The 56,223-nt window shown below is 46.0% G+C and overlaps 5 protein-coding genes, 1 long non-coding RNA gene and 1 pseudogene across 8 annotated transcripts; 5 read left to right on the top strand and 2 right to left on the bottom strand.

Moving 5' to 3' along the window:
* The first annotated feature begins 34,903 nt into the window (after positions 1-34,903).
* On the top strand, positions 34,904-36,678 carry LOC119282085 (aldo-keto reductase family 4 member C10-like). The gene is made up of 6 exons (XM_037562432.1): positions 34,904-35,140; positions 35,215-35,265; positions 35,350-35,426; positions 35,548-35,635; positions 35,733-36,005; positions 36,086-36,678. Exons 1-6 carry the CDS (start codon positions 35,030-35,032, stop codon positions 36,413-36,415), a joined length of 930 nt encoding a protein of 309 aa, XP_037418329.1. The 5' UTR covers positions 34,904-35,029; the 3' UTR covers positions 36,416-36,678.
* Positions 36,679-36,698: 20 nt separating this feature from the next.
* On the bottom strand, positions 36,699-37,916 carry LOC119353959 (annotated as a pseudogene).
* A 450-nt stretch (positions 37,917-38,366) lies between these two features.
* LOC119282046 (NADPH-dependent aldo-keto reductase, chloroplastic-like) lies at positions 38,367-41,665 on the top strand. The gene is made up of 7 exons (XM_037562410.1): positions 38,367-38,549; positions 38,707-38,757; positions 40,209-40,285; positions 40,367-40,454; positions 40,559-40,831; positions 40,953-41,180; positions 41,357-41,665. Exons 1-7 carry the CDS (start codon positions 38,439-38,441, stop codon positions 41,438-41,440), a joined length of 912 nt encoding a protein of 303 aa, XP_037418307.1. The 5' UTR covers positions 38,367-38,438; the 3' UTR covers positions 41,441-41,665.
* Positions 41,666-42,017: 352 nt separating this feature from the next.
* LOC119282034 (NADPH-dependent aldo-keto reductase, chloroplastic-like) lies at positions 42,018-45,510 on the top strand. Its single transcript, XM_037562402.1, has 7 exons — positions 42,018-42,274; positions 42,565-42,615; positions 43,095-43,171; positions 43,252-43,339; positions 44,419-44,691; positions 44,827-45,078; positions 45,264-45,510. The coding sequence occupies exons 1-7, from the start codon at positions 42,164-42,166 to the stop codon at positions 45,345-45,347; spliced, it is 936 nt and encodes a 311-aa protein (XP_037418299.1). The 5' UTR covers positions 42,018-42,163; the 3' UTR covers positions 45,348-45,510.
* A 144-nt stretch (positions 45,511-45,654) lies between these two features.
* On the bottom strand, positions 45,655-55,261 carry LOC119282070. 3 transcript variants are annotated; one of them, XR_005138625.1, is made up of 4 exons: positions 55,040-55,261; positions 52,919-53,611; positions 52,639-52,805; positions 45,655-46,304 (listed from the first exon to the last, which is right to left on the bottom strand). It is a non-coding gene; the product is annotated as an uncharacterized LOC119282070 (long non-coding RNA). The 3 variants fall into 3 exon arrangements; XR_005138624.1 differs by lacking the exon at positions 45,655-46,304 and having other exon boundaries at positions 51,143-52,805; positions 52,919-53,254; positions 53,329-53,611; XR_005138623.1 differs by lacking the exon at positions 45,655-46,304 and having other exon boundaries at positions 51,143-52,805.
* LOC119282058 (NADPH-dependent aldo-keto reductase, chloroplastic-like) lies at positions 46,270-49,045 on the top strand. The gene is made up of 6 exons (XM_037562414.1): positions 46,270-46,458; positions 47,209-47,285; positions 47,359-47,446; positions 47,827-48,099; positions 48,235-48,492; positions 48,715-49,045. The coding sequence occupies exons 1-6, from the start codon at positions 46,393-46,395 to the stop codon at positions 48,805-48,807; spliced, it is 855 nt and encodes a 284-aa protein (XP_037418311.1). The 5' UTR covers positions 46,270-46,392; the 3' UTR covers positions 48,808-49,045.
* On the top strand, positions 49,584-52,495 carry LOC119282022 (NADPH-dependent aldo-keto reductase, chloroplastic-like). Its single transcript, XM_037562393.1, has 7 exons — positions 49,584-49,716; positions 50,037-50,087; positions 50,570-50,646; positions 50,728-50,815; positions 51,347-51,619; positions 51,738-51,995; positions 52,167-52,495. Exons 1-7 carry the CDS (start codon positions 49,606-49,608, stop codon positions 52,248-52,250), a joined length of 942 nt encoding a protein of 313 aa, XP_037418290.1. The 5' UTR covers positions 49,584-49,605; the 3' UTR covers positions 52,251-52,495.
* Positions 55,262-56,223: the final 962 nt, after the last annotated feature.

Genomic DNA, 56,223 nt, shown 5'->3' with positions numbered 1-56,223 from the left:
GCCGACCCAGGACGACGCCCATCGCTCCCCCGCTTGGGAGGACCGCAGGGAGCGGCCCCGGTCTCCCATAGAGGATTCCTGGCGCTCGGACCGACGCCGGTCCCCCTCCCTTGCCCGCCGCCGCAGCCGCTCACCGTCGCCTCACCGCCCCCAACGGCAAACATCCGACGCCGCCCCCTCGCCGGGATCAACCGCCACAGAACCAACCTAGCTTGGCACCGGGCAATGGCGGCACCAGGGCGCGGGGGCGCCAAGGTGCCAAGAAGAAGAAGAAGAAGAAGAAGAAGAAGAAGAAGAAGAAGAAGAGAGGTCCCGCTCGCCCCCAACGCCTCGGCACCGACCCTTGCGGCTTTGGAAGCGCCCGCCTCCGGTGCTCCCCGCAATCCACCTCCGTGCTTCAACTGTGGGATCACAGGCCACTACCAAGTCGAGTGCTCCAACCCCCCGATGTGCTACCTTTGCAAGGATTCGGGTCATCCCACAGCCATATGCCTGGATCGACCGGTGTCGAAGGAGCTCATGATGTATGGCCATGACATCGAGGGCCTTGGCTTCTTCCACATCGAGGTGGAGAACGTACCTCCCCCCTCCACGTCGCTCCTTGTGATCGTCACCATTGTAGGGACGGGTGTCGCATCCTCGAAGATGACCGAGGCCGAGCTCAGCCACCTGTGTTGGCGTGTCTGGGACTGGCAAGTGACTCCGACCGCAGACAACTCCTTCTCCGTGATCTTCCCAGATTCCATCAGCTTGGGCCTCTGCACCCGCAGCGACGACATCACTCTAGCCCTCAACAAGCTCATCATCAACATCTCTGAGCCTCGGGTGGACCCCAAGGCGGTTGCCGTACTGGAATGGCTTGGATCCTCATTGCGGGCCTCCCCGACATTGCCCGCTCTGAGAGGGTGATTTGCAGTATGTCCAAGATACTTGGCAAGGTGGTGGTGGTAGATGAGCTCTCCCTCCGCAAAGAGGAGGAGGTCCGGTTCAAGGTTAAATGCCTTGACTCCTCCAAGCTCCGTGTCACCGCCGGGTCTTCTTCAACGACCAGGGATTTGACCTCAAGATCTACCCTGAGCCCCCCAACCACGTTGGCCGCCCCCGATTCTCTAATGACGGACACTTTGGTGGGGTTGCCGGACAAGCGAGACGACTCCCACTACCGCCATCTGCATCCCTCCCACCACAAGGATCCGCACGACGATGACGAGCGCTCGGGGAACAACCGTTCCCCCTCGCGGGACCCCTCCGACCCACCTCCGAGCCGCGATGGTGCGGGCGCCGGACGGTCGCGCACGCTTGTTCCCTCTGACAAGACGGCGCCCGACGAGCTGCCGCCTGCCTCTGCCACCTCCTCGGCCGAGTTGAGCGACATCTCCAGCGTCGGTCTCCTCGTTCTCCCGGCATCTTTGCCACGCTCCCCCTGCTCCACTCCAGCGCCCGTCACTTCGCTGTCGGTCCCGGTCGAGCAGTCCCCAGTGTTGGCATCTCCACAGACTGCCGATCCCCCCTTGGCCTCCCTCTCCCGGGGCCGCTTGGGGCTGCTCGCCACCGCCCGCCTCCACCCCTCAGTCTCCGCCCCCGTGGCGGAGCCGGTTGGCTGCTCGGTGTCCCTGGACCCGCTCGTCCCCGCCCTGTCGGAGTCCGGCGCCCCTATGGAGACACATGCGTCCACCTCCCCGACTCGGATGCTCCTGGTGACCACTGATGAGGTGGTCACCCCCGTCGCCTCCCACATGCCTCGGACGGTGTCGTACACCCGTCGGACCCGGGCCTCATCGACTCCGGTGACTACATCCCGCCGTAGTGCCCGTCTCGATGCTGACCATCCGTCCGACTTCCCGGTGTCGTCCATCACCGAGCGTGCCGAGCTCCGCGCTGTGGACCGGAAATTCAAGCCAGGTGCGACCGACATTCCCTCCAGTTCCTCCAGTTGTTCATTTTCTGCACTTGAGGCTGTTCTGCTCGGCCACCTTGCCAAGGTGGCCGCAGACTCGTCTATTATTTTCAGGGGGAAGTTGGTCCCCCCTTAGAGCAGATTGCGGTGATTCAGGCCTGCAAAATTCTGGGCGGGAAGCTTGCGGAGACCCGGGCCCGACTCCTACGTACGCCAGCTCCCCGGCCTCCCGCAGTGGTGCCTGCTGGAGAAATCTGCGGCTGCACTCGTTCCCGCACTGCTGCCCTCAAGGCCTGCAGCGCCTCCACCGTCCTGGGGTCAAGCAACCCCTAAATGGCACCTTGATGTGAAGCCTATTTTGGAATATCTGCGGCTTCGGCCATAATGGCCAGCATTGCCAGTTAGTCCAGTACATGCGAGACGAACACATTGACATTGTAGCCATACAAGAAACCATGCAAATGGACTTCACCCTTCAAGAGCTTGAGCGACTGAGTTCCCACCTGTTCGCCTGGCACTGGCTCCCTTCTAGTGGGAGCGCTGGCCATTCGGGTGGCATCCTTTTAGGGGTAAAGGATGACACCTTTGAGGTGGGCAGCATGGACATGGGGAGTTCTTCGTTAGTATGGCAGTGTTTGAGCGCTCGCTCAACTTCAAGTGGGAGATTGTGATTGTCTATGGACCTGCCGGCTGCCGATCACCGTCGCTTGGCATCTTTCCTTGACGAGCTTCGACGGAAGTTCACAGCTGCCCAGCTACCTGTGGTGGTCGGCGGCGACTTCAATCTCTTGAGCTCCCCCGATGATAAGAAGAACGACCGGTTGAACCTCCCTCGCATGCAGATGTTCAACGACTATATCGCGGATCTGGGGCTCCGTGAGTTGGAGCGGACTGGGGCTAGGTTCACCTGAACCAATAGGCAAACTGACCCAACGCGATCTGTTCTGGACCGCGTCCTAGTATCCCCGAATTGGGAGCTCCGATGCCCCGTCGCCTCACTTAGGGCGATTACCAACATTGGGTCAGATCACATTCCCTTGTTGCTCTCCACATCTGACGAGCGTCAGGCCACGCCCCCAGGTTTCGGTTTGAGCTATTCTGGCTCAACCAACCGGGCTTAGTGGACGCGGTGGTCGCTAGATGGGTGGAGGCCCGGGAACGCCCGCACCGCGCCATATCCGCGATTGACACCTGGCAGTTTTGTGCTAAATTGACCCGACAGCTCATGAAAGGCTGGGGTGCCAATCTTGGAAGGGATCTTAGACAACGGAAATCGGCACTACTTCCGTCCATCCAAGCTCTTGACGCTCGGGCTGACTCCTCCGGGCTCTCCTCTAGTGAATGGATGTTGCGATATGATCTCGAAGACCAGCTGTCAGTCATATACACTGACGAGGAGGCCTATTGGCACCAACGGGGCACCCACCACTGGGTGCTCCGTGGGGACGCCAACACCGCTTACTTCCAGGCGATCGCCAACGGTAGGCGTCGACACAACTCCACACACTGCCTTTGGGATGGGGACACCATCCTCTACTGAGATCCGCGCTCATGTCGACGGCTTCTATAAAGCCCTCTTCTCTCCCTCCCCTAGGGGTAGCGCTGATACGTCTCCAACGTCTCCAACGTATCTATAATTTATGAAGTATTCAGGCTATTATATTATCTGTTTTAGATGTTTATGGGCTTTACTAAACACTTTTATATTATTTTTGGGACTAACCTATTAACCGGAGGCCCAGCCCAAATTGATGTTTTCTTGCCTATTTTAGTGTTTCGAAGAAAAGGAATATCAAACGGAGTCCAAACGGAATGAAACCTTCGGGAGAGTTATTTTTGGAACGGAAGCAATCCAGGAGACTTGGAGTAGACGTCAGGGAAGCTTCGAGGAAGCCACGAGGCAGGGAGGCGCGCCCCCACCCTCGTGGGCCCCTCGTGGCTCCGAGGACCGACTTCTTTCGCCTATATATGTCCATATACCCTAAAAACATCAAGGAGCGGAATAGATCGGGAGTTCCACCGCCAGAAGCCTCCGCAGCCACCAAAAACCAATCTAGACCCGTTCCGGCACCCTGCCGGAGGGGGGAATCCCTCTCCGGTGGCCATCATCATCATCTCGACGCTCTCCATGACGAGGAGGGAGTAGTTCACCCTCGGGGTTGAGGGTATGTACTAGTAGCTATGTGTTTGATCTCTCTCTCTCTCTCTCTCTCGTGTTATTGAGGTGGTACGATGTTGATGTATCGCGAGATTTGCTATTATAGTTGGATCTTATGATGTTTCTCCCCCTCTACTCTCTTGTGATGAATTGAGTTTTCCCTTTGAAGTTATCTTATCGGATTGAGTCTTTAAGGATTTGAGAACACTTGATGTATGTCTTGCACGTGCTTATCTGTGATGACAATGGGATATCATGTGATCCATTTGATGTATGTTTTGGTGATCAACTTGCGAGTTCCGTGACCTCGTGAACTTGTGCATAGGGGTTGGCACACGTTTTCATCTTGACTCTCCGGTAGAAACTTTGGGGCACTCTTTGAAGTTCTTTGTGTTGGTTGAATAGATGAATCTGAGATTGTGTGATGCGTATCATATAATCATACCCACGGATACTTGAGGTGACATTGGAGTATCCAGGTGACATTAGGGTTTTGGTTGATTTGCGTCTTAAGGTGTTATTTTACTACAAACTCTAGGGCTGTTTGTGACACTTACAGGAATAGCCCAACGGATTGATCGGAAAGAATAACTTTGAGGTGGTTTCGTACCCTAAAATAATCTCTTCGTTTGTCCTCCGTTGTTATTGACTTTGGAGTGACTCTTTTTTGCATGTAGAGGGATAGTTATATGATCCACTTATGTTATTATCGTTGAGAGAACTTGCACTAGTGAAAGTATGAACCCTAGGCCTTGTTTCAACGCATTGCAATACCGTTTGTTCTCACTTTTATTATTAGTTACCTTGCTGTTTTATATTTTCAGATTACAAAAACCTATATCTACCATCCATATTGCACTTGTATCACCATCTCTTCGCTGAACTAGTGCACCTATACAATTTACCATTGTATTTGGTGTGTTGGGGACACAAGAGACTCTTTGTTATTTTTTTGAAGGGTTGCTTGAGAGAGACCATCTTCATGCTACGCCTCCCACGGATTGATAAACCTTAGGTAATCCACTTGAGGGAAATTTGCTACTGTCCTACAAACCTCTACACTTGGAGGCCCAACAACGTCTACAAGAAGAAGGTTGTGTAGTAGACATCAAGCTCCTTTCTGGCGCCGTTGCCGGGGAGGTTAGCGCTTGAAGGTATATCTTTAGATCTTGCAATCGAATCTTTTAGTTTCTTGTTTTATCACTAGTTTAGTTTATAAAAGAAAATTATAAAAGGAAAATGGAATTGAGGATACCTGATATGCTTCATCCTTTTAATGTCTTTCATGAAAATAAGGATCCCGATAATTGTGCCAAAGTGTTGGAGGAAGAATGCATTACAATGTTTGGCACTAAATCTTTGTATGATGAGCATGATTGCAATGTTGTTAGTATGAATTCCTTGGATATCTATGATGCTAATGATATGCAAAGCCACAAGCTTGGGGATGCTATGTTTGATGAAGATGATATTTTTTGTCTCCCAAGTATTGATGTGCAAATTTATTATGATGATAGCATGCCCCCTATTTATGATGACTATATTGATGAAAGTGGGTTTGGAAGAGTGTCAACTTTAGGAAGTAATGATCCCACTATTTTGGAGGATGTTGAATCTTATTGTGATAATTATAAAAGTGGATTTGGAGAGCTCATGACTTTATTTAGTGATGAATCCACTATTTCGGAAGAGGTTCCAATTGATTATGAGAACAAAGTTGCTATCTATGATGATTATGGTGATAACATGTATGCTATAAAGAATAATGATAACCATGAAACTTGTCATCATGATTTTAGTTTTCAATTGGATTATGCCTCACATGATAGCTATTTTGTTGAGTTTGCTCCCACTATTATGAATGAGAAGAATTTTGCTTATGTGGTGAGTAGTAAATTTTCTATGCTTGTAGATCATGAAAATAATGCTTTATGTGATGGTTATATTGTTGAATTCATTCATTATGCTACTAAAAATTATTATGAGGGAGGAATATATGCTTGTAGGAATTGCAATAATATCAAGTTTCCTCTCTATGTGCTTAAAATCTTTAAGTTATCCTTGTTTTACCTTCCTATGCAAGTTGATTCTTGTTCCCACAAGTTGTTTGCTCACAAAATCCCTATGCATAGGAAGTGGGTTAGACTTAAATGTGCTAGTAATATTCTTCATGATGCTCTCTTTATGTTACAATTCTTATCTTTTATGTGAGCATCACTGAAACCATCATGCCTAGCTAGGGGCGTTAAACGATAGCGCTTGTTGGGAGGCAACCCAATTTTATTTTTGTTATTTACTTTTTGCTCCTGATTAGTAATAAATAATTCATCTAGCCTCTGTTTAGATGTGGCTTTATGCTTTTAATTAGTGTTTGTGCCAAGTATAACCTTTGGGAAGACTTGGGGAAAGTCTTTGCGATCTTGCTGTAAAAAACAGAAACTTTAGCGCTCACGAGATTTGCTGCCATTTTTTATGGAGAGCGATATTTAGTTAATTCTTTTTGAATATGATTAAAAGATAAATTCCTCACGTACAGAAATTTATTTTAGAATTTTTAGGGTTCCAGAAGTACTCGAAACCTACAGATTACTACAGACTGTTCTGTTTTTGACAGATTATGTTTTTCGTGTGTTGTTTGCTTATTTTGATGAGTCTATGGCTAGTAATAGAGTTTATGAACCATAGAAAAGTTGGAATACATTAGTTTTAACACCAATATAAATAAATAATGATTTCATTACAGTACCTTGAAGTGATGGTTTGTTTTCTTTTACTAACGGAGCTCACGAGTTTTCTGTTAAGTTTTGTGTTGTGAAGTTTTCAAGTTTTGGGTAAAGATTCGATGGACTATGGAATAAGGAGTGTAAATAGCCTAAGCTTGGGGATGACCAAGGCACCCCAAGGTAATATTAAAGGACAACCAAGAGCCTAAGCTTGGGGATGCCCCAGAAGGCATCCCCTCTTTCGTCTTCGTTCATCGGTAACTTTACTTGGAGCTATATTTTTATTCCCCACATGATATTTTTTTGCTTGGAGCGTCAATTTATTTTGTTAGTATTTGCTTTCTGTTATTTAGAACAATGTTTTGCATCTTTTATTTCAATAAAAGTGGCATTGATGGCCTTTACTATGCCTATTTTACAAGTCTACATGTTGCTGTTTGAAAACAGAAAGTTTACCATTGTTGCAAAAATTCCCTAGAAAAGTCAGAATGTGATAAAATGTTGAAACCTTTTGAATAATCAGATATGATAAATTTACTAGAGTGAGAATTTTCTTTCATAATTTTTGGAGCTAGGGAAGTTTGGATCTTGCTGCATTCTTCACAGACTGTCCTGTTTAGGCAGATTGCTGTTATGTTTGCATATGTTTGCTTGTTTAATGATTCTATTTGTGGATAGGACTATTAAATACGCGGAGGCATTTAGTATGCAATGTTGATTAATAATTTTAGTGATTTTCTACAGAATAGTATGATAAGGTTTTTGCATTGGTTTATACTAACTTATCTCACGAGTCCTTGTTGAGTTTTGTGTGGATGAAGCTTTTGAGATTTAGGGAGGCCGTGATATGAGAGGAATTAAGGAGACACAAAAGCTCAAGGTTGGGGATGCCCAAGCCATCCCAAGATAATATTTCAAGAAGTCTCAAGCGTCTAAGCTTGGGGATGCCCCGGTTGGCATCCCACCTTTCTTCTTCAACAACTATCGGTTAGTATCAGTTGATCCTAAGTTTTTGCTTCTTCACATGATGTTTGCTATTATTAGATGTCATTTTATTTTGTTTTGCTTGCTGTTTGAATAAAGTATCAAGATCTGAAATTATTAAATGGGAGAGTCTTCACATAGCTAAATAATTATTTAACTACTCATTGATCTTCACTTATATCTTTCGGAGTAGTTTGTTATTCATTCACGTGCTTCACATATATCCTATGAGTAAATGGTTGAATGAATTGAATATAATAAATATGAAGTTATATATGTTTCATATGCTTATCCCATGGGGAGTAATGACTTCACATATAATAAGTAGAGGTGGTAAATTTATTCAAGGTTAGCAAACATTGTATTGGTCACTTGAACAATTCATGAAAGAATATTGGGGGAAGAGAGATTTCACATATAAATATACTATCTTGGACATCTTTTGTAATCATGAGCACTAATTAAAATATGACATGTTAAAAGGTTGATGTTGGACAAGGAAGACAACGTAATGGGTTATGTTTTCTTATATCTGAAATAAAGTATATTGTCATGGATCATTCAACATGCTGAGCTTGCCTTTCCCCCTCATGCTAGCCAAATTCTTTGCACCAAGTAGACGTGTGCTTCCAAATATCCCTTAAACCAGTAATGCCATGAGAGTCCACCATACCTACCTATGGATTGAGTAAGATCCTTCAAGTAAGTTGTCATCGGTGCATGCAATAAAAATTGCTGTCTAAATATGTATGATCTATTAGTGTGGAGAAAATAAGATTTATACGATCTTCTGATGTGGAAGTAATAAAAGCGACGGACTGCATAATAAAGGTCCCTATCACAAGTGGCAATATAAAGTGACGTTCTTTCGCATTAATATTTTGTGCATCCAACTATAAAAGCGCATGACAACCTCTGCTTCCCTCCGCGAAGGGCCTATCTTTTATTCTTGTCTTATACCTTATGCAAGAGTCATGGTGATCTTCACCTTTTCTTTTTACATTTTATCCTTTGGCAAGCGCATATATATATATATATATATATATATATATATATATATATATATATCCAGTTGGATGTAAGGCATCATGAACTATTATTGTGACATTACCCTTGAGGTAAAAGGTTGGGAGGCGAATCTATAAGCCCCTATATTTCTCCGTGTCTGATTAAAACTTTGAACCTATAAATATCATGTGAGTGTTAGCAATTGTGAAAGACTAAATGATAGTTGAGCATGTGAAGTTTGCTGAATCAAAGCTCTGACATAGAATCTTCCCGAAAATAAGATGAATTGTAATTGTTTGATGACTAATAACACGGTTTGTTAGTTTTCAAGAAAGTTTATGATCTATACTTTAACATGTGAATAACTTATTACTTGATCATGAGAAGTTTTATGAGTTGAGCTACTGTTATGATACATAATGATTCTAGAAAAGGTGATTGAAATCATCATTGATCAAACTTGTGCACCTGCTAGCATTCACACTTCATAAGTATTCATTTTATCATTTACCTACTCGAGGACGGGCAGGAATTAAGCTTGGGGATGCTGATACGTTTCCAATATATCTATAATTTATGAAGTATTCATGCTATTATATTATTTGTTTTAGATGTTTATGGGATTTACTAAACACTTCTATATTGTTTTTGGGACTAACCTATTAACCGGAGGCCCAGCCCAAATTGTTGTTTTCTTGCCTATTTCAGTGTTTCGAAGAAAAGGAATATCAAACGGAGTCCAAACAGAATGAAGCCTTCGGGAGAGTTATTTTTGGAACGGAAGCAATCCAAGAGACTTGGAGTAGACGTCAGGGAAGCTTTGAGGAATCCACGAGGCAGGGAGGCACGCCCTACCCCCCTGGGCGCCCCCCCCTCGTGAGCCCATCGTAGCTCCCTTGACCGACTTCTTTCGCCTATATATGTCCATATACCCTAAAAACATCGAGGAGCAAAATAGATCAGGAGTTCCGCCGCCAGAAGCCTCCGTAGCCACCGAAAACCAATCTAGACACGTTCCGGCACCCTGCCGGAGGGGGGAATCCCTCTCCGATGGCCATCTTCATCATCCTGGCGCTCTCCATGATGAGGAGGGAGTAGTTCACCCTCGGGGCTGAGGGTATGTACCAGTACCTATGTGTTTGATCTCTCTCTCTCTCTCTCTCTCTCTCTCGTGTTCTTGAGGTGGTACGATCTTGATGTATCGCGAGCTTTGCTATTATAGTTGGATCTTATGATGTTTCTCCCCCTCTACTCTCTTGTGATGATTTGAGTTTTCCCTTTGAAGTTGTCTTATCGGATTGAGTCTTTAAGGATTTGAGAACACTTGATGTATGTCTTGCACGTGCTTATGTGTGGTGACAATGAGATATCATGTGATCCACTTGATGTATGTTTTGGTGATCAACTTGCGAGTTCCATGACCTCGTGAACTTATGCATAGGGGTTGGCACACGTTTTCGTCGCGACTCTCCGGTAGAAACTTTGGGGCACTCTTTGAAGTTCTTTGTGTTGGTTGAATAGATGAATCTGAGATTGGGTGATGCATATCATATAATCATACCCACGGATACTTGAGGTGACATTGGAGTATCTAGGTGACATTAGGGTTTTGGTTGATTTGCGTCTTAAGGTGTTATTTTACTACGAACTCTAGGGCTGTTTGTGACACTTATAGGAATAGCCCAACGGATTGATCAGAAAGAATAACTTTGAGGTGGTTTCATACCCTACAATAAGCTCTTCGTTTGTTCTCCGCTATTAGTGACTTTGGAGTGACTCTTTGTTGCATGTTGAGGGATAGTTATATGATCGAGTTATGTTATTATTGTTGAGAGAACTTGCACTAGTGAAAGTATGAACCCTAGGCCTTGTTTCAACGTATTGCAATACCGTTTGTGCTCACTTTTATCATTAGTTACCTTGCTGTTTTTATATTTTCAGATTACAAAAACCTATATCTACCATCCATATTGCACTTGTATCACCATCTCTTCGCCGAACTAGTGCACCTATACAATTTACCATTGTTTTGGGTGTGTTGGGGACACAAGAGACTCTTTGTTATTTGGTTGCAGGGTTGCTTGAGAGAGACCATCTTCATGCTACGCCTCCCACGGATTGATAAACCTTAGGTCATCCACTTGAGGGAAATTTGCTACTGTCCTACAAACCTCCGCACTTTGAGGCCCAACAACGTCTACAAGAAGAAGGTTGTGTAGTAGACATCAGGCGCCTCTCTAGCCATTGATACCTGGGTGGGCCGTTAGGTTTTCTCGCACACTGACAATGAGGCCCTTATGGCCCCCTTCGGGGAGGAAGAGGTCAATGCCGCTATTAAGGGCATGAACCCCTCCTCCGCTCCGGGCCCTGATGGCCTGCCGGTGAAATTCTTCGAACCTTCCGGCAGGCTATCAAACCAGAGGTTATGGCGCTCTTCGAGGAGTTGTACATGGGATCCATGGCCTTGGCCGCCTTAACTATGGGATCGTCACTCTTATCCCTAAGGTCTCGGGTGCCTCGGATATCCGCCAGTTCCGACCTATCATGGTGATCAACGTGATATTCCGAATCCTTGCGAAAGGGTACACCAATAGGGTGACCCTCCTAGCTAACTCCATAACCCACCCTAACCAGTCTGCCTTCATCCAAGGCCGGTTCATCCTGGATGGGGTGTTGGTGTTCCACGAGGTCCTGCATGAAGTCCACGCAAAGCGCCAGCGTGCGGTATTTCTCAAGCTGGACTTCCATAAAGCGTATGACACAGGTCGATGGTACTTCCTTCATGAAGTCCTCGTCGGGAAGGGCTTCGACGATTGTTGGGTCACCCGTATCATGCAGCTCATCTCGTGCGGCTGGACAGCAATAAACATCAACGGTGAGATTGGACCCTACTTCCCCACCATGTGTGGGGTGGGCCAGGGCGACCCCTTCTCCCTGTTCCTCTTCAACATGGTGGTTGATGCCCCGGTGGCTATTCTCGATAAGGCCAAGGCTGCTGGTCATATCCGTGGGGTGGTACCCCATCTGGTGGGAGGGGGGTCTTCCTCCTTCAGTACGCGGATGACACCATCATCATGATCGAGGGTTCGGATGAGGACATCGCCAACCTTAAGTTCCTCCTCCTCTGCTTCCAGCAGATGTCGGGCCTCACGATCAACTTCGACAAGAGCAAGGTGATGATCCTTGGCTACTCCCGGAGGAGTCTCAAGGGATGGCTGACCGCCTGAACTGTAGATTGGGCTCCTTCCCCGCCACTTATTTGGGGATTCCCATTAGCAATTCCAGGCTCACGGTGGCGGACATGCGACCGACCGTAACCCGCCTGCAGCACCGGGTGGAACCCTGGAGGGGCAGGTGGCTCTCCAAGGCTGATCGGGTGTTTCTCATCAACTCCTCCCTCTCCAGCCTCCTATGGTTCCTAATGAGCTTCTATAGCTTACATGAGACCCTGCACCAGGAGATTGCCAAGTATTGATCCAAATTCTTCTAGGCGGGCGAGGGGGACAAGCAGAAGTACCACATGGTTAGTTGGCCAGACATCTGTAAACCCAAAGACCAGGGAGGTCTTGGGATCATGGCCTCCATGCGCATGAATATTGCTCTCCTGACCCGTTGGCTGTGGCAGATTGCCAATGGCGAGGGCGGCCTGTGGTTGGACATTATCCATTCCAAATACTTTTGAGGCCATCCCCTTGCCTTCTGCTAGCGCATGGGTGGATCCCAGTTCTGGCAGGCCGTGGTCTAACTCATGCCGGTCCTCCGCATCGGCACGTCCATCTATGTGGGGTCTAGTGCCTTGACCTTGTTCTGGTTCGATCGTTGGGTTGGCGATCTTCCCCTGGCCGCTCGCTTCCCTGAGTTGTTCACTATCATGGCCGACCCTTGGGTCTTCGTGGAGGTGGCCCTTATTGACTTAGGGCACCTTGCGTTCCGTCGCCCTTTTGGCCCCCTTGAGGTCGCAGCGTGGGACGCTCTCCTCCAGGTCATCGCCCTTCAGCCCCTCGACGTGGACAATGCTGAGGATTCCCTCTCGTGGCAACTTGAGCCTTCGGGTCGCTTCTCGACCAAGTCCCTATACCAAGAAATTGCCCCATCTTCGTCCCCGGAGCCATTTAGTTTGATATGGGACATCTGCCTCCCTTTGAAGATCAGGATCTTTCTCTGGCAGTGGATCCGTAGTCGCTTGCCCTCTGGTGTTGAGGTGCGAAAGCGCAACGTGCCTGGCGACGGACTGTTCCCCATTTTTGGCATTGCCGAAGATGCTAACCACATCTTTTTCTCTTGCATGACCGCCCAGTTCCTTTGGTCCTGCTTCCGCGACGTGGTTGGGGGAACTTGGTGCAACACCAACTTCCCCGACCCGCTGGCGGAGATTCAGGCTTCTGCCCCCCATCATCACCACATTAGGTGGCTGTATGTGGGGGTGCTCGCCTGGACCCTTTGGACCGTACGCAATAGGCTTGTCATTCAGCGATCTCCTCTTCGTCGTGTAACTGATGCCATATTAAAATGTGTGGTTTCTTGCAGCTCTGGCGACCGCTTAGCCGCACCCAGGACCGGAACGCCATCAACACTCTCATCTCCGACCTTCAAGCGATGGCCTTCCACATGGCGCCTTCACTTCCGCCGCCTCCTCCAGAGCCAGATTAGATGTTCGAATGTCTCCGGTGTGCCGGTGTGCCACCCCCTTCTTTGTGTTTCTTTCTTTGGGCTTGTTGAGTTGTGCCCTCAGCATTAACCCTGGTACCTTGTGTTGTGCTTGTGTGTGTGTGTGTGTGTTGGACCTCCATGCCTTGGATGTGCTATGGCAGTACTCGTTTGTGTGTTTGTGGCTTGGGCGGTTTGCTTTACATATAAAGTGGGGTGAAAGCCTTTTTCGGTATACTGTAGATGGGGGCGCCGCACATGGCTAGGCAATTGTCTATTGTGTGCTAGGCGCCCCCCTCCTCATATATATAGGTGGGAGGGTGGGAGGAGCATCCATAGGAGGCGCCCAAGTAGGAGGAATCCTACTTGGAGTCCCTCCCGAGCCACGCGCCCCCTGCCATCTATAACCGAGGTGGAAGGAAAGAGGGGGAGGGAAGGGAGTAGGAATCCTAATCCACACTTTCCTTGCCCTCCCCTCTTCCCTTCTCCTCCTCATAGGGCTGGCCTCTGTAGGTGCGCACCAGGGCTGGTGCGTTCCCTCACTTGGCCCAACATAAGGCCCATATCTTTGTCGGGGTGCCCGAAACTCCTTTTCGGTGACCCGATAAGTACCCGGTACCCTCCAGAACACTTCCGGTGTCCGAATACCATTGTCCTATATATCAATATTTACCTCTCGACCATTTTGAGACTCCTCGTCATGTCCGTGATCTCATCCGGTACTCCGAACAACATTCGGTCACCAAATCACATAACTCATATAATACTAAATCGTCATCGAACGCTAAGTGTGCGGACCCTATGGGTTCGAGAACTATGTAGACATGACCGAGACACCTCTTCGGTCAATAACCAATAGCGGAACCCGAATGCTCATATTGGCTCCTACATATTCTATGAAGATCTTTATCGGTCGAACCGTCATGGCAACATACGTAATTCCCTTTGTCAATCGGTATGTTACTTGCCCGAGATTCGATCGTCGGTATCTTCATACCTAGTTCAATCTCGTTACTGTCAAGTCTCTTTTCTCGTTCCGTAATACATCACCTTGTGACTAACTCCTTAATCGTTTTCTTGCAAGCTTATGATGTGTATTATCGAGAGGGCCCAGAGATACCTCTCCGATACTCGGAGTGACAAATCCTAATCTCGATTCATGCCAACCCAACAAAACACCTTCGGAGATACCTGTAGAGCATCTTTATAATCACCCAGTTACATTGTGACATTTGATAGCACACAAGGCATTCCTCCGGTATCCGGGAGATGCATGATCTCATAGTCAAAGGAATATGTATTTGATATACATGAAAGCAGTAGCAATAAACTGTACGATCAAATGCTAAGCTAACGGATAGGTCTTGTCCATCACATCATTCTCCTAATGATGTGATCCCATTATCAAATGACAACACATGTCTATGGTTAGGAAACTTAACCATCTTTGATTAACGAGCTAGTCTAGTAGAGGCTTACTAGGGACATGGTGTTTTGTTTATGTATCCACACATGTATCAAGTTTCCGGTTAATACAATTCTAGCATGAATAATAAACATTTATCATGATATAAGGAAATATGAAACAACAACTTTATTATTGCCTCTAGGGCATATTTCCTTCATATCAAGCATCTACAGTCGGGCGCTTCAACCTACCTCCCCTCCCCAAGCGCCTAGGCCAATGGCCTAATCAACGAGCGGTCAAAACACGCGACCCATACGAGTGCCTCTAATGCCCGGACTGGCCGGCACCCCTCGTATCCAACCCAAATCTAGGGCGGATATGGGGAGGCCCGGGCGCGTCTAGACGCGTCCGTCATGTCAGACTCGATAGCTCGACCCCACCACAAATTGCACCAAACCCATCGCCCTCCTCCCGCATCCCTCCACCAATTACCTCATCCGAGCCCTCTCTATCGGCCATGCTTGATCCCCCATCCTCGCCCTCAGCTCCCATCCGCCACCCTAGATGTCGCCCAGTCCGCCCCCACCGCCGCGAGAAGGTTGCGTTGGCGTCGTCGATTGGTGTCCCTTCCTCGGCTACATCATGCAAGCCGAAGAACATCGCCCGAATGGACCGACGACAGATGTAGTGGGAGAGGGAAGCAACACCACAGGGAGCAGATGCAGACCTTGAGGAGCAGCTATCCCCCGCACCCTTTCCATCCAGCCGACGTCAAGGATCGATTAGGACAAAGGAGGATCCAACGAACGGTTGGGGTATTCTGAAGAGCTTTCCGCTAGCACAGATGCCACCGGTAGACGTTTGTCACTTGTCGTAGCTCGTTCGAGCGCAGACAAGCACATGCACCAGCGACACCTGGGCTGCCCATGACCTATTTGACGAAATCACACGACAAGACTTGATATGTTCTTTCTTCTCCTCTCCGAACAAATTTGCATATGCCATGATCAATGTTTTGCATAGACCATTAGTTCATTTCAGACATGATCAATGCTTTGAAACCATGATAGTTATAGGAGTTTATCATGTCAGACATGATCAATGATAATCATGAACTGACTTGAATGGACTACAAGTTGGGGGATCCAACTTTCCCTTGATTTGAAGTTGGGGCAACCTCAAATCACAACCCGAGTAAGATAAAGAAGCCAAAGACATCAAAGGCAAGAGGTTTGACATTCTCAACTTTTGAGGATATTTTATTGGTTAAATCTTGGTTGGCAACAACAATGGATCCCATGCGACACATAGCGAAATGGGAATAAGTATTAGGAGATGATTTGGAAGCACTATGATGAACAAAAGCAATATGTGGAGCCATATCCTATCGTCACCAACCGCAATGTGGCATCTCTCCAACATCAACGGGGAATCATTCAAGGGAAAGTGAACAAGTACGTCGACCACTATTCACAAGTGCTTGACTGCCCTCAAAGTGGGATGGGAGTAGCAACTCAAGTAAGCTTAATTACTTAATCTTGTCATCATTTTGCATATGCTTGTTTTTTGTTGCATTCTCATTGTCATACAATTTTTGTTTGCTAGTGCGACCACTATGTATCAAGAAATGGAGAAGAAGTCATTTGGTTTTAGCCTTGTTGGGTGATATTGAATGGCAAACCAAAGTGGGCACAACTTGTGGCCGATCTAAGGCAGGCAAGAAGAAGAATGATTGCTCAAGCTCCTACTAGTCAATTGGGTTAGAAGAAGAAGAGGAAGATATTGTAGGGGGGAATGGAAGAGCAACCGTGCCAAATGATAACCGGCAAGTGATGGGAAACAAGTGGGAGAAGGAGAGGGCCTCCCGCGATGCCGCGACTACAAAACTGTTGGGGAACGTAGTAATTTCAAAAAAATTCCTACGCACACGCAAGATCATGGTGATGCATGGCAACGACGAGGGGAGAGTGTTGTCTACGTACCCTCGTAGACCGATTGCGGAAGCGTTATATCAACGCGGTTGATGTAGTCGTACGTCTTCACGATCTGACCAATCCAAGTACCGAAAGCACGGCACCTCCAAGTTCTGCACACATTCGGCTCTGTGACGTCCTTGCCTTCTCGATCCAGCAAGAGGGGCGAAGTAGTAGATGAGTTCCGGCAGCACGACGGCATGGTGACGGTGTTGGTGAAGAACAATCTCCGCGGGGCTTCACCTAAGCACTACGAAAACTATGACGGAGGATAAACTAGAGGAGACGGGGTAGCCGGCACACGGCTTGGTGTTTCTTGATGTGTCTTTGGTGCTAGCCCTACCCCTCTATTTATATGTTGAGCCCTGGGGTCGAAACTTGGAGTAAAAGCCTCCTCAAAGTCGGTTTCACCCGAAAGGCAAGAGTCCTTCTCGAACTCCAGGGCTAGACGCCAGGGTTCCCGGCGTCTACCCCCTAGACGCCAGGGTTCCTGGCGTCTAGCCTCTGGTCTCCGCAAAACTTCCTTTTGCACTTTCCAAAAGCCTCGTGGGCTTTCCCCTTTGGCCCAGATAAAGTGTTCTCGTGCCCAAACATTTCAGGAAACATCCGGAACCCCTTCCGGTGAATTCCGGAACCCTTCCGGAGATCAAACACTACTATCCACATATCAATCTTTACTTTCGGACCATTCCGGAGTTCCTCGTCATATCTGTGATCTCATCCAAAACTCCGAACAACATTCGGTCGCCAACATACATAACTCATAGTACTATATCGTCAACGAACGTTAAGCGTGCGGACCCTACGGGTTCGAGAACTATGTAGACATGACCGAGACACCTCTCTTGTCAATAACCAATAGTGGGACCTGGATGCCCATATTGGCTCCTACATATTCTACGAAGATCTTTATCGGTCAGACCGCATAACAACATACGTTGTTCCCTTTGTCATCGGTATGTTACTTGCCCGAGATTCGATCGTCGGCATCTCAATACCTAGTTCAATCTCGTTACCAGCAAGTCTCTTTACTCGTTCCGTAATACATCATCCCACAACTAACTCATTAGTTGCAATGCTTGCAAGGCTTATAGTGATGTGCATTACCGAGTGGGCCCAGAGATACCTCTCCGATAATCGAAGTGACAAATCATAATCTCGAAATACGCCAACCCAACAAGTACCTTTGGAGACACCTTTAGAGCACCTTTATAATCACCCAGTTACGTTGTGACGTTTGGTGGCACACAAAGTGTTCCTCCGGTAAACGGGAGTTGCATAATCTCATAGTCATAGGAACATGTATAAGTCATGAAGAAAGAAATAGCAACAAACTAAACGATCAAGTGCTAAGCTAACGGAATGTGTCAAGTCAATCACATCATTCTCCTAATGATGTGATCCCGTTAATCAAATGAAAACTCATGTCTATGGTTAGGAAACTTAACCATCTTTGATCAACGAGCTAGTCAAGTAGAGGCATACTAGTGACACTCTGTTTGTCTATGTATTCACACATGTATTATGTTTCCGGTTAATACAATTCTAGCATGAATGATAAACATTTATCATGAAATAAGGAAATAAATAATAACTTTATTATTGCCTCTAGGTCATATTTCCTTCAGTTTCCCACTTGCACTAGAGTTAATAATCTAGATCACATCGCCATGTGATTTAACATCAACAGTTCACATCACCATGTGATTAACACCCATAGTTCACATCGTCATGTGACCAACACCCAAAGGGTTTACTAGAGTCAATAATCTAGTTCACATCGCTATGTGATTAACATCCAAAGAGTACTAAGGTGTGATCATGTTTTGCTTGTGAGAGAAGTTTAGTCAACGGGTCTGCAACATTCAGATTCGTATGTATTTTGCAAATTTCTATGTCAACAATGCTCTGCACAGAGCTACTCTAGCTAATTGCTCCCACTTTCAATATGTATCCAGATTGAGACTTAGAGTCATTTGGATCAGTGTCAAAACTTGCATCATCGTAACCCTTTACGACGAACCTGTTGTCACCTCCATAATCGAGAAACATATCCTTATTCCACTAAGGATAATTTTGACCGCTGTCCAGTGATCTACTCCTAGATCACTATTGCACTCCCTTGCCAAACTCAGGGCAGGGTATACAATAGGTCTGGTACACAGCATGGCATACTTTATAGAACCTATGGATGAGACATAGGGAATGACTTTCATTCTCTTTCTATCTTCTGCCGTGGTCGGGCTTTGAGTGTTACTCAATTTCACACCTTGTAACACAGGCAAGAACTCTTTCTTTTACTGTTCCATTTTGAACTATTTCAAAATCTTGTCAAGGTATGTACTCATTGAAAAACTTATCAAGCGTCTTGATCTATCTCTATAGATCTTGATGCTCAATATGTAAGCAGCTTCACCGAGGTCTTTCTTTGAAAAACTCCTTTCAAACATTCCTTTATGCTTTGCAGAATAATTCTACATTATCTACGATCAACAATATGTCATTCACATTTAGTTATCAGAAATGCTGTAGTGCTCCCACTCACTTTCTTGTAAATACAGGCTTCACCGCAAGTCTGTATAAAACTATATGCTTTGATCAACTTATCAAAGCGTATATTCCAACTCCGAGATGCTTGCACCAGTCCATAGATGGATCGCTGGAGCTTGCATATTTTGTTAGCACCTTTAGGATTGACAAAACTTTCTTGTTGCATCATATACAACTCTTCTTTAATAAATCCATTAAGGAATGTAGTTTTGTTTATCCATTTGCCAGATTTCATAAAATGTGGCAATTGCTAACATGATTCAGACAGACTTAAGCATAGATACGAGAGAGAAACTCTCATCATAGTCAACACCTTGAACTTGTCGAAAACCTTTTGCGACAATTCTAGCTTTGTAGATAGTAACACCACTATCAGCGTCCGTTTTCCTCTTGAAGATCCATTTAATCTCAATGGCTCGCCGATCAATGGGCAAGTCAATCAAAGTCCATACTTTGTTCTCATACATGGATCTCATCTCAAATTTCATGGCCTCAAGCCATTTCGTGGAATCCGGGCTCATCATCGCTTCCTCATAGTTCGTAGGTTCGTCATGGTCAAGTAACATGACTTCCAGAACAGGATTACCGTACCACTATGGTGCGGATCTCACTCTGGTTTACCTACGAGGTTTCGGTAGTAACTTGATTTGATGTTACATGATCTTCATCATTAGCTTCCTCACTAATTGGTGTAGTAGTCACAGGAACAGATTTCTGTGATGAACTACTTTCCAATAAGGGAGCATGTACAATTACCTCATCAAGTTCTACTTTCCTCCCTGAGGGAGTCCTGGATTAGGGGGTGTTCGGGTAGCCGGACTATACCTTCAGCCGGACTGCAGAACTATGAAGATACAAGATTGAAGACTTCGTCCCGTGTTCGGATGGGACTTTCCTTGGCGTGGAAGGCAAGCTTGGCGATGCGGATATTCAAGATCTCCTACCATTGTAACCGACTTTGTGTAACCCTAACCCTCTCCGGTGTCTATATAAACCGGAGGGTTTTAGTCCGTAGGATAACTTCATCATACAACAATCATACCATAGGCTAGCTATTAGGGTTTAGCCTCCTTGATCTCGTGGTAGATCTACTCTTGTACAACCCATATCATCAATATTAATCAAGCAGGATGTAGGGTTTTACCTCCATCAAGAGTGCCCGAACCTGGGTAAAACATTGTGTCCCTTGTCTCCTGTTACCATCTGGCCTAGACGCACAGTTCGGGACCCCCTACCCGAGATCCGCCGGTTTTGACACCGACATTGGTGCTTTCATTGAGAGTTCCTCTGTGTCGTCACTTTCAGGCCCGATGGCTTCTTCGATCATCAACCACGATGCAGTCCAGGGTGAGACTTTTCTCCCCAGACAGATCTTCGTCTTCGGCGGCTTCGCACTGCGGGCCAACTTGCTTGGTCACCTTGAGTAGATCGAAAGTTACGCCCCTGGCCATCAGGTCAGGATTGGAAGCCTAAACTACACGGTTGACATCCACGGGGACTTGATCTTCGACAGATTTGAGCCATAGCCAAGCGTGCCGCACTGTCTCGATGGGCATGACATAGCTCTGCCGCCGAACAGCGCCTTGGAGGCCGCACAAGCATCGGTTCCGACCATTGATTCGGAGCCCACTGCGCCAATCGAGGATCAGCGGTTGGACGCTGCCTCAGGGGCTGCGATCTCAGAGGCGATCGAGCCGAACTCCAGCCCCACACTCCGCATGGCCTGTGACTCCGAGGAGCCGGATTCCTCTCCGAACTCCGAGCCCCACGCGCCCCCGCCGATCGAATCCGATTGGGCGCCGATAATGGAGTTCACCGCTGCGGACATCTTTCAGCACTCGCCCTTCGACGACATCCTGAATTCTCTAAAGTCTCTCTCTTTATCAGGAGAGCCCTGGCCGGACTACGGTCAGCAAGGTTGGGATACGGACGATGAAGAAATTCAAAACCCACCCACCACCCACTTCGTAGCCACTGTTGATGACTTAACCGACATGCTCGACTTCGACTCTGAAGACATCGACGGTATGGACGATGATGTAGGAGACAACCAAGAACCAACACCTATAGGGCATTGGACAACCACCTCATCTCACGATGTGTACATGGTGGATACCCCTAAAGGAAGCAACAACGAGGAAAACGGGGAGGGGGATCGATCTCTCGAAAAACAATCAAAGCGTCGGCGTAAACGCCGACCTAAGCCCCGCCTCGATAAAGACCCAGCCATAGAGCAGGATGAGCCGGTAGACGACGAGCATGCCTTAGAGCAACCGTCCCAACAAGACAACCCGGATAGAGAAACCGAACATTCCTCCCCCGGCGAAAATGGCATTTCGGACGACCCTACGCCGGACAAGCCCACAAAGCAGAAGAACCTCCACAAACGGCTCGTTGCAACCGCACGCAGCCTGAAAAAGCAGAAGCAGAAGCTAAAGACTGCGAAAGATGCACTCAGGATCAGATGGAGTAAAGTAATCAATACCGCAGACAAATACGGCGGCAGTCGCCGCACTAAAAGCTATCCTAGGAAAAAACTACTGCCCGAATTCGACGAGGAGGCCTTAGAGCCCTCGCATTCAAAAAGTAAGAAATCCACTTGGTCGGATAGATGACCCAAGGGCCAGCTTAAAGCGGCAAGCAGTGCCGTACTTAAGCCGGTATGCGACCCACTTAAGGATTCGCATCATGGCCCAGCCAGGTCCATTTACGGGCCAAGAAAGCAAGCTCTCGTAAGCAATGCAATAAAGCCATTATCAAAATACGGCACACCCAAATACAGGGGTGCCGCACACCCCCTATGTTTCACCGATGAGGTCCTGGATTATGAATTTCCAACGGGATTCAAACCCGTAAACATAGAGGCATATGATGGAACAACAGATCCTGGAGTTTGGATCGAGGATTATATCCTCCACATACATATGGCTCGAGGAGATGACCTCCACGCCATAAAATACTTACCCCTCAAGCTTAAAGGGCCAGCCCGGCATTGGCTTAAAAGCCTTCCTGAAAACACAATCGGAAGTTGGGAAGAGCTCGAGGACGCTTTCCGAGCAAATTTTCAAGGGACCTATGTCCGCCCTCCGGATGCAGACGATCTTAGTAACATAACTCAACAGCCCGGAGAGTCAGCTCGGCAATTCTAGAATAGATTTCTTACTAAAAAGAATCAGATAGTCGACTGTCCAGACGCTGAAGCCTTAGCAACTTTCAGGCATAATGTCCGAGACGAATGGCTCGCCAGACACCTCGGCCAAGAAAAGCCAAGAACAATGGCCGCACTAACAAGCATCATGACCCGCTTTTGCGCAGGAGAGGATAGCTGGTTGGCAAGATGCAGCACCAGCGACCCAAGTACATCCGAAACTAGGGATGGAAACGGGAAACCGCGACGCAATAAGGACCATCGCCGGACTAAGGAAAAAAGTCCGAAGAGCATGGCAGTTAACGCATGATTCAAAAGCTCACGACAGAATCAAAAAAAGCCACCACTCCAAGATAACAGGGACGACCTATCCAACCTAAACAAAATCCTGGATAGGATATGTCAAATACACAGTACTCCCGGAAAGCCTGCTAACCATACCCACAGAGATTGTTGGGTTTTCAAACAATTCGGCAGACTCAACGCCGAACACAAGGGGCTCGATACACCAAGCAAAGACGAGGACGAACCCCAAAAGCAGAGTACCGGGAAACAAAAGAATTTCCCACAAGAAGTAAAAACAGTAAACTTACTCCACATAACAAAACATGCGGCGCCCATAAAGGTACGCGCCCCACGGTCTATCCCAAAGGAATCCCGCCACTGGTTGTCAAAACCAATCATCTTCGATCATCTGGATTATTCTAGAAGTATCAGGAACCCAGGCTGGGCTGCCCTGGTACTCGATCCAATAATTGGCGGACTCCGGTTTTCAAATGTCCTTATGGACGGTGGCAGCGGACTCAACCTGATATATCAGGACTCAATCCGCCACATGGGGATCAACCCAAAAAGAATTCGCCACAGCAAAACCTCCTTTCAAGGAGTAACACCAGGTCCGGACACCCATTGCATGGGTTTTCTCCGGCTCGAGGTTATTTTCGGCTCTGCCGATAACTTCCGTCGCGAAAAGATGACTTTCCACATCGTCCCATTCTCAAGTCGCTATCAAGCACTGCTGGGACGCGAAGCTTTCGCCCGCTTTAACGCAATACCGCATTATGCATCTCTTACGCTTAAGATGCCCGGTCCACGCGGCATCATCTCCTTAATGGGGAAGCAGTAAGGGTGCCTCCCCCAAAGGGAGGATTGTGCGGCCGCTTTAACAGCCCCACAATACAATGGCTTCACCAGCCAGAACATCGGAACAGGTCATTAAGACCACGGACACGGATAGACGAGTCCGGCAAAAAAGTATCGTTGATAAAGGCTTAGTGGCCATATACCCCTACACTAGGGGCTTCACACATATCAAATAAGAGACAATAAAGCTCAATTTTCCATATTTTACTTTACACTTTGTTTATTCCATATAACTTTTTGGCACGCCCCTTTTTCAACTTAGTTGCTCTCTTTTTTACAGATGAATGTCGTGCTGCGCCCGTCCAGGATACGGCACAACGGAGACACAGGCGCAGACGTGCAGTAGGGACCCGTTCCAAGGATTCTTTTCAGATTAAGACCCTGCGTAAACCTTTTTTACTGTCTCTTGTTGATACACATCCCCTGGTTCTATGACTAAGGAGGAGGCTGGCATCTTGGCATGTGGCCACGTCAGAATTCTTGCGCGTACCTAGACACTAGGGGCTTATACCTTAGAGCATCACTTAGCCCGCTCTCATAAAGACCGAATACCTTAGGGAGTGTTCGGCGTCGCGAGTTTGGCCTTATATGCATCAGCTCCGAGTCATGATTTTGGTCAAATGTTGGGTTGCCCGGCTCCTGTGTTCGGCCGCCTTACATTCCGCTCTATCGGCTAAGGCGGCACCAGGAGAACTACTGCGATTGTGCCCTGGTTCGGCCAGGCGAGCACCTCAGTAGAGAAAGCCGAAAACCGACTGTCATGATATGGCGTGAGACTGGTCAACCACTCGATGACTCTCCGGAATCTATAGGATTCCCCCGCATTAACGAAGGGCCGTTTCCCGGCCAGGCACATACGCGCCCCGAATTCGGGCGAGCGCAGTCGCCACCAGGGGCTACCTAAATAGTCCCATTGTCAAGCTCCTATGGCCAAGTGAAAGTGTTAAAGCATTATAGTCCGGTTGCCTAGCTCGCTGCGCTATCACCTCCTTTGTAGGACCAAGACGTTGGATTAAGTGTGAAAATGCGCCTTCTGCGAGCACCCCCGCACTATGTGCGTGGGGCTGAAGCCAACGACTGCCATCTTTCAGATTTTGTATGTATATCTTAAAACGGCCGCACAGGAGGTGTTCCACATACTTGCAGGCACAAGTATAAAAGGCTACTGCAATTCATCAAAATATTGCTTCATAATTACATATGCTATCAGAACATAGCATCCTTCGAGCACTGCATCTCTATTACACGAGCGCCTTCAAGGACTTCCTGAAAATAGTGCTCGGAGGGTACTCGGCTTTGGTCCGAATCTCGGGATGCAACAACGGTGGTCTCCATCCCTGCCCAGTATGTCTTGACACGGGCAAGAGCCATCCGTGCGCCCTCTATGCATGCTGACCTCTTCATCGCATCGATACATGGCACCGCGCCAAGGAATTGCTGCACCAAGACGAAATAACTCTTTGGCTCCGATCTCCTCGGCCACAGATGACCCATGACGTACTTCATGGCGAGTCCGGACAATCTATTCAGTTCAGCCCATTGAGCCAGATGATCGTCCACTGCCAGTGGACGCTCTGGATTGTAGAACTGCGACCTGGAAAGCCTTTCCACTTCGTGATCTTCTTGATCTCGAAAGTGTTCGGTCGCATCAGCAGCACTCGCTGCCAAATCCAGATAGGCGTCCTTCGCACTCCACATCCGGTCCAACGGAGCAAACTTTGGATCGCCAAACTTCCTCCGCAGCATAAAGGGCTTTCCAGCCGCAATCTGTTCGGCCTGGCGCAGCTCCTCCTTCGCAGCTCTCATCGCAGAGCGAGCGTCCTTGGCATCAACAATGGCCTTCTCTAAGTCCGTTTGTCTCGCTCGGTCTTCTTTCTCAAGAGACTTGCAACGGTCAGCAGCGCTTTTTAACTTCACGGCCATCTCGGCCATCTCCTTCTTGCTTCGGCAGTGAGCAGCCTGTTCGGCTCTCAGCTCTTCAAGTGCCTTCTCGGCAGCCGCATCACTTGTCCTGGCTTGTTCCTTAGCTCGGGCAAGTTCCGCCCGGAGACTCTCCACGGCGGCCGCACCATCTGCGTCAAGCACACACATTGTAAGATACTGGCATAAAAGCTCCTCTTACCAGATGTCGCCCGAGGAATTGCATACCTTGAGCATCATCAAGTCGCTCGTTGACGAGCGCGATGTCGGCATCTGCCACGTCAAGTTGCCGCTTTATCTCGGCAAAATCATAAGTTCGGCTCGATTCCGGATACTTCGCCACCTATATACAAAGGAGAAAATTAGACCTGGGATTATGATCCTCTGCGCGCCGTCAATTTTGACAACGCACAGAGTCTCAGGGGCTACTATCTACACAGGGCGCATCTTGTTTATGCGCAACTAACAAAGAAGTACATTATCAAACGTACCTCAAAACCCGTCAGCAAACTTCTGATGGCCTCGTGCAATCCGCTTTCCACGGACGAAATCCTTCCAATCACCGTACCCATCAATGCACGGTGCTCCTCTGAGATAGAAGCTTGCCCCAGCAGAATCATCAGCTCCTCCGACCACGCACCAGACGGTGCCGGACTCGTCCTATGACCTCCATCGAAGGCAGGACGCGGAGAACCTTGGGGGGCCATATGGCTACCTTCCACCCCTGCCAGATTCAGAGAAACCCTCCGCGACGACACCTCAGGGTCGCCCGCCTCGCTAGGCGGTACGGCAGGGGAGGCGTTCCGCTCTCCATCATCTCCGGAAGAAGATCCCCCAAAGACGAGCTCTGCTGAGAAGGGCTGAGGTCCGAGCTGCAAGGTAAAATTTCGGTTAATCTTCTCAGATAAAAAGTAAGGATTTCTCTCATCCCTCTAAAGGAAAATCTTTCTCTACTTACGGCTCGCTGGAGGGCTGATCCCTTTGAGGGCGTAGTTCGGCCGAGGATCTCCCTGGCGCCGGACCCTCTGACGAGGACTCCTTCCCCCGCTTTGAGGCCATGGTCTCCGGGTCGTCAGAGGCGGCCCTCTTCTTCCCCCTAGGAGAGGAATTGTCGGTTCCTCCCTTCGGAGCAGCCTCCTTCGAGGAGGCCATAGTTTCCTTGTCCTCCCCCTCACTTCCCTCCAAAGGCACGATCTTCAACATCCTGACTAGCACGGGATCCGGCCTGGTCTCAGGAAGGGGAGCCGGACACCTGATCAGCTTCGCCTTCGCTACCCACTCCTGTTTAAAAGGACAACTCTTTTAGGGGCGAGTTTATGACAATTTTACGGATAGCGAGTCCGGGCACAAGGTTATTTACTTGAGTATCCGGGCAATTGCAGCTTAAACCTGCGTCCTCGGTCAAATCCGGACACATCGCTCGTGATCCGAAGAACATTTTATACATCTCCACGGGCGTTGCACCCATAAAATGCTGGAGAGCTCGTGGTCCCTCCAGATTAAACTCCCACAGACGAAGGGAGCGACGTTTGCCGGGCAATGTTCGGTGAATCAGCATGACCTGCGTCACCTTGACCAGGTTGAGGTCTCTTTCTAAGAGATCCCTAATGCGGCCCTGCAACAGGGGCACGTCTTTGGATAACCCCCAATCTAATCCTTTGTTGACCCATGACGCTAGCCGTGGTGGGGGACCCGAGCGAAAGGCAGGAGGCGCCACCCACTTGGCGCTCCTGGGAGCGGTGATATAGAACCACTCTCGTTGCCACAAGCCGAGCTCCTCTTGAAAGGAGCCCTTGGGCCATGGAGCATCGGCATTCTTACTTATGACAGCACCTCCGCACTCTGCGTGCCGTCCCTCGATCATCTTCGGCTCCACTCCAAAAGTCTTGAGCCATAATCCGAAGTGAGGAGTAACACGGAGGAACGCTTCACACACAACGATGAATGAGGAAATGTGGAGGATGGACTCCGGAGCTAGGTCATGGAATTCCAGCCCATAATAGAACATCAGCCCCCTCACGAAGGGATCCATCGGGAAGCCTAAACCCCGAAGGAAGTGAGACATGAACACTACGCTCTCACCAGGCTGGGGACTGGGAATAGCCTGCCTTTGAGCAGGCAACCTATGCGAAATTTCGGCGGTCAAAAACTTAGCCTCTCTCAACCTTAGCACGTCCTCCTCCATGATGGAGGAGGGCATCCATCGGCCTCGAAGGTCGGAACCGGACATTGTCGAAGGTCCGAAGCACCTGGAATCTGGAGCCTAGGGTGTTGGAACTCGAGGCGACAGGCGAACTTGTTTTGAGATTGGAGAAAAGGAGTAAGGCCTTGGTCTCTTTATAAGAGGTTGAATACCAGGAGCCCTCCCCGTAACCGTTTGGGACTCGCCTTTAATCGAGAAAACATGCTAACGGGCACGATTGGGTTACCCACGTCTGTATTAACGAGGATCCCATAAACAAAGGGGACACGATCTCTGCTTTGACAAGACGTGCCAAGGAAACCGCCTCGCAAAACACGCTAAGGTGGAGAAGTGAAAACGATTTGAATAAAGGCTTGGCCATAGTGTGATGTCACGCTGCGGAATACGTCAGTAGATTAGATTGGTGTTAATATTATTCTCTCTATGGCAATACGTGGAAGCTTATTTTGCAGAGTCGGACACTACTCTTGGTGTTTACAAACTTTTATGAAGAATTTGGAGGAGGAACCCGCCTTGCAATGCCGAAGACAATTTGCGTGCCGGACTCGTCGTCATTGAAGCCTGGTTCAGGGGCTACTGAGGGAGTCCTGGATTAGGGGGTGTTCGGGTAGCCGGACTATACCTTCAGCCGGACTCCAGAACTATGAAGATACAAGATTGAAGACTTCGTCCTGTGTCCGGATGGGACTTTCCTTGGCGTGGAAGGCAAGCTTGGCGATGCGGATATTCAAGATCTCCTACCATTGTAACCGACTTTGTGTAACCCTAACCCTCTCCGGTGTCTATATAAACCGGAGGGTTTTAGTCCGTAGGACAACTTCATCATACAACAATCATACCATAGGCTAGCTATTAGGGTTTAGCCTCCTTGATCTCATGGTAGATCTACTCTTGTACAACCCATATCATCAATATTAATCAAGCAGGACGTAGGGTTTTACCTCCATCAAGAGGGCCCGGACCTGGGTAAAACATTGTGTCCCTTGTCTCCTGTTACCATCCGGCCTAGACGCACAGTTCGGGACCCCCTACCCGAGATCTGCCGGTTTTGACACCGACACTCCCACTCACTTCTTTCGAGAGAAACTCCTTCTCTAGAAAGACTTCGAATTTAGCAAAAAAAAAAAGTCTTGCCTTCGGATCTGTGATAGAAGGTGTACCCAACAGTCTCCTTTGGGTATCCTATGAAGATACATTTCTCCGATTTGGGTTTGAGCTTATCAGGATGAAACCTTTTCATATAAGCATCGCAGCCCCAAACTTTAAGAAACGACAGCTTAGGTTTCTTGCCAAACCATAGTCCATACGGTGTCGTCTCAATGGATTTAGATGGTGCCCTATTTAACGTGAATGCAGTTGTCTCTAATGCATAACCCAAAAACGATAGTGGTAGATCGGTAAGAGACATCATAGATCGCACCATATCTAATAAAGTATGGTTATGACGTTCGGACACACCGTTACACTGTGGTGTTCCAGGTGGCGTGAGTAGTGAAACTATTTCACATTGTTTTAACTGAAGGCCAAACTCGTAACTCAAATATTTTACTTTTGCAATCATATCGTAGAAACTTTATTTTTGTTATGATGATTCTCCACTTCACTCTGACATTCTTTGAACTTTTCAAATGTGCCAGACTTGTGTTTCATCAAGTACATATACTCATATCTGCTCAAATCATCTGTGAAGATCAGAAAATAATGATACCTGCCGTGAGCCTCAATATTCATCGGACCACATACATCAGTATGTATGATTTCCAACAAATCTTTTGCTCGCTCCATTGTTCCGGAGAACGGAGTCTTAGTCATCTTGCCCATGAGGCATGGTTCGCAAGCATCAATTGATTCATAATCAAGTGATTTTAAAAGTCCATCAGCATGGAGTTTCTTCATGCGCTTTACACCAATATGACCTAAACGGCAGTGCCACAAACAAGTTGCACTATCATTATTAACTTTGCATCTTTTGGCTTCAATTTTATGAATATGTGTATCATTACGATCGAGATCCAACAAACCATTTTCGTTGGTGTGTATGACCATAGAAGGTTTTATTCATGTAAACAGAACAACAATTGTTCTCTAACTTAAATGAATAACCGTGTTGCAATAAACATGATCAAATCATATTCATGTTCAACGCAAACACCAAATAACACTTATTTAGGTTCAACACTAATCCCGAAAGTATAGGGAGTGTGCGATGATTATCATATCAATCTTGGAACCACTTCCAACACACATCGTCACTTCACCCTTAACTAGTCTCTGTTCATTCTGCAACTCATTTCGAGTTACTACTCTTAGCAATTGAACTAGTATCAAATACCGAGGGGTTGCTATGAACACTAGTAAAATACACATCAATAATCTGTATATCAAATATACTTTTTTTTCACTTTGCCATCCTTCTTATCCACCAAATACTTGGGGCAGTTCCGCTTACAGTGACCAGTCCCTTTGCAGTAGAAGCACTTAGTCTCAGGCTTAGGACCAGACTTGGGCTTCTTCACTTGAGCATCAACTTGCTTGTCGTTCTTCTTGAAGTTCCCTTTCTTTCCCTTTGCCCTTTTCTTGAAACTAGTGGTCTTGTTAATCATCAACACTTGATGTTCTTTCTTGATTTCTACCTTCATCGATTTCATCATCATGAAAAGCTCGGGAATCGTTTTCATCATCCCTTGCATACTATAGTTCATCACGAAGTTCTATTAACTTGGTGATGGCGACTAGAGAATTCTGTCAATCACTATTTTATCTGGAAGATTAACTCCCACTTGATTCAAGCGATTGTAGTACCCAGACAATCTGAACACATGCTCACTGCTTGAGCTATTCTCCTCCATCTTTTAGCTATAGAACTTGTTGGAGACTTCATATCTCTCAACTCGGGTATTTGCTTGAAATATTAACTTCAACTCCTGGAACATCCATATGATCCATGATGTTCAAAACGTCTTTGAAGTCCCGATTCTAAGCTGTTAAGCATGGTGCACTAAACTATCAAGTAGTCATCATATTGAGCTAGCCAAACGTTCATGACATCTGCATCTACTCCTGCAATAGGTCTGTCACCTAGCGGTGCATTAAGGACATAATTCTTCTGTGCAACAATGAGGATAAACCTCAGATCACGGATCCAATCCGCATCATTGCTACTAACATCTTTCAACTTAGTTTTCTCTAGGAACATATCAAAAATAAAATAGGGGAGCTAAACGCTAGCTATTGATCTACAACATAGATATGCTAATACTACCAGGACTAAGTTCATGATAAATTAAAGTTCAATTAATCATATTACTTAAGAACTCCCACTTAGATAGACATCCCTCTAATCATCTAAGTGATCACGTGATCCAAATCAACTAAACCATAACCGATCATCACGTGAAATGGAATAGCTTTCAATGGTGAACATCATTATGTTGATCATATCTACTATATGATTCACGCTCGACCTTTCGGTCTCAGTGTTCCGAGGCCATATCTGCATATGCTAGGCACGTCAAGTTTAACTTGAGTATTCTGCGTGTGCAAAATTGGCTTCCACCCGTAGTAGATGGACGTAGAGCTTATCACACCCGATCATCACGTGGTGTCTGGGCACGACGAACTTTGGCGATGGTGCATACTCAGGGAGAACACTTTTATCTTGATATTTAGTGAGAGATCATCTTATAATGCTACCGTCAAACAAAGCAAGATAAGATGCATAAAAGATAAACATCACATGCAATAAATATAAGTGATATGATATGGCCATCATCATCTTGTGCTTGTGATCTCCATCTCCGAAGCACCGTCATGATCACCATCGTCACCGGCGCGACACCTTGATCACCATCGTAGCATCGTTGTCGTCTCGCCAATCTTATGCTTCCACGACTATCGCTACCGCTTAGTGATAAAGTAAAGCATTACAGCACAATTGCATTGCATACAATAAAGCGACAACCATATGGCTCCTGCCAGTTGCCGATAACTCAGTTACAAAACATGATCATCTCATACAATAAAATTTAGCATCATGTCTTGACCATATCACATCACAACATGCCCTGCAAAAACAAGTTAGACGTCCTCTACTTTGTTGTTGCAAGTTTTACGTGGCTGCTACGGGCTGAGCAAGAACCGTTCTTACCTACGCATCAAAACCACAACGATAGTTTGTCAAGTTGGTGCTGTTTTAACCTTCGCAAGGACCGGGCGTAGCCACACTCGGTTCAACTAAAGTTGGAGAAACTGACACCCGTCAGCCACCTGTGTGCAAAGCACGTCGATAGAACCAGTCTCGCGTAAGCGTACGCGTAATGTCGGTCCGGGCCGCTTCATCCAACAATATCGCCGAACCAAAGTGTGACATGCTGGTAAGCAGTATGGCTTATATCGCCCACAACTCACTTGTGTTCTACTCGTGCACAACATCAACGCATAAAACCTAGGCTCGGATGCCACTGTTGGGGAACGTAGTAATTTCAAAAAAATTCCTACGCACACGCAAGATCATGGTGATGCATAGCAACGAGAGGGGAGAGTGTTGTCTACGTACCCTCGTAGACCGATCGCAGAAGCGTTATATCAACGCGGTTGATGTAGTCGTACGTCTTCACGATCCGATCGATCCAAGTACCGAAAACACGGCACCTCCGAGTTCTGCACACGTTCGGCTCAGTGACGTCCTCGCCTTCTCGATCCAGCAAGAGGGGCGAAGTAGTAGATGAGTTCCGGCATCACGACGGCGTGGTGACGGTGTTGGTGAAGAACAATCTCAAACTATGACGGAGGATAAACTAGAGGAGATGGGGTAGCCGGCACACGGCTTGGTGTTTCTTGATGTGTCTTTGGTGCTAGCCCTATCGCTCTATTTATATGTTGAGCCCCGGGGTCGAAACTTGGAGTAAAAGCCTCCTCAAAGTCGGTTTCACCCGAAAGGCAAGAGTCTTTCTCGGACTCCAGGGCTAGACGCCAGGGTTCCCGGAGTCTACCCCCTAGACGCCAGGGTTCCTGGCGTCTAGCCTCTAGTCTCCGCAAAACTTCCTTTTGCACTTTTCAAAAGCCTCGTGGGCTTTCCCCTTTGGCCCAAATAAAGTGTTCTCGTGCCCAAACATTTCGGGAAACATCCGGAACCCCTTCCGGTGAATTCCGGAACCCTTCCGGAGATCAAACACTATTATCCACATATCAATCTTTACTTCCGGACCATTCCGGAGTTCCTCGTCATATCTGTGATCTCATCCAAAACTCCGAACAACATTCGGTCACCAACATACATAACTCATAGTACTATATCGTCAACGAACGTTAAGCGTGCGGACCCTACGGGTTCGAGAACTATGTAGACATGACCGAGACACCTCTCTTGTCAATAACCAATAGCGGGACCTGGATGCCCATATTGGCTCCTACATATTCTACGAAGATCTTTATCGGTCAGACCGCATAACAACATACGTTGTTCCCTTTGTCATCGGTATGTTACTTGCCCGAGATTCGATCGTCGGCATCTCAATACCTAGTTCAATCTCGTTACCGGCAAGTCTCTTTACTCGTTCCGTAATACATCATCCCGCAACTAACTCATTAGTTGCAATGCTTGCAAGGCTTATAGTGATGTGCATTACCGAGTGGGCCCAGAGATACCTCTCCGACAATCGGAGTGACAAATCCTAATCTCGAAATACGCCAACCCAACAAGTACCTTTGGAGACACCTGTAGAGCACCTTTATAATCACCCAGTTACGTTGTGATGTTTGGTGGCACACAAAGTGTTCCTCCGGTAAACGGGAGTTGCATAATCTCATAGTCATAGGAACATGTATAAGTCATGAAGAAAGCAATAGCAACAAACTAAACGATCAAGTGCTAAGCTAACGGAATGGGTCAAGTCAATCACATCATTCTCCTAATGATATGATCTCGTTAATCAAATGACAACTCATGTCTATGGTTAGGAAACTTAACCATCTTTGATCAACGAGCTAGTCAAGTAGAGGCATACTAGTGACACTCTGTTTGTCTATGTATTCACACATGCATTATGTTTCCGGTTAATACAATTCTAGTATGAATAATAAACATTTATCATGAAATAAGGAAATAAATAATAACTTTATTATTGCCTCTAGGGCGTATTTCCTTCAAAAAGTGTCCTCCACATGGATGGGCATTTTTCCTGTTAGGGAGAACAAGAAAGAGGAGAGGTACAAGTTCATGTTTGATGCGTACAAGGAGATGATGGATCAGGACCGGGAGAGGGCAAACAAGAAGCTACAAATTGAGAGGGAGAAGAAAGAAGCGACGATCAAATGGGAGATCGAGAAGGCCAATACATTTGGAGAGCTTGAGCTTGAGAAGAAGAGATTGCAAATCACACGAGACGCGGAGGATGCCAATAATGTTGATGGACGAAGGCCTCTTGGACGAGCATGCAAAGAATTGGCTTGTGAGGATGAAGAAGAAGCTCAACGACATAAGGAGTACGAGGCAGCGAGGGTGGCTATGGCAGCAGCGGAAGAGGAGGCAAGGATGCAGGCGGAGCAAGAGGCAAGAATGGTCACGGAGCAGGCGGCATAGCTGGCGTCTGGTGACCGATCCGGCCAGTGAGTGATCTGTTACGCTCGAACTTTGTTTTATGTTGGCGTGTCCAGATTGTTGAGATATGATTTGTTTTGCTTTGTTGTTTTTGTTTCAGAACGTTGAATTATGATGAATTTGTGTCGTATAATCGATGTGCATGACTTGCATGAATTTGAGGATCGTACGATCGATGTGCATGATTTGCATGAATTTGAGGGTACACATTTGAGATGTGTGATTGAGCGACATGGTAAACGAGGGGTCATCTAACACTGTTTGCGGACACGTATAGATGTATATGGCCGTGTTTGCCAACTCCGGCGGTAGATGCTCTTAGGGGCATTGCTTTCCGCCACGAGCAAATCGTTAGGGTGTCGGCGTAGTCTTGTGCTCTTGGCCGTCAGAAGGTAAAGACACGACAGCACCACGTTTGGCGTGTCTGTGTCCTCCAGCCCCACTGGCACGTGCAATTGCACGGTCGCTGCCGCATCGACATCACTGCCTCACCGGTAACAGCGACGCAAACTTCATTGCCGGCCCGCAGTGCCTCTACAAGTTGGCCCGTGCGAGTGCGATCGAGCAGTCGGTCGCCGTCTCTCGTCTCCGCGCGCATCTTCCACTCGGTTCCCACTTGCAAGTGCGAACACACTCTGCGCACGCTAGCTACGTACGAGCGCTGAAGGCATGGCCAGCCACTTCGTCCTCAGCACCGGCGCCAAGATCCCGTCGGTCGGGCTCGGCACCTGGCAGTCCGAGCCCGGCGTTGTCGGCGACGCCGTCTACGCCGCCGTCAAGGTGCGTGCGTACGTCGTCGCTGCAAACCGATGCTCCTTCGCGCTGTCTGAATCTTACTCTGCGTAATAATGCAGGCTGGTTACCGGCACATCGACTGTGCTCAGGTCTACGGCAACGAGAAAGAGGTAACCAGATCGTCCCTCTCTCAAATTAACGATGTTAATTTGCATCAAAAGGCAGGACACTAGACAACCTCTACGCCACTGCAGATCGGATTCGCCCTCAAGAAGGTGTTCGACGAGGGCATAACCAGCCGGCAAGATCTCTTCATCACCTCCAAGCTATGGTGAGCCTTTGCAGTGTTTGTCTTCCCATCCTCCCATCATCTGAACATTGCCCATTCAGACACTCCAATTGCGAAAAACTGAGAAGTTAACGAGCGAAAATCTTGATCTGAATGTTTCGAGGTGCACTAACCACGCGCCGGAGGACGTGCCGGTGGCGCTGGACGGCACGCTCCAGGACCTGCAGACCGACTACGTGGACCTTTACCTCGTGAGCCCGCGCGCCATCTGACTGACTGCATTGCTGCAGTTTCTTCCACCCGGTATCTTGATTTTGATTCCTGAGATGCATTCTTCGTTCTCGTCAGGTACACTGGCCGATCCGGATGAAGAAGGGCGCCGGCTTCAGCCCGGAGAACGTGATCCCGGCCGACATACCGGCGACGTGGGCGGCGATGGAGGGCGTCTACGACTCCGGCAAGGCCCGCGCCATCGGGGTCAGCAACTTCTCGTGCAAGAAGCTGGAGGATCTGCTCGCCGTCGCGCGCGTGCCGCCGGCGGCCAACCAGGTGGAGTGCCACCCCGTCTGGCAGCAGGCCAAGCTCCGGGACCTCTGCGCGTCCAAAGGGATACACTTCTCCGTACGTTAATGTCTCTCGTATAGAAACACGCCATTGTTACTGTAGCTTCCCGGTGTGTTCAACAGTTCATGCGTATGCAGGCCTACTCGCCGCTGGGCTCGCCGGGGACGTTCAAAGCATTCACCGTGCTGGAGCACCCGGTGGTGGTGTCGACGGCGGAGAAGCTGGGGAAGACGCCGGCGCAGGTGGCGCTGCGGTGGGGGATCCAGTCGGGGCACAGCGTGCTGCCCAAGAGCACCCACGAGGAGAGGATCAAGGCCAACTTCGACGTCTTCGACTGGTCCATTCCGAGCGACCTGTTCGCCGGCTTCTCTGAAATCGAACAAACAAGGCTGATCCGCGGGAAATTCTGGACTCACCCGGAAGGCCTGTTCAAATCCGAAGAAGAGATCTGGGATGGTGAAATATAGTCTGAACAGAACAGTCACTGTTCCTTGAGCGGAGGCTGCCAAGTGCTGCCATGGCAACAGAATAATGCGGTAGTAATAATCAGCAGTCGAAGGAGCTCGAGCTTCGCTGCTGCTGGTATGTAGAGCAATTTGCATGAGTGATTTGAGTTCAGAATCCTCCCTGGAAGTTGTAAAATACAAATAGCTTTGTCCTGCTCTGTCATTTTTGTTTTGATGCATTAGTCAATCCAAAGTCATTGTGAAAAAAAGCAGATAGAACAGTTCATTGCAGTGTCACCACCAACAAGGCCTTCTAATTTACTGCAATGTCCCCTCACTGTGCTAGATACTGCCTGCAAAGGCCACCGCAGCACTTGCCGAGATGGTGCTCCAGTCGTCGCTTCCGGCACCACCACCACCACAAACATAGTAGAAAACCAGGCCGCCGACGAGCGTAGAGGCGAGCGGAACCGTCAGGTTATCGTCCAAGCGCGTGCTGACGGGGAGTGACTCGACGGTCGCCGCGGCAAGCGACGTGATGCCGAAGCCAACGGCCATGGTCCAGCTCTGCTCGACGAACCCGAAAAGGTCGAAGTAGCACATGAAGCTGCAGGTACACCACATCCAGTTCTAGTTTCAGTCATACAGTTACAGACAACAAAACAAAAGATGACCTGGGACTTCATTGCTCTTTTGCTTACAGGACCGATGACACGAAGCCGGCGAAGAACATTGCGGTGGTTCCGGTGTAGGATTTGTCGGTATTGTAAGGGAGCTTCGCGCAGCCGAATCGCCTCCCGGCTATGTCAGCCACACCTAAAAGAAGTAGCATACATAGTTATGCTGTTTTCTGAAACCTTCCCTTGAACAATCAAATTAAGGAGAATGTAGCACCGGACAAAAATTTAACTGCATGAGAAAGAACTTGGTACCATCACCCGCGCACAAATTGCAAATCACGGCGATGGAAACGGGAGAAGTCCTCCAAAAGATTACAGCAGCGAAATCTAAAGCCCGGCGTAATACTGTGGACCTTTGAGAAGCTCTCTAGAGATGATGGTGAAAAGATGAAGATGTAGTCAGCTCATTGTTAGACTAATTATTAATTAAGAAGTTACCAAAGATGGGGAAAAAGAGAGGCTTACCTATAGTCTCCATGTCTTGTCATTGAATTAACCACGCCATCGTCCTGAACAAAGGCCACATAAGGAAATATACCTGCCCGTCACTTATGTGCACCAGCTTCCTGCAGAGTTTCTGAAAATGCAGAGCAAAAGACAGGCAGATTGCGAGATACCAACCAACTTCTCATTAATAATTTGCATGATAAAGTTCAAATAAATAAATTTTCTTGTTGATCTATAGAATTTCCTCCGGATTTTTTCCGCGCAAATCAAAACAATCATCAATCCGAAAGAGAAAAAAACAAAAAACAAGAAAAGCGTGCGTATTATTTAGATGGTGAGCAGAGATTACTCGGTCCGCCGTTGCGGACCTCCTCCCAGAAGCCGAGCACCATCATGCCGGCGCCTACGGTGAGCACGGCAGCGCCGACGTCCCGGAGAAGCGGGCTCTCCGGGGTCCGGCCACATGGATCCAGCAACTCTACTTACATCAAAGAGGCCAACTGGCCAAGCAAGTCAAGAGGGGAGCTCTAAGCCAGCTCTTTTCTTTTTTCAGGAGAGCCTTCTATTCATCTAGCAAAAAGAAGGCACGACGTGCTCGAAGATGAACCATTTCTTGCAGCCTGAATAGGTCGAGACACTGTGCAAGTGATGCCTACGTTGTGCAAAATAATCCTGCCACAGCTTTGTCTGTTCACTTCACAGCAGGAACAGATGACACATCTTCTAGAAATCGCAGCTGCCATGCTCCCATTCACTAACAGTAAGTACGTGTCGTTCATTATGTATAAATTATTGCCCAAACCCTACCCCCAACCCCGCTGAACCTTCCACCCACCATCCTTACGTGCTTGAATTGGTAGTCTCACTCCCTGCTAGTTTATATTACTCCAGTCCTAGCTGAGTTTTCTTGACCAAAAATGGCTGGATCATTCGTCCTGAACACAGGCGCAGGGATCCCATCGGTTGGCCTTGGGACATGGCAGATAAAACCTGAGGTTGTCGGCGACACCATCTACGCCGCTGTCAAGGTCTTTTCTCCTTGCTCTAGCTCTGCCTTGATTCCTTCCTCATGGTTTTCTGAATCTTGGACATGTATACCTGTATGGGTTGTTGCTTTACCGCGCTCAGTTCAGATATGCTATCAAACTACATCCCTTTTATGAGTTTCATGTTTTTTTCTGGCAGGCTGGATATCGGCATATTGATTGTGCTCCAGCATACAGCAATGAGAAAGAGGTACTTGTAATTACTTGCACCATATATAGCTTTTCCTCCCATGTTTGTCCCGAAAATGTGGCTTGCTTCTGCCTCTCTGATCAATACTCTTATGACAAAATGGTCGGCGTATGCTTAAGCGCATGTTTGGTTCATATACTAAGTTTTTCTTAGGGATGGTTCATATACTAAGTTTGCCACCATTTGCCACACTTTTTGCCACAAAATTGGCACCACAGTTTGCCACACTTTTCTGACATGTTGCAGAGGCCGGGAGTAACCCTCCTTTTCGAAAAAAAAAATACTTTTCTGACATGTGGGGTCTAGTTTGCATGAAAGGAATCTTGCCCTAAGTGTGGCTGCAAACCAAACCGGGGCCTAACTCAGTCAAACTTGCCTAACTTGGAGAGTGGTAAAGTGTGGAGACTTAGTATACCAATCAGACACACCCTAAGTGTCATGTCGATGAATGTGTGATCCCACAATATTGTATCATTCTAGATGTTTGGATTTGAGAGAAGTGCATATTTCAACCCTGAACTCTTGCCCTAGTCTAATTTACAACCCTGAACTTTAATACCGTCTAAATTACAACCCCCAAGTCTCAAAATCGGCCAGGATTCAACCCTCCCCACCCTGTTGACCGGTTTTGACCTGGGGTGACCAGTTTTGACTAGTCAACGAGTCCAATCAGCATGCCACGTCAGATTTTTTTTTTCAAAATTTCAAGAAAAAGTAAATAAAAATCTATAAGATTAGGGAAAAATATAAAAAGGCAAAATTCCGAAAAAAGCTAGGGAAAATAAAAAATGATTTTTTTTTCTGGAATTTGAGTTTCTGGATTTTTTTGGAAATTCGTTTTTTTTTATTTTCCGTGTTTTTCGGAAATTGGATTTCTTATTTCTTTTCCTGGATTTTCTTCGATTTTACAGGTTGTTTCCTTGGAAATTTTGCATTTTTTTTGCTGATGTGGCATGCTGACTGGACCTGTTGACTGGTCAAAACCGGTCAACAGAGAGGGGAGGGTTGAATCCTGACCGGTTTTGAGAGTTGGGGGTTGTAATTTAGATGGTATTAGAGTTCGGGTTTGTAAATTAGACTAGGGCAAAAGTTGAGGGTTGAAATATGCACTTCTCTCTTTGGATTTTATCATACGGAAAGCATATCCTTTTAATTTCGGTACGTTATACGCATATCTGATAGGTCTGTAGTTTTTGTGCTGAAATTTAGTGCACATTTTTCTAATAGTAATTTTGAAGGAAATATACCTTCATATGAGAAGGAAATACTTGAGTTCTGAAACATAGAATCAGGCACCAGCAATAAGATGGCAAAAAGGGTGTGTCCGTGTCCTGTGTCTGCTGACACACACTACATCAATGAAACTGGAAAACAAGAAAACACTTGAGGAAGTTTTCTAGTTTTGCGATATTATCATTTTGTAGGTCACTAAACCGAATGACCTTTCGTAGGTCGGCTTGGCTTTGAAGAAATTATTTGAGGATGGTGTGGTTAAGCGTGAAGAATTGTTTATCACCTCTAAGCTATGGTTAGTTTTCATTTCCCAGCCTCAGTTAAAGCAACAGGTGAAACAATTTCTGTCTTGTCAGGAATGTTCTTAATTTTGCAGGTCCGGTAATCATGCACCGGAAGATGTGCCAGAGGCAATTGACACTACTCTGAAAGATTTGCAGCTTGACTACCTAGATTTGTTCCTCGTAAATTCCCATGCTTCATAGTACAGTCAGTTATTTGTATGTACATTTAACCGCTTTATACTGACATGTGTCTATTTGGTTGTTGAAATGACCTTATATTACAGATCCATGGTCCAATCCGTATCAAGAAAGGAACCACGCACAGCCCTGAAAATTTGATCCCAACTGACATCCCTGCTACATGGGGAGCGATGGAGAAGCTATACGATTCTGGCAAAGCTCGAGCAATCGGTGTGAGTAACTTTACTTGCAAGAAGATGGAGGACTTGCTCGCCTTTGCACGCGTGCCTCCAGCAGTCAACCAGGTTGAGTGCCACCTGATCTGGCAGCAAGACAAGCTCCGTGAACTATGCCAGTCAAGGGGTGTTCATCTTTCTGTAAGCTCATTACATATATTATACTAGCATTCTTTCAGTTTCAGTAAGCTACTACCTTAGCTTGCTAATAAGCAGCAATGCAAATATTTCTTGTCATAAACTGCCACTTGTTTTGTTGCAGGCACATTCACCATTAGGTGAGGCTAGTGTCCTTAGCAACACTATTGTCGTGGCTGTTGCCGAGAAGCTGCAGAAAACGCCTGCGCAGGTCGCGTTACGCTGGGGTCTTCAGATGGGTCAGAGTGTACTACCAAGAAGCGGCAACGAAGGAAGGATCAAGGAGAACTTTGACATATTTGATTGGTCCATTCCTGAAGATCTGATGGCAAAATTCTCCGACATCAAACAGGCATGTCTCAAGTCTCAGCACATGGTTCTCCCAAAGTCCTGAATCTTGTAGTGTAACGATATGCACATGGCAATGGAGAATCCTCCAAAGACCAGACCATTCTTTTCTCAGAGATATACTCCCATATCACTGGAGAAACTCATTCGACATTTTGTTTGATTTGGAAAAAAATGCAGGTAAGGTTGGTGAAGGCGGAGTTTGCAGTTCACCCTCTGAGCGGTTACAAAACATTGGAGGACTTTTGGGATGGTGAAATCTGAAGCTTGTGAACTTCTCCGGAGCGAACAAACCGAATGAGCCAGCCAAAGACACTCCATGCTTACTAAATAAAGTTAATTGTCATGGAGATAATTTTCCTTTATTTCTTGAACACCTGATAATGTAGGGTTCAGATAAAACCCCCCGAAAAGAACCGCTCTGAAGTTCACCTGGAGTGTATGTACCAAGTACTACTATATATGATGTGCGCCTTTAGTTTCTCATTTCTAAAAACTTACGCGCCCTAGTTTTGTTCATTGAAAAACAACGGCAACGTAATCAACGATCGTTTTTCTCGCCGAGGAATTCCGTGCCTCAGTCTCTCCACCTCCTTTGTTTTCCTTGCTACCCCCCTGCGCCTCATCTGTTCTGCACAGATAAACTTTTGGTCACATTCTTGTCCACAACAGCAAAGAGGGCCCATCTTCTAGAAAAGTCTAGCTCTTTAACAATCTTATATCACTGATAAAGTGATAGTGGAGTGTGTCGGTCACTCTGTCTCATACATTATGTGTAGTTGCCGCAGAACAAATAGATACCTCCACTAGCAACCCCAAGCCCACCGTACCCATCTTCTTTGATAGTCTTTCTCCTCTACCTTGCTCCAAAGATGGCCTACATTAGGTGTAATTGCTGCAGAATGAATAGATATACACCCACCACCAACCCCAAGCCCACCGTACCCTTCTTCCATAGTCTTTCTCTTCTAGCCTCTTGCTCCAAACATGGCCGGGTCCTTCGTCCTGAACACTGGCGCAAGGATCCCATTGATTGGCCTCGGCACATGGCAGATAGAGCCTGATGTTGTCGGCGACGCCATCTACGCCGCTGTCAAGGTCTTTTCCTGTCCCTTTAATTCCTTCTTGATGGTTTTGTGAATCCAAGATATATCTGCATGTGGAGGTGAGCTCGAATTACCTGCTCATTTCATCAAGGTAGGGTAGGGCCTATAGAATCCTTAGGATGAGTTTTAACTGTGGATCGAATTGTATCCTAAGTGGAAATCTGTGTTCATTCGGTGAACTCAACTTAACTTCTGAATTTTGCGCACGCATGTGTTCTGAAGCCCTGAGATATAATTCTTTCCCTTATTTTCCCTTCTAAAAGTTCCATGCTTTTCCGGCAGGCTGGATATCGGCATATTGATTGTGCTCCAGTGTACCGCAATGAGAAACAGGTATTAGTGATTACTTGCAATATTTTTCTTTTCTTTTTCGAGTAACGCGTTAAATACTTGAATTGGACTGATTAGTACTCTCAGCAAAACAATACTAGTGTGTGTTTAACTAGTCCATGATTGGTTGATCCCACATGAATATTACATTGGTCTAAATGTGAATTTTATGATATAAAAAGCATTTAATTTTGATATATTATGTGCATATAGTTTCTGTGCCGAAATTCAACGCATATTTTTTTTCTCAAAACAATACTGGGAAAATATGTTGATGATAACTGATAAGTGAGAAGGAAACACTTCAGTGCAGTTTTGAAATTTAGAATCAGACACAAACATGAGATGGCAAAAGGGGTGTGCAAGGTAGTAGATCAATGAAACTGAAAAACATGTACACATATCAAGAAGCCTCCTGGAGTTGCAATAGTATTATTTTGATTTGGGAATATTTCTACTAATATGAAGTATTGCCTGTGTAGGTTGGCTTGGCTTTGAAGAAATTATTTGAGGACGGTGTGGTTAGGCGTGAAGATTTGTTTATCACATCTAAGCTATGGTTAGGATTCATTTCCCAGCTTCAGTTAGGAGAACATGTGAAATAATTTCCATCTTGTCAGAATATTCTTAATTTTGCAGGTCTGGTGATCATGCACCTGAAGATGTGCCAGAGGCAATTGGCACTACTCTTAAGGATTTGCAGCTTGACTTCTTAGACTTATTCCTCGTAAATTTCTATGCTTGGTAGTATATTCAGTTATTCGTTTGTTTACAGTTATGTACTGAGATATACCTATAACTAACTGAATACCAAAAGGTAAGGAGCAAAAACCTCTTCTTGATACTATTTCTACATGGGCTGGCAATATTCTTGTCCAGAGATAATTATGTTTGTGTATGGTCCTTAGGTATTTTCATAGGGATGTTCATTAGGTATTTTTTAGGGATGGTCATTTGGTATTAGTTGCAGAACAAAAATGGAAAACACACTAGGATTATCATATAGAATTTCTTTGTCCTGTATAAATTGGTGATAATTATAATTTCATTATAATAACTGACACTAAACATATTTTCAAGGTTGTTCTGTATTTGAGAATATATGAAAGAAACCTGCAAATACAGCTCTGCTGAACTGAGTAGATGAACAACTGTGCACAATAGAACTGCTTTAATTGCACGCAACCTATTACCTCGTCTGGTTGTTGAAATTGTTGGAATTATGTGTCCTGCAACTATATTCAAATTACTTAGAATTGTTAATATTCGGAATACCTCGTATGGAATTATACATGTATTTATACATGGAATTGCTTTACATGTTTAGCATGGAGTTGTTACTTGTTGGAATGTACTTAAGCAATATATGCTTAAGGAAGCTGGTCGATTATCAGTGGAATACAATATACTATTTATATTGGAAAGACTACCCGGATACACTGTGGAAGGAGCTAGATCGTACAGTTAGATTACAGCCCTAATGTTGATCTACGTAATTAGAGGAATTTACACTGTTATGGCGCGTTGCTCACAAGCGCGTGCTCCAGGGACACAACGGGTAGAATCCGTTAACAGACAAATTTGATCGTGGTTGGTAATTTGATCTGGACTCTATCCGGAAAACTAGTTGGAAAGACTAGGAATCTTATTTGTATAAGAGATGGACTCTTTGGAAAGGCAGTATAAGAAGGTCCCTACCCCCTAGCCTCAGATATGCGAATTGTGAGCGGCACCACGGATAAGCGCAGAGGAATAGGGGGTAGACCGCAAACCCTAAATTTCTAACAGAAATGACCTTATTTACAGATTCACGGTCCAATCCGCATCAAGAAAGGAACAACGCCGAGCCTTGAAACCTTTCTCCCACCTGATATTCCTGCTACATGGGGAGCGATGGAGAAGCTATACGACTCTGGCAAAGCTCGAGCAATTGGTGTGAGTAACTTTTCTAGCAAGAAGATGGAGGATTTGCTTGCCGTCGCACGCGTGCCTCCAGCAGTCAACCAGGTTGAGTGTCATCTGATTTGGCAGCAAGACAAGCTCCGTAAACTATGCCATTCGAGGGGCGTTCATCTTTCTGTAAGTTCGATAAGTCATCTCCAGTGCTGTAGCATTTTCTTTCAGTTTCGTAAGCTTCTGCTACCTCCGTTTGCTGATAATCGGTACTGCACCACTCCCATATGTTGTGAAAAACTGCCACTGGTGTTGTTGCAGGCATTTTCGCCATTAGGTTCACCTGGATCACCTCTACCTGGGATCATTAGTGTCCTTAGCAACCCTATTGTCATCTCTGTCGCCGAGAAGTTGCAGAAAACGCCTGCGCAGGTTGCCTTGCGCTGGGGTCTTCAAATGGGTCAGAGTATACTTCCAAAAAGCACCAATGAAGCAAGGATTAAGGAGAACTTTGACATATTTGATTGGTCCATTCCCAAAGATTTGATGGCGGAGCTCTCCGGTATCAAGCAGGCATGTCTCAAGTCTCAACACATGTTTCTTCCGATGTCGCATGTCATTGACTTGTCGTCCATGTTTGTTACTTCCACTATCTAACCATATGCACATGGAATCGGCAATATATCATTCGATAGCTCAAAGTGCTTGCCCTTTCATTCTTCGCATCTGATATCTGGTTTGATCTGCAAAAAATGCAGGAAAGGTTGCTGAAAGCAGAATTCGCAGTTCACCCTCTAAGCGTTTACAAAACCTTGGAGGACCTTTGGGATGGCGAAATTTAAAGGACATGAACTTCTTCTGTAGTGAACAAACTGAAGAAGGTAGTGAAGGCACTGCATGTCCGCAGTATGCCTTGTGTGTTAAATAAAGTTTTTTTTTTGATAGGGTTGTGTGTTAAATAAAGTTAATTCCTTGACTTGGCACGCTCAGCAAGGATTGCAAGAATATCCGCCACAGTATTACGCAAAATGCCCCCCTGTCGGAGGCCCTTCTTTGTCTAGAAGTAGTAATCAATGTCATCATTGACCTTGATGGCTACACTACCCCTTACCATTAGGAGAGAAACCCTTCATTATGAGCGCTTGTTAAACAAAAAGGCGACTTAGCTCTATCATATAACTTTTCAAAATTGATCGTGAATATGAAGTAAAATGTACTGGTGATCACTGTACTTGTCTCAGCAGGTTTTATTTTGGTAATTGTACTAAAGAATGCTGTCAATAAATACGATATTTGGTGATTATATGGCCACTGGCTCCCCGTATAGCTCTGCATTTTATTTACATTGACAGGTCAAACGTGGCAAGTCAACTCACGTTCTCCCTCCCTCCCTACGCTTCAGTGAATGGAAAAAACAAATAGAGGGAAACAAAATCATCCGTCGGTCGGTCGGTCAGTCACCCTTTATAATCTTATATATACTATCACTGATAATGGAGTGTGAGCAGGTCACTGGGTCGCATACAATATATGTGTAGTTGCTGTAGAACGAATAGGTATACCCCCACAACCAAACCCAGGCCCACCGTACCCATCATCTTCCATAGTCTTCCTCTCCTGCCTTGCTCCAAAGATGGCCGGTCCTTCATCCTGAACACCGGCGCAAGGATCCCACCGATCGGCCTCGGCACATGGCAGATAGAGCCTGATGTTGTCGGCGACGCCATCTACGCTGCTGTCAAGGTCATTTCCTGTCGCTTTAATCATCCTTGATGGTTTTGTGAATCTTTGGGTATTACCTGCTCACTTCAACAAACACGTGCTTGTGTTATGAAGTTCTGAGATAATATCAGATATATTTCCCTTGTTTTCCTTTCTGAAAGCTTCATGCTTTTCTGGCAGGCTGGATATCGGCATATCGATTGTGCTCCAGCATACCACAATCAGAAACAGGTATATTAATTAGTTCTCTCAACAACAACAAAAACAGGTATTAGTAATTATACTTGCACCACAGTATTCGGTCGCATGTATGTCCCTTCAATAGCTCAATGTGCATGCTGCAACCCGTTTCTTCTTTTCTTTTTTTTGTAACGGGTTAAATACTTCATTTGGACTGATTAGTCAGCAGAACAATAGTTCGTGTATGTTTCACTAGTCCATGATTGTTTAATCCCACATGAATATCATGTTGGTCTAAATATTTGAATTCTACGACATGAAGAGCATGCTTTTAAAAGGGACAAGTGAGAAGGAAATACTTCAGCTCTGAAATTTAGATGCAGGGACAAACAATGAGATGGCAAAAAGGGTGTGCAAAGTAGTATATGCTCCCTCCGGTCCTTTTTACTCCGCGTATTAGATTTGCGTCAAGTCAAACTTTACAAAGTTTGACCAAATTTATATTAAAAAATATCAACATCTACAATACCAAATATATATACTATGAAACTACATTTCATAATGAATCTAGCAATGTTGATTTGGCATTGTGAATGTTGATACGTATTTTTATAAATTTGGTCAAAATAGACATACTTTGACTTTGGACAAAATTATATGCGGACTAAAAAGGACCGGAGGGAGTATCAATGAAAGTGGAAATAACAAGCACACATTTCAAGAAGCCTTCTAGAGTTCAAATGTTATTATTTTGATTTGGAAATATTTCTAACTAAATCGAAGTATTAATTACTTGTGTAGGTTGGCTTGGCTTTAAAGAAATTGTTTGAGGATGGTGTGATTGAGCGTGAAGACTTGTTTGTCACCTCTAAGCTATGGTTAGGCTTCATTTCCCAGCCTCGGTTAAAGGAACATGTGAAATAATTCCCGTCTTGCCTCTGAATTATCCAGGTTTGGTGATCATGCACCTGAAGATGTGCCGGAGGCAATTGACACTACTCTTAAAGATTTGCACCTTGGCTTCTTAGATTTGTTCCTTGTAAATTCCTATCCTTGGTATTAAACTCAATTATCCGTTTAATTAACTGGTATATATGTAGATGTGCCTATAATTAACTGAACATTGAAATGGAAGGAGCAAACAATATCATGAGTTCCCAATTATTTTCCGTATGGCTTGGCCCTATTCTTATACAGTGCTAGCCTATAGTCACTACATATTAGTTGCAATCCAAAAGAAGAAATCATACTAGAATTACCAGATTGGATATCTATGCCATAGTTCTTGCATAAATTGGCAGCAGTCCCCATTCTATACTAATAGCTGACTTTTTTTTAACAGTGAGCACAACAAAACTGTCCCTTTAGTGTACGCTACCTATTATCTGATTTGGTTGTTGAAATTACCTTACTTTACAGATTCATGGTCCAGTCCGCATCAAAAAAGGAACTACACTGAGCCCTGAAAATTTGCTTCCACCGGATATCACTGCTACATGGGGAGCGATGGAGAAGCTATATGACTCTGGCAAAGCTCGAGCAATTGGTGTGAGTAACTTTGCTTGCAAGAAGATGGAGGACTTGCTTGCCGTCGCACGCGTGCCTCCAGCGGTCAACCAGGTTGAGTGTCATCCGATTTGGCAGCAAGACAAGCTCCGCAAACTATGCCAGTCGAGGGGTGTTCATCTTTCTGTAAGCTTTGATATGTCATCTCTAATGCTGTAGCATTTCTTTCAGTCTTGTAAAGCTGCCCCTACACTCGGTTTTTTGACAATCTGTACTGCTACTCCCATATGCTGTCATAACCTGCCACTTGTGTTGTTGCAGGCATATTCACCATTAGGTTCGCCTGGATCACCTCTATCTGTGGTCAGTGGGACTAGTGTCCTTAGCAATCCTATTGTCATCTCTGTTGCCGAGAAGTTGCAGAAAACGCCTGCACAGGTCACCTTACGCTGGGGTCTTCAAATGGGCCAGAGTGTACTTCCAAAAAGCATCGATGAAGCAATGATTAAGGAGAACTATGACATATTTGATTGGTCCATTCCCGAAGATTTGATGGCCAAGTTCTCCGAAATCAAACAGGCATGTTTGAAGCCTCAACACATGTTTCTTCCCATGTCTCATGGCATTGACTTCTCGTCCATTTTTGTTACTTCTGCTATCTAACTCGATATGGACATGGAAATAGGCAATCCTTCAGAGATCAAGACCATTATTTTTCCGGCAATATAGCATTCGATAGCATCAGAGTGCTTACCCTTTCATTCTTCACATCTGACATCTGGTTTGATCTGAAAAATGCAGGAAAGGTTGCTGAAAGCAGAATTCGCAGTCCACCCTCTAAGCGTTTACAAAACCTTGGAGGATCTTTGGGATGGAGAAATTCAAAGCACATGAACTTCTCGAGAGTGAATGAATGAGCAAGTGAAAGGCACTGCATATATGCAGTATGCCATGTGTGTTGAATGAAGTTAATTAGTTACTACTTTACAGATATTTTTCATTTCTTTCTAGAAAACATCTGATAAACTAATAATCTGTGCCACTGATCTGAGAAGTTTCCGAAAGGAACCGATCTGCTGTTCATTTGAAGTCTTGTGCTATTTCTCAAAGAAATCTGATTTCGGTTTTGTCATGCTACTATAGTGTGTGTGTGCCTTTAGTTATTCTTTCTAGACAAGTATGGTGTGCTTTTTTATCACAAAGTTGAATAGTGCTAACCGTCTGTCTGTCCTAAGCACAACCAAAAGAGGCGTGTCCATTTCAGATAACGCCGTTAAATCATTCTGCAGAGATTCTGCACAAAGTTTCCGTTCCTTCACAAGGAGTTGATGCTGCTCCCCGTGTTGTGCCGTGCTACATCCATCAAATTCCTGTGATGTACGTAGTTGTGCCTATATGCTGCAGTCCCTAATTTGGCTAATGACCGTTTGTTCCGCACCGATCCACTTTTGGTCAAATTCTTGTCCACAACAGCGAAGAGGACCCATCTTCTAGAAAAGTGTACTCAGTCCAATCAGCTCTTTACAGTCCTGTCACTGATGACATACATTATGTGTGTGTCGATCACTCTGTTACATTGATATGTCTAGTTTATTGCAAAGCGAATAGATAACCCCAGCAGCAACCCCAAGCCCACCGTACCCATCTTCTTTGACAGTCTCTCTCTCGTCTATCTTGCCCCAAAGAGCAAAGATGGCCGGGTCCTTCGTCCTCAACACCGGCGCAAGGATGCCATCGGTCGGCCTCGGCACATGGCAGATAGAGCCTGATGTTGTCGGCGACGCCATCTACGCTGCTGTCAAGGTCTTTTCCTGTCGCTTTAATCCCTTCTTGATGGTCTTGGATATTAAGTGCTCACCCCATCAAGCTAGGTTCAGCTTTGTGTTACCTGGGGCCTGTAGAATCCATTAGGATGAGGTTTTAATTGTGGATCAAGTTAGCTCCATTAGGGTGATCTTTTAATGGTGGATAAAATTGGCGACCTGTGTAGAAATCTCTGTTCATTCAGTTACCTCAAGTTGACTTTTGAATTTTCCACATGCTTCTGCTCCGGAGCCCTGAGATATATATCAATCTCTATCCCTTATTTTTTCCCTTCTAAAAGTTCCATGCTTTTCCGGCAGGCTGGATATCGGCATATTGATTGTGCTCCAGTGTACCGCAACGAGAAACAGGTATTAGTAATTACATGCACCATAGCGTGACCGTTACATCACATGTTTGTCCCTTCAATAGCTCAATGCGCATGCTGCAACCTTTTTTCTTTTCTTTTTTGTGTAATAACAGGTTAAATACTTAAATTGGAGTGCTCCGCAAAACAATGTTGGTGTATGTTTTTTAATTTTGATATATTATGTGCATACAGTTATTATGCCAAAATTCAATGCATATTTTTTTTCTCAAAACAATATTGCGGAAATGTATTGATGATAATTGATAAGTGAGAAGGAAATACTTCAGCTCTGAAATTTAGAATCATACACAACAATGCGATGACAAAAAGGGTGTGCAAGGTAGTATTTTTTTTAGGGGTGTGTGCAAGTAGATCAATGAAACTGGAAGTAGCAAGTACACATTCCAAGAAGCCTTCTAGTGTTTCAATATTATTATTTTGGTTTGGAAACATTTCTACTAATATGAAATACTATTTGTGTAGGTTGGTTTCGCTTTGAAGAAACTATTTGAGGATGGTGTGGTTAAGCGTGAAGATTTGTTTATCACCTCTAAGCTATGGTTAGGATTCATTCCCCAACCTCAATTAAGGGAACATGTGAAATAATTTCCATCCTGTCAGGAATATTCTTAATTTTGCAGGTCTGGTGATCATGCACCTGAAGATGTTCCAGAGGCAATTGACACTACTCTTAAAGATTTGCAGCTTGACTTCTTAGATCTGTTCCTCGTAAATTCCTATGCTTGATAGTACATTCAGTTATTCCTTTTCACACTTATGTACTAAGATATACCAATAGCTAATTGAATACCAGAAGGTAAGGAGCAAAAACCTCTTCTTGATCCAAATTCTTATTACCTCTGCATGGCTTGGCAATATTCTTGTCCAGGGCTAATTATGTTTGTGTACGGTCCTTCGGTATTTTTTTAGGGATGGTCGTTAGGTGTTAGTTGCACAGCAAAAATGGAAAACACACTAGGATTATCATATTGGGGTTCTAATTTGTGCAGTCATAGCTCTTACATAGACAGTTCTAATTGCAAAATAAAATAAAAATGTGAGAAGACAGTTCGATTTTCACGATAATAACTGACACTAAATTATATAGTCAAGACTGATCTGTTTTTGCGAATATATGAAAGAAAATTGTAGATACAAATGTGTTAAACTGAGTACATTAATAACTGTGCACAACATAACTGCTTTAACTGCACACCACTTATTACCTCGTTTGGTTGTTGAAATGACCTTATTTTGCAGATTCATGCTCCAATCCGTATAAAGAAAGGGACTACGCCGAGCCATGAAAACATTCTCCCACCTGATATTCCTGCTACATGGGAAGCGATGGAGAAGCTATACGACTCTGGCAAAGCTCGAGCAATTGGTGTGAGTAGCTTCTCTTGCAAGAAGATTGAGGATTTGCTTGCCATTGCACGTGTGCCTCCAGCAGTCAACCAGGTTGAATGTCATCTGATTTGGCAGCAAGACAAGCTCCAAAAACTATGCCATTCGAGGGGTGTTCATCTTTCTGTAAGCTTGATATGTCTAATGCTGTAGCATTTCTTTCAGTTTTGTAAGCTGCTATCTTGGTTTGTTGATAATCGGTACTGCGCCGCTTCCATGTGTTGAAATAAACTGTCACTTGCAGGCATTTTCGCCATTAGGTTCGCCTGGATCATCTCTACCTGGGGTCAGTGGGGCTATCGTCCTTAGCAATCCTATTGTCATCTCTGTTGCTGAGAAGTTGCAGAAAACGCCTGCTCAGGTTGCCTTACGCTGGTGTCTTCAAATGGGTCAGAGTGTACTTCCAAAAAGCACCAATGAAGCAAGGATTAAGGAGAACTTTGACATATTTGAGTGGTCCATTCCTGAAGATTTAATGGCAAAGTTCTCCGAAATCAAACAGGCATGTCTGAAGTCTTAACGCTTGTTCCTTCTGTTATCTAACATAACTTGAAAATCGACAATACTTCAAAGATCAAGACCATTCTTTTCTCGGCAATATATCATTGGATAGCTCCAGTCCTTACACTCTCATTATTCACATCTGATATCTGGTTTGACTTGAAAAATGCAGGCAAGGTTGATGAAAGGGGAATTTGCGGTTCACCCTCTAAGCGTTTACAAAACCTTGGAGGACCTTTGGGATGGCGAAATTTAAAGCAGATGAAGTTTTCTAGAGTGAACAAACTGAATGAGCTGAAGGCACTGCATATCCGCAGTATGCCTTGTGTGTTTAAACAAAGTTAATTGTTTTGAAGATATTTTTCATTTCTCTCTTGAACTTCTGGTAATGTAATAATATTTGCCATTTATCAGAGAAAAATCCGAAAGGAATCGCTCTGCTGTTTATTTGAAGTATTGTATTGTTTCTCAAAGGAGTCTGCCTAAGGATGCATCATGCTACTATAATGTCTGCAGAGTTGAATATGTGTCTTTATAGTTTTATTAAAAGGAATATGTGCTTTTTACCACAAAGTTGAATAGTGCTACATATATGGATATAATGAAGTCAAGAAAGTCAAATCACATAGTGGGACACCACTAACCGTCTGTTCGTCCTAAGCACCTGTTTCGTCCTCCTGTCCTCGCTGTCCACAACCCTGCGCAGCACTTCTACGACTACGAGTAGGATGGCGATGTCTCTTGCGGGTATGGGATTGCGCCGGAGGTGGCATGGCCAGGGTGACCTGTGAGGCCGGCGGTGGTGGAGTATCTGGTGAACCCGCAAAGAGCATGCATATGAGTCATGCAGGTTTCATAGGAAAACCATAGTTACAACATCACGATCACTAAAACAGTAATTAGTATATTAGCACTGATATATACCTGTTGTCACCATCACTGAGAGTTGAGCAGGAGGGGGGTGAGGCTGGTGGTACCAGGAGGAGCCACCGGACTGCATAGGGGAAGGTGGAGGCAGCAGGCGGACCGTTGGCTGGAACATCGGCCTAGCACGGTGTGAGGGGCATGGGGGAGTGTGTGCTTCGCGACTAGACAGGGTGTCAGATGCACCCTATGCCTCAAAGTCTCGAAGATCCTCCGCAGCTTGCTCTAAGTACGCTGCCACGCTGCTAGATTCTCGGACGGAGTCATTTCGATCCCCATGGTCACTCGGTTAATTATCACGGCAGTCTCCTCTTGAGCCTCCAGCATCAACTGGGCCTGCAAATTTCCTAACAGTTAGAAATCGGTCACTTCTTATGGTTCCGAAATATGAACTGAATAAATGATGTAACCATATTGCTTAGCGAGTGATCTATGACGCTGGTCACTGAAGAACTCTAGTACGTCTCCGAAGCCGAAGTGTGAGCCGTCTCCATGTCCTCAGGGTCAGCTCTTGGTATGCAGCGCAATCTCATCTGTGGCCGGTACCACCGTAGGTGAGCCTCATGCGCAGCTCGGTCGAAGAGCGCCTCCTCGTGCCAGTGAACCAAGCTTGCTGTTCTCCACTGCTCAACGAATGGTCTCAATTTTGTTTCCCAATTATGTGCCGTCTTATTTCCACCCTTGCCGCCGTACCTACAAATGATGTTTTTTTAATATAAGTGAGAAAAACATATGACAATAAGCTTAGCTTCCAACAAAAATATATGCATGCAGTTCTGGATGTGAGGTTGAATAGGATCTGCTGGCGGGGTAAATATATGATACTGTAGTAAATTTAGTTGCCAAATTAGATATGCACATACTTCCTCCGTTCCGAATTACTTGTCGCGGGTATGGATGTATCTAGATGTATTTTAATTCTAGATACATCCATTTCTGCAACGAGTAATTTGGAATGGAGGGAGTACTTGTGAATGTGAGGTTGAATGGGATGTCTTGGTGGGGGAGGAAGCACTTGGTGTCTGCCAAACTGCCGCATCACTCGGTGAACGGCCGTCTCCTCCACGGTGACATCGAATACTAGCTTTGCCTTAGTCATCTACTCCCTCTGTTTCTAAATATTTGTCTTTCTAGAGATTTCAACAAGTGACTACATACGGAGCAAAATGACTGAATCTACACTCTAAAATACGTCTATATACATCCGTATGTGGTAGTCCATTTGAAATCTCTAAAAAGACAAATATTTAGGAACGGAGGGAGTAGTATTGTTTGCCTCTGGTACACAAGACGGAAATCCCTCTGAGTGCTCGTGCCAACACCGCTTCTTTGCTATGCCCGTCTCCTAACACGAATTTCTTCTCAGTGGGTTGCACTAATGCGACCTGAAGATTTTACCGAGCATTGCATGGTCAGGCCAAGATACCTGGTCTCTAGTGCTTCTGACGGCAACAACTTCCATTTGATATCGATTACTGCTTGATATTGACAACATATTGCGAAGGATCATGTCGGCCAATCATTCGCTTACCAGATGTTCGGCCTCTCCCAATAGGTTAGAGGCAAGGCAACATGGCTGAAATCAGTGATATCAACCCCATTAAAATTTTAGGATTGAACAAACAAGCTAGGGCAACACGAAGGATTTGGCGAGATGTTTGGCCTCTCCGAACCAGATAGATGCAATGGAACATGGATGAATTCAGCACCCTTTTACAACTTTAGAATTAAACGAACACATGAAGGGTCTATAGAGTTTGAGAGAAGCTAAATGTCAGCCAATCATTCACTTATCTGATGTCTGCATCTACGGATTGGTTAGAGGCAAACATGGCTTAATCCAGCGAGATCAATCCCATTAATTTTTTACAGTATTAGCTAAGGTGCCGTGCATTAAGTTATAATAATACTTCAGTATTAGTGTATTACTACAATCGAATAAATAACTAAGCAAAAAATTAAACACGTAACAGTACATTTTTCAGACACTGCACACTCCAACACATAAACAAAACAATCTCCAATAATAAGCATAATTTTTAGACAAATATCAACACAGCCTAGTGCGTATTGCTATTTAGATCTACACAAAGTACTGACCAGAAATAAAACCATACATACCATGCGAGGAAGCGTTCCCCTCTTCTTCGAGCTCTTCTCCTCCCCCGGGCGGTTCCTCTCGTCGTCGACCTCTTCTCCTCCGCTGGAGCGGTTCCTCTTCCCGGCCATCTCCTCCCTCCACCGAGCTCGAGCTCGAGCTCATCCCCCTCACCTCTCTCTGGATCTGTTTCGGCGCAGCAGCGACATAGGAGGAGCCAGGCATAGCAAAACTGCAAAAGGCTGGCTGGGTTTCCAGTCGTCCAGCTGACTTGGATAGCCTCGAAAGCCCGAAGACCCGACCATACCTGGCCAGACGGGCCGGCCCGGCACGGCACGGCCTGTGCTAATCGTGCCTGGCCCGGCACGGCCCGCCGTGGCACGTTTAATAGCCGGGCCGTGCCGTGCCGGCCCACGGGCGCAGCTCCTTGGCCCAGGCACGGCCTGATTAGTAAACGGGCCGGCCCGATGGCCCGTTTAGCACGCTGGGCTGCATATTTTCATCCTGTTGGGCTGGTTTTTAGACCTATTGGGCTATATTTTACGTATACATCTATAAAAAAAATCTGAAATATATATAAAAAAATTAAACGGGCCGTGCCGTGCCAGCCCGCGTGCCCAGGCTCCTGGCCCAGGCACGGCCCAAGGCGTGCCGCGTGCCAGGCACGGCCCGTTTAGCCCGTGCCGTGCCTGGCCCATGACGGGCCGTGCCGGCGTGCTTGCGGGCTGGCCTGTTTGGCCCGGCCCATTTGGCCAGCTATAGACCCGACCCATGCGCCCACCATCGTCGTGGGCCGGCGACCCACGATGCTCGTTTGTCGTTCTACCGCTGGACAACAACCGCAAATTCTGCGTCAAAGCAAAAAAAAAATGTTTCATCTATATCTATACTACTTATAAAAAAGCAAACATTATCTTCTCTAAATGCACCCACAAAACGTATCTTTACTTTTAATGGAGCAGTTGGTAGTCTTGCTTCCAGGTTTTTTTCGTCCCACCATTTTCGTCCGGGTTTTTTCGTAGGTTAACCGTCGTAGATTTTTTTCGTCACCCCCCCACTTCATCGGTTTATTTTCACTTCACCCTCTCACATCTATACTACTTATAAAAAAGCAAACATTATCTTCTCTAAGTGCACCCCACAAAACGTATCTTTACTTTTAATGGAGCAGTTGGTAGTCTCGCTTCCAGGTTTTTTTCGTCCCACC

This window comes from Triticum dicoccoides, chromosome 1A (assembly GCF_002162155.2).
Source record: "Triticum dicoccoides isolate Atlit2015 ecotype Zavitan chromosome 1A, WEW_v2.0, whole genome shotgun sequence".
NCBI classification, from domain to species: Eukaryota; Viridiplantae; Streptophyta; class Magnoliopsida; order Poales; family Poaceae; genus Triticum; species Triticum dicoccoides.
This window is presented reverse-complemented; position numbering and strand designations above follow the sequence as displayed.

Excerpts from the sequence above, each read along its gene's own strand:
- LOC119282058 (XM_037562414.1), top strand. The coding sequence starts at position 46,393 with ATGCTTTTCTGGCAGGCTGGATATCGGCATATCGATTGTGCTCCAGCA. Across the intron at positions 47,286-47,358 it reads TTTGTCACCTCTAAGCTATG|GTTTGGTGATCATGCACCTG; the intron begins GTTAGGCTTCAT and ends TGAATTATCCAG. Across the intron at positions 47,447-47,826 it reads GCTTCTTAGATTTGTTCCTT|ATTCATGGTCCAGTCCGCAT; the intron begins GTAAATTCCTAT and ends CTTACTTTACAG.
- LOC119282085 (XM_037562432.1), top strand. The coding sequence starts at position 35,030 with ATGGCCAGCCACTTCGTCCTCAGCACCGGCGCCAAGATCCCGTCGGTC. Across the intron at positions 35,141-35,214 it reads CCGTCTACGCCGCCGTCAAG|GCTGGTTACCGGCACATCGA; the intron begins GTGCGTGCGTAC and ends GTAATAATGCAG. Across the intron at positions 35,636-35,732 it reads ACTACGTGGACCTTTACCTC|GTACACTGGCCGATCCGGAT; the intron begins GTGAGCCCGCGC and ends CGTTCTCGTCAG.
- LOC119282022 (XM_037562393.1), top strand. The coding sequence starts at position 49,606 with ATGGCCGGGTCCTTCGTCCTCAACACCGGCGCAAGGATGCCATCGGTC. Across the intron at positions 50,816-51,346 it reads ACTTCTTAGATCTGTTCCTC|ATTCATGCTCCAATCCGTAT; the intron begins GTAAATTCCTAT and ends CTTATTTTGCAG. Across the intron at positions 51,620-51,737 it reads CGAGGGGTGTTCATCTTTCT|GCATTTTCGCCATTAGGTTC; the intron begins GTAAGCTTGATA and ends TGTCACTTGCAG.
- LOC119282034 (XM_037562402.1), top strand. The coding sequence starts at position 42,164 with ATGGCCGGGTCCTTCGTCCTGAACACTGGCGCAAGGATCCCATTGATT. Across the intron at positions 42,275-42,564 it reads CCATCTACGCCGCTGTCAAG|GCTGGATATCGGCATATTGA; the intron begins GTCTTTTCCTGT and ends CTTTTCCGGCAG. Across the intron at positions 42,616-43,094 it reads TGTACCGCAATGAGAAACAG|GTTGGCTTGGCTTTGAAGAA; the intron begins GTATTAGTGATT and ends TTGCCTGTGTAG.
- LOC119282046 (XM_037562410.1), top strand. The coding sequence starts at position 38,439 with ATGGCTGGATCATTCGTCCTGAACACAGGCGCAGGGATCCCATCGGTT. Across the intron at positions 38,550-38,706 it reads CCATCTACGCCGCTGTCAAG|GCTGGATATCGGCATATTGA; the intron begins GTCTTTTCTCCT and ends TTTTTCTGGCAG. Across the intron at positions 41,181-41,356 it reads AATTCTCCGACATCAAACAG|GTAAGGTTGGTGAAGGCGGA; the intron begins GCATGTCTCAAG and ends AAAAAAATGCAG.